We start from the raw sequence: 72,089 nt of genomic DNA, 5'->3' as shown, positions 1-72,089 counted from the left end.
ACACCTAGATCAGTTATGTTTATTTTTTAAAAAATTTTTATGTACCCAGATCCAGTCAAGGGGTTTTTTGCTTTTCTCCAAAATTCTAATATTAAAGTACGTTGTTTTAAGGCTTATTAGGAGGAATTTAAAGGTACATCGGATTTTTCCCCCCTCATCACCCTCAAACACTCAAAAAGCTAAAAAATATTATGTTGTTCATTCCTTCAAGTCAGAAACTAGGGTTATTCTAAAGGCCTCGATAATTTAAGAGACCTAGAAGAATTCTTCATCCAAATTTATTGGATTTTAATAATGGCTATCTTTTCACAATTATGTCACAAAGAAACTTAGTTTAAAACATTGATTTATGTATTTTGATTTTAGGGTTCATATTCAGTTTATGAATTTCCTTTAAGTTTAGTACTCTCATGATTTTTACATTATATTACATGTTTTTCCATAAGTTTGGTATCATGCATGATTTATAATTTCATGAATTTATACCTATCATGGTTTCAAGTAAAATTCATAGATTTCAGTTATATATTTAAAGTATGTTTTTATAGACTATTAGAGTTTTATTATAAATTAGTATAATTAGTTTTTAAAACATATATTTTCAAAATACTTTAAAAATATACAGGCTCTGACTCAATTATCAGAAAATCAAATTTTTAAAAATAAGCTATACAAAAATAACAATCTCGGGAATAATACATATAACCCAGTTAATCTAGGGCGTCCGTTTCACCCGAAGTCCTAAAACTACATGCTACCATAGGTATATGTAGCCTTTTTAGTTTGGATTCGGTTAAGTGAGCACTCCATCTATGCCATTGTACCCTGGAAAATTATATTAAGTCCTCCTGATAAGGTGTATATATCAGACTCCATGGTTAGATAACGTGGTTTATGTTTGTTAACAGACTCTCCCATAGACTCAGGCTTAATATGTTCTACATGATCCTCAATTTAGTTTTTCTTGTATTGTATTATAATTTTTAGATTTATCATTAAATATCTATATTCATGCATATAATTATTGGGTCCTTGTACTACAATCTAGTATTTGTATTCAACTTGCATTCATTATAATTTGTGTTAGCATGATTAGTTTTACTTTATATCTTGAATATCTTACATGATCAATGCAGTCAAAGTACTGATCACATACTCTCTTCTGTGATGTATCATCTTATGATATACATTCGGGCATTCAGTCTCAACATCTGATGTCACCCAAAACTAACCTCTAAAGAAGCATGTTGCGGTCGATGTCAAATACAGTAACCCAAACCAAGTTGAGGTCGAACCTACAGGGAATGCATGGAATTATATCTTGAACTTGATAAATCCATGAGAAGTGCAGAAAAGTAAATGGGGGAGGTAATTTTAAAGTCACAGTAATATGTAATCGCACTTGAGTGCGTGGGGTTGTAAATAGTAGAAGACGAACACTAGGACTGTGTTCCCCATGGCTTCTAACTTCGTAGAATTCTCGTGTTAGATTTACCTATCCCACTGCTCTGTATGCAAAGTTTAAAAATTTATGTACTATTACCATCTTGTGAACGCATTGATTAATCTCACCCTTCACTTTTTGAGTTTCAGGACATCGCCTTACAATCCCTTATCCTTGATCGCTATACAACTATCACTTTTTGGGTATCAAGTTTATTAGATAAGGGTTGATATCCTCGAATCACTATCGTAATCCCTTGTCCAAATCTCAAACTCCCTTGTGAGGATGATCTCAAATACGGGCAATTCCCAAGATTCTACAGTAGCTTAGAAGACAATAAATTTGAAGAAGATTACAATACACTCAATTACAACAATCTAGATGAATCTCCTACTTTTTCTACGTTGTTAACCCACCAGGGTTCCCACAACCCTAGTTTAGGAATTTAGCCACTCATGCTTATGCAAAAATACATGGAAATCAATGAAAAAGATATGTAATTAATTGCACAAGGATAAAAGAGTCAAATCTAAAATCTCTAATTGAATACGAAACCAAAATCCCCAAATCAAAAATATCAAGTATCATGAAATCAAAGTATTTGGAAAGTATCAAAAGTGCATAACATAACAAAGGAATAACCCTAGGGTATTTATAGTTTCTCAAAATAATAAAGAAATCCTAATTAAAACAAAATATGAAAATTAAGTAGGCAGTGGTTACGCCTCTGACAACGAGTCCTTAAGTCTAATTAGGACTTGCTGCCTGCTGTCGTTACTCAATGTGGACGAAATAACCTAAGTCAATGCATAATTTCACCATTTTAAGCATCGAATGTGCCATGAAATTATGGCACATCAACATCCTCAACTTAGAATTTTTTTCATGTCCTCAGGCAAACACACCAAACAATTATACGATGCTTAAATAGGAAGATCCTAAGATACCTTTGGTAGTCAATTATCAACTTCATCTCAAAACACATTACCTTGTATGATTTGTACACTTTCAAACCCAACTGTGCATACAGATGAAGTACAACAACATGACCCAAGGGAATCAAGTCATGGAATCACATTAGAAACAAACAACTAGGCATATCTACAAGTACCACTACCTGAATAGGTAAATAATCTAACAACATGACCTGCGTACCCTCACAATCAATGAAGTACCATTCAGTCACATAGATCACACATAATAATGCAGGGACAGTCAATAGGTGCTTTATCTCAATAAAAAGTTTCACGGTGTGCATAGAACTATAGGACTTTATTTGGCTTGTAACGTAGGCTTGGGGCTGGTATGATATATTTGGGAATTTTCAGTGACTAAGCCACTTTGTCACTATAATTACTTTGGGGGTCCACTTATTTTCCAACTTTTCTTTGACTCTACCTTACTTCTCCTTTTTATTCTTTTTTCTACTAATTCAGACCGGGTGCGGTCTTTTGTTTTTTTCTTTTTCTCATTTTTCACTACTTTCTTTTTCTTTTTCTATTTTTCACAATTTTTTTCATTTTACTTTTTCTACCACACCCAACCCTATTTTATTTACTATTCACATCTCTTATTCATACCCACTTTTCTTTGGGCACCCTTATGATAGCCACCTTTAACTTAGGCGATTTGCCTAAGTTGAGGTGCACAATGTCCAAGGTGGACCAGGCTAAAATAGGTTCATTACAATTAAAATGGAAAAGTGAATCGATGTAAAAAAAATTTAGGTCCATTAAATTTCAAATGCGGGATCAAGGGACTCTTATTCGCATTTGGTTGGTTATTTAGTCTAAAGTGGACTGCTTTCAGAAATGGCCTATGATTCATTCCTAACTAACAACCTTACAACCTATGCATAACTAATCAGGCAAGTTCTGGATTCCACACATAGAGGTAATAAAGTAACACCTTACACACATATTGTACAGGGTCACATTGTTAGTTACTCCATATCCAGTTCATTCAATAGTTTGCCAAAGTTATTCCGTACCTAATTCTAATGCCATTACAAGATTCACAGTGGTCATACACATACATAAAATTTTTGAAGGAGGGGTATCATTTTCTCAGACAATTTTAACAAATTCAATACAATCTTTCTAAAAATGTCAACTACCTTAGATACAAAATTTCAGCCCAAATAAACATCACGAAAAACAACAAAAACACAAAAACATAACAAAATATGTCAGTTCCTCATTCAAAACATAGCCACCGAGATAATAAATGCAACAACAACAACCCACGATGACTATGTGGTACACCTCCACCCGCAACTAAGAAACTATGCATTGTTCCCAGTGCATCTATAATGTAAAGCAAAAGGGGAGAAGACCTACCTAGGTGATACGACCCGAATTAGGGCCTTATCGTAATAGGCATCCCAAGTTCAACCAGGACTGGGGACCATTCCCCCTACCCAACCCAACCTCTAAATACATACCCTAAGTCAGATGAATTTTGAACATATAACAAGATAGCGTGTTGTACAATTCCAAACTCGGGGATAGGTCCAACCATGACCAACCCAAGCAAGTCCAACCATCCAATACCCAACCAATAAACATGCCAAAACCAAACAATAACAATGTATGAGTCAGTAACATAATAGGTTGGAATAATCATAAATACAGTTAAACAGTATCAGCCTTAATACCAATGGCAATAATAAGGTTGACACCACTTCCGACACCACCCATACCAATCCATAGTAGTTCCACAAAGTCTCTAACCAAAAGTAAAACAATATTTGGTTGGGAAATACCCCAACCATAGCCAAAACTAATATCTATGAAATAACCAAAGTTTGTAACATCCATGACATAGAATAGAGCCTTTTGGAATATGAAAGCTCACCAATTAAATCCAATCAAGCTGATCCTGAATTTGATCACTAAGTAGGAGGAGTAGAATGACAGGTTCCTTTATTGTATAAGGATACAATTTCCCGAAGACAGGTTAGCGGGTGAACGCTAGCATGCACTCACAATAAAGATAAAATAATGCCAACCTTTAAAACCAAGTAAATAAAAAATATGCATTCACAATCATATATACATATATAGATCCATACTGGGAAAGGGAACCGGGTTTAGCATTCCTTTAAAATCATTAACCTGCGTATGTGTAGCTTAACCGTCCTAGAACTACCCACGGACTATATGGGTCTAGTGAACCCCTCGAATAGGCATCGATGCGTGTAGTCACACAAATCAAACCTATCATAAGTGTAGGGGATTCGTGAGTACCCTTCGATCTCCATTATACATATGTACAAGTGTACTTAGGGGATTCCCTTGTACCCTATAAGTATCATATATGGTCGCCATGACCAATTCTCATGTCGGTAAATATGATTTTCCAGTGTCCTTCCATTGGACTCACACCTTTACTATTAGCTATCACACCTCACCATTATTGCCCAATCAAAACCATTTCCACAAAACCAAGCCACTATTCCATTTATTATTTACCATGTCTATAAGTTGTGGTTTCATCATACCAACTATAGATTGCAAGCAATGTCCTTATCTATCCTTTTTAAGAAGAAGGGATTCCCATGTACCCATAGATTACATTATTAAGTTGATTGTGGGGATCTTATGTACCCCACAAGTGATCACTATTATGCTTTCTTAGGGTATTCCTTTGTACCCCACAAGGTTTTCAATTAGACCAACCATAACCACCGAAAACTTACCATTTAGCCATTCCAAACTATTTATTCCATTTAGAGTTCCATTACCAAGTTATGTCATGCATACTACAATAAAACTTCAATAATTTAACCAATAACATTCTCATAGGCATTTTATCAAACATGTTAGTGGTATAGTATTTCAAAACCCAAAACCAAGTACCAATTAACCGTTCCCATGCAACCAAATGTTAAAACCACTATAGTAATATGAAAACCATAACTAAAAGACACGGGAAAACCATAACCAACCATTGTAACCAAAACCTACAACATATATTTGAACTATACAACATTTAAGCCATGAAAACAATTCATAAAACATGCCTTTAGTTGGAACTAACAATGAGGAAGGATTAACATGCCTTAGATTACTAAGATATCGGAGATAAATCACCCTTGTAGGCCCCAAATTGATCCTATTGATGAAACCCTAGCCTTCCTTGACCCAAGCGCCTTAAGAGAATTTGAGAGTGTTTAAGAGAGTTTGATTGATTAAAAATAGGTTAAAGAAGCCCTAAAAAAGTGCTTTGTGTCATGGGGTCATAATAGGTTAAGAGGGAAAATGTGTAGATTACCCCCAACTTAAATTGCTTAAAATTCCCGCAGGATGGTATGACCTCCCCATAACAATCGTACCCTACCATATGAGTGGTGCCCACCACTCGTACCTTAGGCCTTCTCTCTGACACAAACATTATCCAACATATGACCACCTAAGACAAACCGTAAACAACCATATGATTAGTACAATGAAATCTTACCCTAGGCAGAATCCTGAGGGGTTGAACACAGTTCAACATATGAGTTACACTATACAACCCGTACCCTATCCTCATGACACATGGTGAGCCACTTGTACTCTGATCCAGGTTACATTACTAAGTTTTAGATTGAGTGAGGAAAACCCAAACCAACGAACCTTCACCAACCATATGGCTCATACCCACCTACTCATACCCATTCTAGTAACTCTACCACCCAAAACTACCTAACACTGGACAACATACGAGTGGGTCACCTTACTCGTACCTTATCATACGACTAGTACCCCCTAGTCTATGATGTCTAGAAGCCACAAACTGAGATGTTTCTTAAGGGTTTGAACCCAGGGTGTTTCAGTCTCTCCTACTAGGATCATTCATCCCCAAATGACGGACAAGGTAGTATAAGCATGAGTTATACCCCAACATAGCCAATCTAACCTTTAACTAAGTTAGAAAGCAAAGATGCAATGAAATCAACCTCTCTTTAACCATGTTAGAAAATAAAGATATGATAAAAAATACATACTATCCGCATAAATATCTAGAGCAGAAAACAAATGCGGATACTTGGACTTTATGTCCTCTTCCGCTTCCCAAGTAGATTTTTCCACCCCGTGGTTTCACCATAGAACCTTAAACGAAGGTACTTCCTTGGCCCACAATCGGTGAATATGCCAATCTAAGATCTCAACTAGTATTTCTTCATAATACAGAGAATCCAAGATACCCAATCCTTCCAAAGGAACAACCGATGAAGGATCATATATACACTTTCTAAACATAAAGACATGGAAAACCAGATGAATGGAGCTCAAAATAGAAGGCAACTCCAATTCATATAGAACATTACCAACCCTCCTCAAAACCATATACAGACCAACATACCGGGGACGGAGCTTCCACTTTTTTCCAAACCACATTGCTCCGTTCATAGGAAAAACCTTTAGGAACATCCTATCCCTAACCTAAAACTCCAAGTCCCTACTCCTTACATCTATATAGGACTTTTGGCGACTTTGGGTAGCCCTAAGCCTATCCCGAATCACCTATACCTTTTCCATAGCCTGATAAACTAAATTAGGTCCAAATATATCTGCCTTACCAAGATTGAACCACCCAATAGGAGATCTACACCTTCTACCATACAATACCTCAAAAGGGGCCATCTCAGAGCTAGAATTATAGCTATTGTTGTAAAAAACTCTAGAATGATAGCTATTGTTGTAAGCAAACTCTATAGGACATAGATGCTAAACCTAACTACTAACATAATCAATCACACATGCATGAAGCATATCTTCCAATGTCTGAATAATCCTTTCTGCTTGCCCATCCATCTGCAGGTGAAAAGTAGTACCCATACTAATCGTAGTACCAACCCCTTCTAAAATAACTGCCAAAAGTGAGATGAAAACTCCATACCACGATCAGAGATAATAAAAATAGGTACCCCATGCAAATTCACAATCTCATGAAGATACAACTTCGCATAATACTTAACCATAAAGTTAGTCCACAGTGGAAAAAAGTGATGCAAATTTGTCATCCTATCCACGATGACCCAACTAAAATCAAATTAGTTCCAACATCGAGGAAGATTGATAATGAAATCCTTGTTGATCACTTTTTATTTCTATTCTAGTAAGTCAATTTCTTGATACAAGCCTCCAGGACTCATGTGCTTAATTTTCACTTGTTGACACACCAAACATTTGGCTACAAAATCAGCCACATCCTTTTTCATACCATTCCACCAATACATCTCCTTGAGTTCATGATACATTTTTATCGAACTGAGATGAACAATATAGCATGATTCATATGCCTTATCCAATACCTTTTTATGGAAACCATCGACATCAGAAATACATAACCTCCCTTGGTACTACAAGGTACCATCACCACCGATCTCAAATACCATTTTCTTTTACCCACCTGCATCACTCTTAATTTTTATTAAGATAGAATCTAGCATTTGCTTCTCCCTGATCTCCACATCAATACACAAATGAACTAGTAATGCCTACCTGTACCATCTAAAGTGATAGAGGATGATTGTTGTCAATAGCTCAACTTTTGTAGAGGTTGAATCCATGAGTAGCGACATTTAGATTTGAGTCTTGTGGGTATCAAAATTACTAAAAATATACCTAAAAGGTACACAACATAAAATACATAATGAAAAAATGGGGTAGGGGTTTGGTTTGGAATAAAATCTTATCTATATAATGTCAAGCAACACATGTGATGACACTTTTTGTTTTAGAATTCAATTTTGGAGAGATATTGGGATTATGTCTTCCTAAGGGCAATTTGTGTATGGGATCATAATGGTTTGGTATAAGTTCAAATTGTTGATAATTTGGTAGGCTAGGTTAAGAGTCCTTCAGGCTAGTTTGTCAACAAGGCCTCAAGGATGCCACTCCTTGACTCTTTCGAGTACCTAATGGGTGTATCTATAAAAGCCACCCAAAACCTCAATTGGGCATCCCTATTTCTAGGAAGATACCTATGACATAATATACTCTCCATATACCCTTATTTCTAAGATGGCAAAAGAAAGCAAGCTATATTCACAATTGTCCACTATTTCTTTAGCCACCTATACCCCTCTTTTAAGAAAGATATGGATTCCCAAGAGTTCACCCATATCCCTCTTTCAAGGATGGTGAGAGCTTTCAAGAGTTTGATGTTTTCACCCAATAAACCTAGTTTGGGTATTTGAGGTTTTCACCCATAAATCCCAACTATTTAAACCAAGCAATAGTGGAATCCATAATCAACAACTAAGTATAATACAAACACATTATCACCCAAAGACAATTGCACCTTAGTTCAAAATAATTCCAATACTAAAAGACATACCTACTCATGAAGAAAAGAAAGAAACATATACCTTAAGGTTTGTTCAAAGCATCCATTATTTACAAATACTAAAATCAAATTCTCCAAATCCAATTACAAGACTTGGCCAATTTAGTGTTTATACTTCAAGTTCAAAAATGTCTCAGTATTGTGCAATACCCAAAAGATTCAGGGTTTAAGACTATAATAGAAATTGGGTTCGGCTGGATGAAATGACAAAAATACCCACAGGCAAAATTCCTGCTTAACCGTAATCGCAAAAGATTATCCGTGATCACAGTTACCGTGACTGTACTAAGGACACTACGATCGTGGTCTTTTGACCTACTTGACTGACTGCGACCACGACCTACAAACCGTGATTATGGTAATTAAGGCTTGTTCCCGCTCCTAGTCCTCCAACTGTACTTCTTTCCCTTTTTAGTCTATTTCAGCTCAAATCCACATCTTTCATTCTCCTAACCTGTATGCCTGCAAAATATGGAAATTAATGCATTTAATAACCAATTTGTCTCACTTATATCTTTAAATCATGTAGTGTGCATGATTATTGAGTACACTTGAGTGGTAAATTCACCACTCATCACTAACGATTAGTCAAAAAGACAAACACTAAGATTAGTCAAGTAGTGAATATCCCTCACCAACTCCTACCTTTCCTTATCCATATGAGCTAAACTACCCATGGACAACCTACTAAGAGCATCAGCAACAACATTAGCCTTACCTGGATGGTAGTGAAAACTTATGACATAATCCTTGAGAAGCTCATACCATCTCTTTTTCCTGAGATTAAGCTTTTTCTAAGTGAACACATACTGTACAATCTTATGATCAGAACAGATGTCCACGTCCACTTCAAATAGTGCCGCCAGATGTTCAATGCAAACACGACAGCTAACAATTCCAAATCCTAGGTTGGATGATTCATCTCATGCACTTTCAACTACCTAGAAGCATAGACAATCACCTTACCATGCTGCATCAAAACAAAACCAATTCCCACCCGAGATGCATCACAGTAAACCACAAACCCCTCATTGCCTTCAGACAAGGTTAAAACAAGAGATAAAGTTAGCTTATCCTTCAGTTTCTCAAAACTACCCTCACAAGAATTTGACTAAGAGAAGTTTACCTTCTCTTGGGTCAACTTAGTCAATAGGGGAAATATCATAAAAAAACTCTCCACAAACCTCCTATAGTACCCGAACAAACCCAAGAATCTTCGTATGTCGATTGGAGTTGTGGTTCTGGGGCACTTTTTAACCACTGCCACCTTTTGTGGGTCCACTATAATCCCTTCACTAGAAATAATATGACCTAAAAAAGTGTCAGAGTTCAACCAGAATTCATATTTCAAGAATTTGACATAGAACTAATGCTCCTTCAAGGTCTGTAACATAGCACAAAGGTGATTGGTATGATCCACCTTAATCTTAGAGTTCACCAGAATGTCATCAATGAACACAATGACAAAAAGATCTAGAAATTGATAGAAGACCCTATTTATCAAATCCATGAATGCTGTTAGCGCATTAGTCAAATCAAATGACATAACAAAGAACTCAAAGTGCCTATACCATATACAGAATGCCGTATTAGGGATATCCACCTCCCTAATCTTAAACTGATGATGCCCAGACTGCAGATCTATCTTTGAAAAAAATTTGGCACCTTGCAACTGATTAAACAAGTCATCTATTCTTGAAAAATAATGCTTGTTGTTGACTGTTACCTTATTCAACTGCTAATAGTCAATACACATCTGAAAGGAACCATACTTCTTATGGATGAATAACACCGGTGCGCCCCATGGGTGCACACTAGGATGGGTGAAACCCTTATCTAGAAGATTCTTAAGTTGCTTCTTGAGTTCCCTCAACTCAGCCAAAGCCATTCTATAAGGAGGAATAGATATTGGACAAGTGTCCGAAACCAAATAACACCCAAACTCAATCTCCCTATCCAGAGGTACACCAGGAAGGTCATCCAAAAAGAACTCAGGAAACTCATTCACTACTAAAACTAAATGCAAAGAAGGACCTTCGGAGTTAGAGTGATTAACTCAGACGAAAAGTTAGAGACACCCTTTAGAGATTAACCTCTGTGCTATAAGATATAATATAAACCACCCCTTAAGAGCTAGAGAACCACCCTCCCATTCAATAACCGATTAACCAGGGAACTTAAAGACAACCTTATGGGTTCGACAATCTAAGAATGGGTAGCATAAGTGTGACTAATCCACCCCCAAAATGACATCAAAATCCACCATATCAAATTCGAACAAATCCACCAAGATCTCCTTACTACCAACAAGTACCACATATCCTCTATAAACTCTTTTAGCAACCACAGAGTCACCTACCAGGGTAAAAATAGAAAAAGGATCCAAAATAACCTTAGGATTAAAACCAAAATACACATCCACAAATGAGGTCACATAAGAGAGAGTTGACCTGGTATCAAGTAAATAATACATGTCACGAGAGAAAAATTATAATATGCCAATCATGATATCCAGTGATGCCTCAGACTCCTATTAGAAGGTAAGAGCATATGACCTATTTTGGCCTATGCCGGTACCAAAAGTAGAAATAGATGCAAAAGTAACACCCCTGGGTGTAGGAGTAGATGAAGAGGAAACCAAAACCTTGTTCTCCCCTAAAACTACCTTACCAACCAAATAGTTTCTAAGCATATGGCCTGGCTAATAATATTTAAGGCACCTGTCCCTCCCCTCATCACTGAAGCCCCGATATAACCAACCATAAAACCTTTAAGGAGGAGATAATGAGGCCGACTGAGCCCCGCTAGTCAGAGATTGGTTACCTTGTGCCTTGGAGTTATCACCACCCTACAGACGCTTGTCACTTGACTATTTCAGGTAACGAGAACTAGCTGTAGAGAAAGAAATAAAACTCCCCCAATTTTTCTTTGGCCACATACCATCATCCCTACCACTTTTCTCTTATCCACCCTGCTTAGAGTACCTAAAATTTTTTCTCTTCCTTTCCTCTACCTCAGCCTTCTTTCTCTTTCCCTCCTCTACCTATTGCATATGAACCACCTACCATGAGATATCTATGTTCTTGATCAATAATTCAGTCTTGCTTTCAAGGATCAACTCATGAGATAATCCTAAGCAAACTTTCTCATCTTAGTCCCTATATCTGACACCAGTTTTGGAGCATATCTAGATAGTTGGTGAAATTTCAAGGCATACTCATTGACTGACATCTTTCCTTGAATTATATCAACAAATTTCTTTACTTTTGCTTTCCTCAGATCCCGTAGAAAGAAGCGGTCTAAAAATTCATTGGAGAAAGTCTCCCACAGAGAAAACTTATTAACCTCACACCTTGCCTGATCCCATTCCTTGTACCATTGGTACACCACATCCTTTAGCTGATAGAACGCCAAATTCACCCCTTCTACATCCATGGCCCTCATGACCCTGAAGATCTTTTCTATCTCATCCATAAAACCCCAAGGAACCTCCTCTACTATAACACTAGTAAAAATTAGAGGATTCAATCTCATGAACTGGCCAACCCTTGTGGCCTTAGAAGATGCAATACAAGATACACCATGCTCAGTCTGAGAAGCTACCAACTAAGCAATCTCATGGATTGACTATTGAAACTCTATATTTGTCATATCTAATTGATAAGGACTAGAAGAAACCGGTGGAACTTCTAAAATATCAAGGACTGGACCCCTAGACCGAGTATGGATCCTATGAGAAGAGTGTTTCCCATCAACATCATCCACAGTTGGGACAAGGGAGTTTTAGTTAACTTCAGATAGTCGAGGCATGCTCTGAAAAGTAAACTAACAAAATTAGAAGATATTCTAGGACTTAGACTCGAAGCTTAAAAATAGGACACAAAGAAGAGAAATATTTCCTAAAGTCTTGTAGCCTCTTCTTTATGAGTATGGCATGCTACACACCATTAAAAGAGACTCTGCTTGATATGAATTTATGGATTCCCAATTGAACATGAGACTAAAGCTCTAACACAAACTTGACATAACCTAAACTGGGGCCTTATCGTAATGGGCATCCCAAATCTAACAAGAACTGGGGACCACCCCCATTACCCAGCCCAACCCCCAAACACGTACTTTGAGTCAAATAAATTCCAAACATATGACAAGATAACCTTTTGTACAATTCCAAACTATAGGATAGGTCCATAACCGTGACTAACCCAAAAATGTCCAACCATATATTACCTAATCAATAACTATGTAAAAACCAAACAATAACCAAGTACAAGTCCATAAAATAATAGGATGGAATAATCATAAATACTGTCAAAGAGTATTAGCCCTAATACAAATGTCAATACTAAGGCTAACTGTAATAGCCCAATTGTCTAAACCGGAATGCTACATGGTGCTCATGACTCCGAAGGACAACAAGCTAACCCATGACTAATATTTGTACCTGTATACTGCATAATATATCATAAAATGCAGAAACATGAACATGAAAGAACATAAGGTTCGAACTGAATAAACGACTGATAACAAAATATCTAAAAAAGGTATAATAATACCAAAACAAGTTATAAATAATGAAAATAATGATATCTAAATATCTAATCTGACGTCGAGTCTAAAAGTCTCTAACTGAACTGAATAAGAAGTTAAAGGAATATGTCTCCAACTAACTCCATCTAGCAACTGAATAGTAAATATAGCAATAATCATATCATCCTCAAATGAGAAGGAATCACTAAAAACTCTAAACACTAGAATGCTATTGCTGATTTGGAGCTCGTGCCCCTGAACCTACGGTGTAATGTAAGAGAAAGAACCATAGCGCAAATACCTCGGTATGTCAGAATGTACTGAGTATATGAGTGAGGTAGGACAAATGCAAAGGGTTATATGCATGAACAATGCTAACTAATATGAACGTGACAATACATACATGCATAAACAACTATAACTAAACTCGTGATGATGCTGACTATGGAGTCTAAATGCAGACAACATGACTTTACTATTACTGAAGTAACAAATAGATTATTGACTATTTCTGACAGTTTAAATTATGAAGAACTTGTTTAAATGACTGTGTCTAACAGTCCTGAAACTGAATACCGGTAACGTGAGCTATGATAATTGATATAGCTAATATAATTGTAATGATCAAACTAATTGATATAACCAATACTGAGCAAATGTATCTGATAGTCTAAGTTCTAATGGAACTATCTGAGTCCCGTTCTTCTTGGAGTAACTAAATCTGAGATCAGTCCTATATAGCGGGCGATCATGAGTATACTGATAATAAGAAATATTTCACTTAGTATGAGATCATTCTTATCTAGCGGGTGATCTTTAAATCTAATTATTCTGATACTAATTAATCATAGTTGAGATCAGTCCTAGCTAATGGGTGATCTTAAAGTCTATTTACAATAATAAACATTGAATGTATCTAACAGTACTGAATCTATACTAGTAAGCTGAGTTGACTATGTCTAAAAGCCCTGATTCTATAACTAAAACTGTGGGATATGTTCATCTAACTGACATGCCCCAAGCTAAGCTGACTGGGGTCCAATCTCTGCCCTGACTGGAAGGGTGTCAGTACCGCACCACTAGTAAAGACATCTATTGTGGAGTCATTCCTAATCTAGTGGGTGACTCCTAGGATCAGTCCTATATATATAAATGTGCTAACGGGTGAGCCTTGAGTATGTCAGTCCTATCTAACGGGTGACATCTTATACCTACACTGGTAATGTAATTCTGGAACTTGGGGATTTCTTCTAGGGATCTTAGTCCTATTATAGCGGGTGAGCCCACATCCCTAGGTTCGCTCGGTGCTGGATCTTACTCCCATCTGAAAGACACTGAACTGAATAACTGGGTTGAACTAAATAACTTAACTGAACTGATTTACTGAACTAATACTGATTAATTGAACTGATACTAGTGGTATTGTTTTGTGGAGATAAAATTAAGTTTACTAGATTACGATGACAGATGAAATATAATAAGTTCTGAGAACTGATTAAGAGTACTGAAGTTACTAAGATTTACTGTGTTTACTGAGGTTACTGAGCACTGAGATTACTGAGAATATAGAACTACTGAGATTACTGAGTTTTCCTGAGTCACATGTGACTGACTGATTTCAATAGATCATGTCTTGCCTGAGAGTATCATGAAAACATGTCATGGATTTAGGCACACAATTATATTTTTTTAGGTACAAGTACCCCCAGGACTCGATGGAAGGAAACTGACACACATGACTGACTTGATCATAAGAGTAGACTCCATAATCCACAATATCATAAATAAGAGATTTCATACTAAGCATGGTTCTGAACAATCTATTTCATGGAAGGGAATTTCATACAAAATGTATATACTTGCATAACTTTCAATATCATGCTCATTACATATAATAACCACAATCCATAATATCATAACTTGGGGAATTTCATGAAATACATGGGTATTCTACATCTTGTACATGAGTGGGTTTTGCAAGTAAGCATAGCATAATTACATAAGACTAGTTCATGAGTAATCAAACAGTGTTCACAAGACATATTATCAACATGGATGATATTAAATCATAAAGGCCTATCATGAATCCTTCACTTAGTCACAATTTAGCAATAATCATTATTTTTAGTTTGTTAGGTATTTTATCAAACGCCTTACATGCACTCTTTAAGGCATAGGTGTATTCAGAAACTTACAAATTCATGGGTTCCAACTATATGATCACAATCTTCCATGAAGTTCATGAAATTCCTACACTATAACACAAACCACAAACAATAAGGTAAATACAACCATATCACCACAAAACATTCATGATTTTGTTATCAAAGATTGATTCTTGAACTCCATGAATGAAAGGAATCCGTGGATGAACACTACACATACCTTAATGGCGATGAAATTGTTGAAAGATTGGACCTTCAAGCTTGATTATGCAACCCTAGTAGTTTTTCTCCTTCTTGTGCTCTTAGATAATGAACTTAAGATGTTAATAGGGTTGTAATGTGATTAGAAGCTATAAATTTTGTGAGGGTATGTATTGGGACATGTAAGGAGTGTTAAAAGACTTAATTATCCTTAAAATAACTCAAAAACTAAGTGTTTTTCGTGGCTGAAATCATAAGTTTGCATCGCACACTTCATTAAACATACTAAGGTGTGCATCACATATGATACCACACACTTGAGGGTGTACACCACACAACCTATCGCATACTTGTTCCAGTAGCCATGTGCGATTGTTTATGCGTCATACTTCTACTTTGTAGGGCATAACTTCTTGCCCGGGTGTCGGATTTTTATAAAATTGGAATCGTTGGAAATCTAATTCGATTCTCTACAATTTTTTGGGACTAAATCTGCCAAAATGTCACATATAAATCAAGTTATCCTCATTCAAAGGTCACTCTTGTGGAATCACACACTAAAACTTGATGGATCCAAAAGCTATTATCTTGCCTTACTCTGAGTGACTCACATGAGCATACTTAACACATCATAATCTATCTTATCGCTTGGATACTCATTGTTAATCATGTACTTAAATATGAATCACAAGATATGAGGTTTCATACATAGGAGGACTGATTCATTTCCTAGCTTGGAAACATACGGGGTATTACACTGACACCACTGCCGACACCGCCCATAGCAATCCATAGTAGTTCCATAAAGACTCTAACCGAAAGTAAAATAATATCCGGTTGGGACATGCCACCAAACATAGCCAAATTAAATATCTATGAAAAAACCAAAGTATGTAACAACATCCATGACATGAAATGGAGCCTTCTAGAATATGTAAGATAACTACTTCAATCCGACTAAGCTAATCCCAAATCCAATCACTAAGTAGAAGGAGTAGAATGGACGGTTCCTGCATCACGTGGGGATACAACATCCAAAAGAAGGGTTAGCGGGTGAACTCTAAAATGCATTTAGGATTAGGATAAAATAATTCCAAACTTTAAAACTAAGAAAACCAACCATAGCATTCATAACCATATATACTTTTATATATATATATATATCCATGCTTGGAAAGGAAATTGGGTTTAGCATGCCTTTAAAACAATTAATATGCGTATGTGTAGCTTAATCATCTTAGAAACACCCATAGGATATATGGGTCCAGTATAACCCCCTGAATGGGACTCGATGAATGTAGCCCCACAAATCGAAGATACCATATAAGTAGGGGATTCCTGCGTACCCTTCGCTCTCTATGATACATATGTACAAGTGTACTTTAGGGATTTTCATATACCCTATAAGTATTATATATGGTCACCATGACCAATCCTCATGTTGGAAAATATGAGTTTCTGTTACATCCCAAGAGTACACCCTAGACGTCACACAGTGCTTACAATCTCGAGAGACCACAAGCTAACCCATGATCTGGTACCTGCTGTGAGAACTGAATAATTTACTAATAAAGAACACATACAAAAACAACTAAATATACCATAAGGTTTTAATACTGAAAACAATACAAATGAAATCCAAAAGTCTGAAACATAAGCAAATATACTAAAAACTGATTGATAAAACTGATAACTAACTGATTGTCTAAAGTGTCCAAAAGCCTCTAAAACTGACTGAATGAGAGTTAATGGGATAGGCCCGAACTAACTCCAACTGACTGCTTAACTGAAATACAGAAATATCATAATCAGTTCTCAAAATATAATAACTCTCTACTGCTACTGTTGCTGATACATTGGGGGCTTTAGGTGCAGTCGAGAACCTAAGTATCCAAACCTACGATATGATACATCATAGTGTAAAAAATAAGTATGCGGTTAGTACTTTGAGTGTACTAGTATGCTAAATGAGGTTAGGGTAATTTGCATGGGCTTATGTGTAAACATAATATCTGCCTGAATGAATAACATGAGATAACTGATGCAGAGTGTGCGTGAAATTTGTAAAATATATAATGAATAATCTAGAATATAATATGATACTAGAATAGTCTATAAACTAAAATACTGAAATCTGAGTACTGATTTAACTGGTAAACTGTATGCTATGATCAAGCAAACCTAACTGAGACTAGACTAAAATTGTGGAAGCAATCATCTAACCGACATGCCCTAATATGAGCTAATTAGGGTCCAACCTGTGACCCCAGTTGGAATGGTGTTAGTACCGTACCACGAGTACTAACATTGGTTGTATGGATCCACTAAAGTGAAGTCCTAAAGGACTAAAGAGTTACCCTCTACTGGAAGGTGCTCTAGTGAGATATATGTCAACCCTTAACTGGAAGGTTAACATCTCAATCTACGCTTGCTACATAGTTCTGGAATGCAGGGACTACTACTAAAGGTTATACCCTTAACTGGTAGGTGAGACCCCATCCTTGGGTTTGCTCGGAGATAAATCTTACGCCCAACTGGACTGACAATGATTACTGGACTAAACTGATCTTACTGATATAATAACTGACTGAACCAATAATACTCTAATATATTCAAAATTATTATGAAAATACTTTGAGTAAGTAAACAACTAAGTTTTTGGGTAATCGTAACTCCCAGGACTTGACAACATAACCAGTAGAAACATACTGAAGATTCAAAAGCATGATAAGTAGTCATTGTTCAAAATTCATCTCTTAGGCATTTCATCAAACACGTGGGGTCATAAAGTTAAAGCATGGAAATAGTTCAATCATGGCATAATAACATAATTTCAATACAAAATTAATGGGTTAAGGATTTAACATATAAATATCATCCTTTAAATGGGTCAAAGGCTAATTCCAACAAAACATATGTAAACATGATACAAAAATCGAAATTCATGGAAGTTCATGGATAAAATTCATAAAAACATGTAAAGGCCATGATTTTAAACTTTAAAACAGATTCTTGGACTCCATGGGTGAAAAGGACCCATGAATGAATATCTAACATACCTTAACTAATGAATTTTTATGAGTTCTTGGTGATTTATTGATGCTTGAACTTGGATTTGTCAAAGCTAAGGTTTTGTTCTTGAGAGAATTTGTGAAAAGATGAGTGATTTTGCCCTTTTGAGACCTTAATCTCGTGTTATGAGTGAGGCAAAGTAAGTGGAAAATTACTCAAAAAGCCCCACATACCCGAAATTAATTAAATTGAATATGGACAGTGATGCGGTAGGCGATGGATCACATTGCTCAGTCGATGAATTACATCTCTCAGCCGATGTATTAGGAGACATATCACGTTGTACCCCATCAATGCTATAAGTGCCACGCCACAGCCATATCACTATGAATTTCTAGTTTGAACATCCATACAAGCCTCAAACCTCATCCAAAAAATCTAAAACTTACCCGAGATATGCTATCGACCACCCCGATCATGAATCAATTTAAAAATCAATGTTCTAAGCCCAAGAAGGCCAGAATTAAAGTCATTGAAGTTTAAGAGGCTTTGGAAATGACTAAGTCTTAACACTTTGTGAAATTCCTAAGTTTTGGACCACTTTAGCATATAAGAGTGAGCTAAAATGAGCTAGGATCTTATGGGGTCTTACAATATTTGCCCCTTGGAAATGTTTGTCCTCACTTGAGATTGGTTAAGCTGAGAATTACTGAGGAACTGAGATTACACGATGAATATGCAAAACTAAAACATAATTACATGATTGAGTCTAAACATAGTGACTAATTGAAGTGATTCGTGAATGCATGCTATGACATGAATATGATTATATGGATAGGACTGAGAATCAAAAAGAGATAATCTAAGGGAAAACTGTTATCTTGAACTGAATCTGAGTTTGCAGAGAAAAGGTGAGGGCACTTGGTTCACATATCTGCTTTTCTTTTCAAGTAGCTCCTTCAACGGACTGATTCTGCCAAAGAACTTTGACCAAGGAAACTTTTTGGTTCCTTAGTCTGCGAATTTGGCGATCTAAGATTTTGACTTAGAATTCTTTGTAGGCAAGGCTATCCTGATTATCTAAGCTTTCTAAAGGAACAACGACAGCTGGATCACCAATACACTTTTTCAACAAAGAAATATGAAACACTTGGGGCACTGATGCTAAATCTGCAGGCAACTCAAGCTCGTAAGCTACTTTCCCAAAGTAGCTCAAAATCCTGTAAGGGTCAACATATCAGGAACTATGCTTCCCCTTCTTGCTAAACCTCTTCACTTCCTTATTGGGAGAGATTTTCAAATAAACTAAGTCTCCAACAACGAACTCAAGATCCCTCCTATTCAGACCAACATAGGATTTCTAACGACTTTGGGTAGTCTTAAGCCTTTCTTTGATTACCTAAAATTTCTCCAATGCGTCAAATACTAAATCTGGCCCTATCAATGCAGTATTACCTATATCAAACCAACCAATAGGATATCTACATCTTCTCTCATACAGAGCCTCAAATGGAGCTATATGAATACTAGAATGATAAGTGTTATTGCAGGAAAGCTCAATCAATGGCAAGTAATCATCCTAACTGCCCTTAAAGTCGATAATAGGAGCTCACATATCCTCTAGTGTCTGAATGGTCCTCTCTGCCTGACCATCTATTTGAGGGTGAAAGACTGTACTGAGATAAACTTGAGTACCCAGACCCTTCTGAAAAGCTTTTCAAAAGTGAGAGGTAAACTGAGTATCTTTATTTGAAATGATGGACAACGGGACTCCATGCAACCTAAACAACTCTATAATATAGAGCTTCGCATAATCCTCGGCTGAATAAGAAGTATGAATTGGCAATAAATGGGCAGATTTGGTCATTCTATCTACAATTACCCAAATCAAATTATGCTGACGATGTGAACGAGGCAACCCTATCACAAAGTCCATATTCACCTCTTCCCACTTCTAAGTGGGGATGCTGAACTCCTGCATAGTCCCACTAGATCTTTTTTGCTTAACCTTAACCTGCTGACAATTAGCACACTTGGCTACAAACTCTGCAATATCCCTTTTCATACCACTCTACTAATAAATTTCCCACAAATCATGATATATCTTAGTGGCTCCTACGTGAATAGAGTAATGCACCCCATGAACTTTTGTGAGAATTCACCCTCTCAAACCATCTACTCACGACACACACAGTCTACCCTAGCAATGAAACATGCTATCTCCCCCTTGGGAGAAAACCTCTACTTTCTGATCTTTGGTTGACTCCTTCAACTCTACTAGGTGGGGGTCCCTATTTTTCTTTTCTTTTAATTTAGTAACCAAAGAAGATTCCAAACTATTCTTAACCCAAATACTATCCTCAGCTTAGTCAACCAAGTAAACACCTAACCTAGTAAACTGATGAACCTCCTGAACCAGCCTTTTCTAATCATTCTTAACATGAGGCACACTACCCATAGCGAATCTACTAAGGGCATCTACCACTATATTAGACTTGCTCGGATGATACAAATCACTCATATCATAGTCCTTCAATAATTCTAACCACCTTAATTGATAGAGATTTAACTCTCTCTATGAAAATACATACTTTAAACTTTTATTGTCCGTGAACATATCAACATGCACCCCATGCAGATAATGCCTCCAAATTTTTAAGTCAAACACAACAACTGCTAACTTAAGATTATGGGTAGAATAATTCTTCTAATGGGGTTTAAGTTGTCTAGAGGCATAGGCTATGACCTTACCACTCTACATCAAAACACAACCTAAACCAACTCTAGAAGCATCATAGTAAACAACAAACCCATCTGAACTATTTGGCAAGGTCAAAACTGAGCCTGAGGTGAGTCGAGTCTTCAACTCCTAAAAAATCTTATGATAAGAATCTGACCACTGAAACTTGACTTTCTTATGAGTTAATGTGGAAATGGGGGATGCAATAGATGAAAACCCTTTAACAAACTGTCGATAATAGCTAGCCAAACCTAAGAAACTCCTAATATCTGATGGAGAAATAGGTCTGGGCTAGTTCTCAGGGCTTCAGTCTTTTGAGCGTCAAATTTAATGCCATAACCAAAAAGAATATGGACAAGGAAAGCTAATAATCTAAGCCAAAATTCATACTTACTGAATTTGGCAAACAACTAATAGGATCTAAGAGTTTATAAAATTATTTTGAGGTGGTCAGCATGATCATTTTAATTATGGGAATAGATAAGGATGTCATCTATGAAAACTATGACAAACATGTCTAAGTACTACTTGAACACTTTGTTCATCAAGTCCATGAAAGCTATCGGGGAATTTGATAGACTAAAGGACATAACTAGAAATTCAAAGTGACCATACTGAGTTCTGAAAGCTATTTTTTGAATGTCACCTTCTTTCACTCTGAGCTAATAATAGCTGGATCTGAGGTCTATCTTAGAGAAATAAATGGCACCTTAAAGTTGATCGAACAAGTCATTAATCCTGGGAATTAGATACTTATTCTTGATTGTGACTTTATTCAACTGATGACAATCGATGAATATTCTTAGAGAACCATCTTTCTTATGCACTAAAAGGACTGGAGAACCCCATGGGGAAACACTAGGCCTGATGAATTTCTTACCTAAGAGATCTTTCAACTGTTCTTTTAACTCGCTAAGCTTCAAGGGAACCATTCTTTAAGGCAGAATAGAGATAGACTAGGTATCTAGAAGAAGGTCTATTCCGAAGTTAATTTCCCTATCGACAGAAAATCTGGGAAGATCTTAGGAAAACACATTAGGAAATTACCTCACTACTAAAACTGACTCCAGATTGGGAATCTCTGAACTAGAGTATTTAACTCAAACAAGATGGTAGACATACCCCTTGGATATTATTTTTCTAGTTCTAAGGTGCAAAACAAGCTAAACCCTAAGTGATGAAGTACTACCCTTCCATTCAAGGACTGGTTCATTCAAAAATTAAAAATAAAAAAACTCTATTTCTACAATCAACTAAAGCATAGCATGAGTGGAGCCAATCCATGCTGAGAATGACATCAAAATCAGTCATCTCTAACTCCATAAGATCAACTGAGGTGAATTTCTAGGATATTGTGATCAGACAGTTCCTGTATTACCTTCCCAACTGTAATAGAGACACATACTAGGGTGGACACTGAGAAGGTTCCGCTAAAGTCTCAGGATTGACACTGAAACTTACTGCCATATAGGGAGTTACAAAAGAAAGAGAAGCTCCAGGATCTAACAAGGCATAAATATATAAATAAAAGACCTGTAATGTAATAGTAACCACATCAAGAGAAATTTTCTAATCTTATCAGGACTAAAGTACATATAATTTGTTTTGGTGATGACCACTAGTTGTGCTGGAAGTGGCACCCTGTAGAGTCGGGCGATCGAATGGAACTTGGGGATGACTGGACTGACCCTACTAACCACTATTTGGGAAATCCCTAACTTTGTGGCCTGGCTTGCCATACCTAAAGCATACATCACTACCAGCTCTACACACACCCTTATGGTTTCTACTATATTTCTGGCAAAGTGGATTTGTACGACCACTATTCATACTATCCTGGGACTTAGAGCCTGGTTCTCTATCCTGATTATCATCTCTAAACTTTAGCACTGGTGCACTAGCTGAAGTGGAGACAGGGCTAAAGATTTTTGATGGGATTGAGGATGATTACCACCCTCTGACCTCGATTGAGCAAGACTAAAGCTACCTATTCTGGCTCTCTTATTCTCCCTCTCTCTTTTTTAAAAATTTTTCTCCTCAATCTGTTGAGCATGGATCATCAACCTAGACAAGTCCATCTACTTAATCAACATAGCAATCCTAGATTCCTTGGCCACGCTATCAGCTACCCTATAAAAAAACTTACTCATCCTAGACCTGTCATCAGACACCACATTAGAAGAATACTAGGCTAGCCGAGTAAACTTAAGAGAATTATATTTTGCACTCATGGTTCCCTTCTTTAAATTGATAAAATCCTACACCTTAGCTTCCCTATCTAAAAAGGATCTAGCAGACTCCCCACATTCAACAGGCCCTGCATCTGCACCTATATCTCCCTTCCACTCTGATACCAAGTTTGTAACACCTTAGGAGTACACCTTAAATGTCATACGATGTTTACAGTCTCTTGAAACCAAAAGCTAACCCATGAGCAAGTACCAGCTATGAACACTGAATAATATACTAATAATGAACATGTACAGAAATAACTGAATAATTCTTAAGGTGTCAATACAAAAAGCAATACAATTGAAATCCACAAGTCTGAAATATAAACAAAAATACTAAAAACTAACTGATAAAACTAAAAATTAACTGATTGTCTGAAATGTCCAGAAGCCTCTAAAACTGACTAAACGAGAGTTGATAGTACAAGCCCCAACTAACTCTAACTGACTAATGAATTGAAATATAGAAATAACATAATTGGTCCTCAGAATATGAGGACTCACTACCGCTACTATTGCTGATACGCTGGAAGGTCTAGGTGCAGTCGGGAACCTGAGCATCCAAAACTATGATATAATACATCATAGCACAAAAATGAGTATGCGGTCAGTACTTTGAATGTACTGGTATGCTAAATGAGGTTAGGTTGATGTGCATGGGCTTATATGCATGAATAATAACCGACAGTAAGAATAGCATGAGATAACTGATGGAATATATGCGCGAAGGTTGTAAATCTGAGAATACATGACCAAGCATGTAACATAATACTGGAATAGTTTGCAAACATAAATACTAAAATCTGAGTACTGATTTAACTGATAAATTGTATGCTATGATCAAGTAAACTTAAACTGAGACTAGACTGAAACTATAGGAGCTATTATATAACCGACATGCCCCAATATGAGCTACTTAGGTTCCAAACTATTACCCCAGTTAGAAGGGTATTAGTGCCATTCCACGGGTACTAACACTGGCTATGTGGATCCACTAAAGTGAAGTTCCAAAGGACTAAAGAGTCACCCTCTACTAGCAGGTGCTATAGTGTGATATATGTCAACCCTCAACTGGCATGTTAACATCTAAACCTACACTGGCTACATAGTTCTGGAATGCAGGGACTGCTACTAAAGGTAACACCCTCAACTTGCAAGTAAGCCCCCATCCTTGGGTTCACTCGGTGCTAAATCCTACTTCTAACTAGACTGACTACAATTACTGGACTGAATTGAGCTTACTGATATAATAACTGACTGAACTAATAATACTTTAATATAACCAAAACTATTCTGAAAATATTGAGACAAACTAAACAACTATGTTTTTGGGTATTCATAACCCCCGGGACTCAATAATATTACCAGTAGAAACATACTAAAGCTTCGAAAGTATGATAAGTAGTCATTGTTCAAAATTCCTCTCTTAGGCATTTCATCAAACACATGGGGGTCATAAAGTTAAAGAATGGAAATAGTTAAATCATGGTATAATAACATAATTTTAATACAAAAATCATGGGTTAAGGATTTAACATAGAAATATCATCCTTCAAATGGGTCAAAGGCTAATTCCAACAAAAACATATGTAAAAATGATATAAAAATCAAAATTTATGGAAGTTCATGGATAAAATTCACGAAAACATGAAAAATTCATGATTAATAACTTTAAAGCGGATTCTTAGAATCCATGGGTAAAAAGGACCTACAAATGAACATTTAACATACCTTAACTGATGAATTTTCATGAGTTCTTGGTGATTTCTTGAAGCTTGAACTTGGATTTGAAGAAGCCAAGGTTTTGTTCTTGAGAGAGTTTGTGAAAAAATGAGTGATTTTGCCCTTTTCAAACCTTAATATCGTGTTATGAGTGAGGTAAAGTAAGGGGAAAATGACTCAAATACCCCTACATACCCAGAATTAACTAAACTGAACATAGACAGTGATGCGGTAAGCGATGCATCGCATTGCTCAGTCGACATATTAGGCGCCGCGCTGCGTTGCACCCCACCAATGCGATAAGCGGTGTACCACGGCCATATATCCTTGACTTGCTAGTTTGAACATCCAAACAAGCCTCAAACCTCATCCAAAAAATTCAAAACTTATCGAGTCATGCTATCAACCACCCCGATCATGAATCAACTTAAAAATTGATATTTTAAGGACGAGAAGGTCAAAATTAAAATCATCAAAGTTTATGAGATTTTGGAAATGAATATGTCTTATGACTTAGTGAAATTTATATGTCTTGGATCCCTTCTGGCAAGCAAGAGTGAGGTGAAACGAACTAGGATTTTATGGTGTCTAACAGTTTCTAGTGTCTGTCCATTGGATATCACACCCTACCATTATTAACCAATTAAGGCTATTACCATACAACCAAACCACCTTTCCATTTAGTGTTTACCAAGGCTATAAACAGTGGTATCGTTATACCGATTATAGTCTGCAAGCAGTGTCCTTAGTCATCCTTTATAAGAAGTAGGGATTCCCATGTACCCCACGAGGCATTCAATTAGACCAATCATAACGACCAAGACCTTACCATTTAACCATTCAAAACCATTTATACCATTTAGGGTTCCGTTATCATGTTATACCATGCATAGTTTAATGAAAGTCCTACAATTTAACCAAAAACATTCTCATAGGCATTTTATCAAACATGTTGGGGGCGTAGTATTTCTAAATCCAAAACTAAGTACCAATTAACTATTCCCATGCAACCAAATGTTTATACCACCATAATAATATGAAAATCATAAGTAAATGACATAGGAAAACCATAACCAACAATTGTAACCAAACCCCCAATAAATATTTGAAAAGCCAAAACCCTACATCATTTAAGCCATGAAACCAATTCATAAAACATGCCTTTAGTTGGAACTAGCAATGAGGAAAGAGTAACATGCCTTAGATTATAAAGATGATAGAGAGAAATTGCCCTTGTAAGACCAAAATTGATCCTATTGATGAAACCCTAGACTTCCTTGACCCATAAGACTTAAGAGAATTTGAGAGTGTTTAAGAGAGTTTGATGCTTTATGTCGTGAGGTCATAATAGGTTAAGAGGGGAAATGTCCAAATTACCCCAACTTAAACTACTTAAAGTTCTCACAGGATAGTACGACCTCACCATACCAATATTACCCTACCACACGAGTGGTACTAACCACTTATACCCTAGGCCTTCCCTTGGACCTTAACACTATCAAACATACAACCACCCAAGCCAAACCATACCCAGCCATACGATTAGAACCATGAATTTATACATAAGGCAGAATTATGAGGGGTTTAACACTGTCCAATATACGAGTTGGACTATACAACTCATACTTTATCCTCACGAATCATGGTGAGCCACTCTTACTTAGATCCAAGTTTAGTTACTAAGTTTCAAATTAAGTAAAGGAAAATCCAAATGAATGACCCATCACAAACCATATGTCTCGTACCCACCTAGTCATATCTATTTTATAAACTCAACCAACTAATACCACCCAAAACAGGATAATATATAATTGGGTTATCTGACTCGTACCCTATCATACGACTAGTACCCCCTAGTTGTATGATGTCCAGAAGCCAAAAACCAAGAAATTTTCTATAGGGTTAAAACCCAGGGTGTTTCACTAGGAGTGCTAGGTGCCAACTCAAACATCATTAGTATGAGAGGCCTCAGAAAGGGCCCCACTCTCAGCATTTATGGTTGCATCAATAGTGGCACCAGTTGTGGTTGGTGTGCTTAATGGTGAATCTGGTTGTATAGCTGTACTACTATTCAGATCAGTAGCATTAGTAGGTCTGGAACTTCCATCTCTTACCACCATCTCTTGAACCCATACATGGTGATCCCACTCACTCTTAATACTCTATTCTTTCATAACTACAATCCCTTCATCTTTTATTCTTTTCTCTTTCTTTAATTATTCTTACTTTTCTCACTAGTCTCAACGTTAGCTGTTGTGGGTGATGGTATATCCCAAATATCTAGTATTTCCTCCTCCACCCGGACCTCATAATGGATAGGCATCAATACTAATGATTTATTCTATAGCTCCTCGACTGCCTTCTTAAGATCAGCTAACTCAACCTTTACCTCTGCTAAATCTGGGGTTTGTACCCAATCAAACTGCTGGCCGATCCATTATTCAAACCCATCAAACCTGGTTTACATGGTCTATATCTTATCACAAATCTAGTTGTTAACCCATGGATTGACTCCCTTCTCAATTAAATTTACTTTAGCCTCCATGGTACTCAAATCTCTTTAGTACCTTACCCAAGAATGACTGTGATACTAAAGCATAAACAGTTGTAGCCGGCCTAGATATAGATGTCACGGTGCCACAGTAGGTGGTGTTAGTGTCTGGGAAGACCCTGCTATATTTGAAGATTGAGGCTCAGACTGTGTCATCTTAGTAGGGGTATCACCTATATTGGTGAATCCCGATGTCTCAGTACTAGACCCTCTAGTTTGAAATGCCTCAGAAAGTAATGTTGTTTAGGTTTTTGCTTGCTTGGATATGGGATTCGCAGTGTCACAAGTCAACCACAAATTTGTGGTGTTCCTCTATTAGATGAACTTGTCAATGTCAGGAAACTCTGCCACTCCTACATCTATGCATATCCGTGTCAACAAATAAGGGACTACCAAAACTATATTGGCTCCTACCTCTCGATTGCGTATCTCTCTGGAAATTAACTAGGCTACATGTAAGTCATAACCTTCCATGATCCCAACTATCAAGGCCTCTCAGGCTGGAATGATTATATTGTCCCTAGATATGAGACACAACCTATGAAGTGCAAGATTTTACCACGCTTTTTCCATTAAACTTTGGGTGTTCTTTATAATCTGCTATGAGTGAATCCTAGTCTAGCAGCAACCCAAAACACCTCCACTCTATTGGAATTAATAAAACCAGAAATCCACCAAAAGTGAACCAATTTATCCTTAGTGCCAATTTGTTTTCACGTTATCTTTCTTATCTCATCCATTCAATCAATCTCAACAATATTCACCGGCCATTGGAACTCTAGCCTAGGACGTATTTTGGAAATGGTTCTCGAGGAGATATCAAAAACCTTTGATCATCGCAAAATTCAATGGGTCACCACCTTTCATAACTGACCTTGTGGATATAATCTCTTTAACTCCATCTGGTATGCTACATAAAAATCGTACTAGTATAAGACTAAATTGGTCGGGAGCTGTGGTTATCTACTCAAAATGTTAATTTCTAAATCGAGCCTCAAATTCAGGCATCTGAGACATGCCCCATGTAGTTAGCCTTTGGTTTAAGTAAATCCCTCTCTATGGATTTCCTATGGAAGGGTTTATTATAGCACCCTGATTGGATACGAACTCCATTCTAGGGTAACCCAACCATTCATTGATGGGAACTAGGACATGCTTTATGGATAATAGAGTAGGAGGTACTCGTGATGGTGGATTTTGAACTGGTGTATCGCTCTTCTCACTCTCACTCTCATCTCCAAATGCAGACCCATGTTTATTATCATCCCTATTCCTATTATTTTCTTCCTCAGAGCTGGATTTACCCTCACGTATATCCTCACCCTTATCATCATCATTATCATCACCACCCTCTTCAAAATTAAGATAGCAAAGAAGGGTGGTGAGGTTCTACGGTTTTTCTATCTCAGCTTGGTCCTTGGCAGTGTGACATCCTCCAAGGATGCTTTCACACACCAAGGACACTTCTCTCTTTGATCCACCTACCTTTTTATTGGATATTCCTCTAGTGAGCTACTTGATGACTCACTGTTGACAACACCCAAGCGCACACACAAGTTTACGTGGTCTTATAAAGTAGTAAAGTAGGCTAATTAAAGCCAAGAATTGATCCTACAGAGACTTTCTTTATCAAAAATTTAATTTTAGTTTAACATCGAAGATTAATTTGATGCAAAGGTAACCAAAAAGATTTTGTAATTTTGTAAATTTAAAAAAAAGTAAGCCTGTGTACACTCTACCCTCCCCATACCCAACGATATGGGAATATACTGGGTTTATTGTTCTTGTAAAATAAAGTAAATAATTTGAAAATTAAAGTACTTGAGACAATAAATGGAGAAAAGCCCAGTGTTAAAGCACTCCGAACAATCATACTATGTTATTGAATTTCATTCGTTAACTTGCTTATCTTGGTTGTTGATTTGTAGGGTTAATTACATGATCATGGTTTTCCAACCTCTAATCTTTTACCGAATATGGATATTACAACTACATCATTGAGTGTGGATGTAATAATCCAATTAAATTAATTAAAGCTATCATCCAACATTTGAATCAAGTAAGGCATCTAAGTACATCTCTGTCCTAAATGCTAAGTTTAATTCTTTATTTCATAAAAGAATAAAAACTCAAACTTTGTTTATTCCCATGTTCTATCTCTCTATTCTCTATCTCGAGATAAAAAGATCGACAATATATGTATTTTATGGGTGATCAATTCACAAAATAATTAAAATAAGAATAAACAAACAACCATATATGATAAGCAAAATTAATCAAAATTAATCCAAAACAATAGTACTCATGTTGTTGGCTTTAACCCCGGAAAGAGGGTTAGCCGATAATATTCATAGTAAAGATCCAAATAATTGAATACATTATATGAAAAATTAATACCTAAATAAAATAATAAAACCTAAAGAAAAGAAGTAGCAACCACATTTTTTCTCTTCCACTGTACGTGTCCCCGTTCCCAGGTTATTGTCCAAAATTCTCCTTCTTAATCCCTAGTAGTGTCCAACTGTGTTGAATATATATTTATATATATTATTTTGTTCCCTAATCAAAAAAGGAAGTGGAAAAAAGATTCCCACTTGCCTTAATCCCTGTGCCATGAAATTCTATTACTATTAGGTCAAAGCCCGTGTTGGTGCAATTTGAAATTGCTGCACTTAATCGCATCGAAACTATGCATCGAGTTAGCATCGTTGGAATGGAATTAGCATTGAAAAATTTATCTAAGTTTAAAATTTGTGACCTTTGATGCAACGCGTCGACTTCGCGTCGACTCATTGAAATATGCTTCCAAAATTTTGGTTAAGTGTTGAACGTCCTATCCTTTGTCCATGCCTTTTGTAGTGTATTTTCAAAGAATTTTTGGCCTTTAAATCATCAATATATCACCATATTCACCTCACAAAGTCTCCTAAAATATTAATCACTACAAATTACAGATCCAAACAACACAATAACCTCAACAATGAATAAAAACAAGAGCTAAGCTAAGGGAAATTCACAATGATCTTCGACTTATTATTCTGACTCTTGATTTAATCAAATTAAACTTTTCACTTTACAAACAATTTATTCCATATATAATTACACATTTAAAATATTTGGAATAAATTAAACAAATTTGAATCCACCGAGACCATCTAGACACACACCTAGCTCAAGCTAGTAAAGCTAGTTTTCTGGGTTGAACTCTAAATGACTCAATTAATTACAAACTTGTTTGAAAAATACTTTGGACATTGTAAATACACACTTGGAAGCTTAAATGATTATTTATATCAATATGAACATGTAAAGCACAGGAATTTCTCTCAAAACTAGGCAAAATAAGCTAGAATAATGATACCAAAGTGTATAAACCATCTCAAATCATCTCACCCTACACTTAAATTCTTGTTCATCCTCGAAAAACTCTTTACTATAAGAATGCAAATATGAGGTGATGCTACACTTTTACTAAAACAAAGACACTCAAGATAGTACTACATTGACTACACGGAATGCAAGTTTCTGCACAAAGCTGGTTATTTACACAATTGATAGCTCATGAACACTACTATAAAACATGCTAACCTAAAGAATTGACTCACCTAGTTGCAAACTCATGCATATAGATCAATCAAAGACATCATACAAATAACCCACATTCATCAAACATGTGCCCTCCCAATAAGAGAGTTACCCATAATCGCTTATAATAATAAAATTTAGAACAATGGGTATAAGAATCAAATTATGCTCACTCTCATGAAGAATTCACAAGTTACACATAATGAACCATAGTATTTCCCTTAGTGTAATGCTCCACTAATAGTCAAATGTAAAGCTTAGGATCAATTAGGACTTTTTCGGGTTGTAATGTAGGCTAAGGGACTGGTAGGGACTATTTGGGAATAGTGACTAACCTCTCTAAGAGATTTAATGCACTACATTATAAATTTAAAACCAATATTCAACAACCAAATTACACCACTTTGTCTACCCCATTCTTTTATTTTTTCCTCATCTCTTTTAAGAATTTTCACAAACACAAGGTGGACGCATAATTTACTACCACAAGAATTAATTTTTCTCTTATTTTCACAATCGTGGAAATAGTTTTAGCATAAATTATATCACAACCATCCACCATAAATCAATTATAAAAACCAATAACTATTGCTTTGGGGCATCAATTTCACCTTTTTTTTCTTCAATTTCTTAAACTCTTTACTAATTCAATTTTTCATTGAAGCATCTTTGAGCTTTTTGGATCAAATTATGGTATATCAAAGAAAGGTTTAGGATACTTATGAGGTTTCCAAAGAAAAAGCTAAAGGCTCAATAGGGGTTAATTAGGATAATGCACAATGGTAGGATAAATAGAATGTATAAAACAAGGCTATCAAAGAAATGCCTATATCATCTCCTAAACCCATATTCCTTATTTCACTTCACACACACACCGTGCAAGGTCTTGACATCACATGCAATAAGGAATATACAAAAACATCACACCACACACTGCACATGCTCAACTCAATAGGAACATCATAGACTCCCAACCAAACAATAACATTAATACAAAATTAATCCAACATGAAAAATATCATAAACTTGATCCTCGGAGTTTCAAAAATAGCAATTCACATCATTGAACATGCTTTTACAAACAAAACCCACTTGCATCATGTAATTAAAAATAGCACCAACAAGAATGTCTCACTTATTCCTAACCTAAATTTTTTCAAATTAAGCCAAAATTTGAGAATTTCTCCACCCCACACTTAAAAATCTACTTTGTCCCCAAATTGAATTTAAAAGTAAAAAGATAGAAATACCCCTTGAGGCCTCTAGGCCTAGCTAGCAGCATCATCATATAAAGGAGATCCATGATACCCCACACTTAATTTTTACTATGCTCCTTCACTAAATTTATGGTACTTAGACTTCCCATTAAACTGTGACTCAACCAAAAATAAAAACTACATGAAATAAAAACTAAAAAAAAACTTAAAAGAAAACATACCTAATTAAACTTGGGTTGCCTCCCAAGCAGTGCCTTATTTAGTGTCGCGACAAGACCCAAATCAACTTAACCATATTCCTTCACCTTTTTACTTCTTTTTAGGAGCCATTTATCATTCATTTCAGACCTCTTGAGTTTGCACTTTCAAGGTCAACATCTCTCTTCACTTCAACCTTCATCATGCTGGGACACAATGATTTCATCTTAGGCAGCCCAATTAGGTAATCCAAAGAGGTCTTTGGTGGACTAACAACCTCATGCTTTTCCCCTTAAATAATATTGATCATACATAAATCTTTAAATTGGGGCGTAATTATGGGTGCTTTGTATACATCAAACACCATCTCTTCATCCTCTACCCTTATCTTGAGCGTGCTTTCTCTAACATCAATTAATGCTCCTTTGGTTGCTAAAAATGGATGCCCCAAAATAATTGGCACCTATTTATCTACCTCAAAATCAAGAATAATAAAGCCAGCAGGAATAATAAATTTACCAAACTTAATAAGGACATCTTTAATTATTATTTCCGAATATGCCATGGAATCGTCTGCTAGCTACAAAACCACAGTGGTTGATCTAGGCTTTCCCAAGCCCAATTTTTTAACAGCGATAGGGGCATCAAATTTATACTTGCCCCAAAATAACTCAATGCATGAACAGTTTTACTCCAAATTTGAATAGGGATGGCAAACTTCCTTTGATCTTTTAATTTCTTGTGGATTTTCTATGTCATCACCGCACTACACTCTCCAGTGACTGTTATTGCTCCCATATCCTGCAATTTCACCTTTTTGGCCACTACATCCCTCAAGTACTTTGCATACTTAGGCATAATCTGCAAAAAATTTAGCAAAGGTAAGTTAATATAAAGCTCTTTGAATGTATCAATGAACTTTTTGAATAGGACATCCTCCTTTGCTTTTATTTTCCTTTGAGGGAAGAGAAATGACAATATCTTTTTCTTCTATTGTTCAACAACTTTTTCTTTCAAGTACTCACATTTCCTTAAATTTTTAGCAACTTCTTCGGGAACCTATTTGGTCACCATATCAGCATCAACCTTCTTTTCTTGCGTTGGGAGGTTCTCCTTCAAGATTTTTACTGCTTCTCAAAGTGATTGCCATAACTTTCTTTGGAGTTTTTATGTCTTCTGGAAGACCACTTTGTGGCCTAGTATTAAACGTTTTTTGATTCTGCCTCACTTGTAACTCCAAGCTTCTAGTAGCTGCTTGTAAATTTTTTAGGTCTACAACAAACTTTGTATGATTGGCTAAGATCTGCTTCAATATCTCATCCGTGTTGCTAGTTAACTAACTTAGTTGGGACTGTGGTTGTGGGGCATTCCATGGCTAATTTGTTGGTTGAGTTTTCTACTTCATGTTATAGGCATGACCATAATTTGGCCTTTGAACATTGCCTACATAAATCACAGATTATGAATTTGAAGCACACATGGCCGTTGGATGGATATTGTTTTTGCATACCTCACACCAACCTGTAGGTTATTGGATAGTATTTACTATGGCTGCAGGTTGTGCTGCTCTCAACTTTATGCTACTGAAATGAGTGTTGGTCAAATTTTTCTAGGTAGAAACTTGTGCTGATAGGCCTGTGAATTAGTCCACCTCTAATACGCCAACAATTCTTTTTGTGGCACTTCTAGAATCTAAATGCCATTCTGTATTTCCTTATGCTATATGGTTCAGCAATGTGTACAACTCATCATAAGTTAGCTCCAACACTTGACCAACAACGGCTAAATCTAGCAAAATCTTTGTATTGTGATCAAGAGCTTCTGCAAAAGTATGAGCAAGTACCTCATTAAACTATTGGTGGTGTGGACACTCCTGAAAAAGAGCCTTGAAGTATTCCCAAGCATGATAGAGGTTTCTATTAGGCTTTTATTTGAAGCTCACTATATGTCATGACCCGAACTGGGGACCTGGCCGTGACGACATACCGAACTGTGAAGGCCTGAGAGCCCTTCTAACTTGTAATCAGGCACACCATTCATATACAAATAGGAAGTGCAAAAAATACTTACTGAAATGGAATCATGTTCATAAGTCTGAACTCAATTTATAATATGAAAATAAAGCCTAACAATAACTAGATAATGTCTAAACCAGTCAGCGAAATCTCTACAACATCTAAAAAATAACAACTGTCTAAAACTAGGATAAGACCCCCAATGGAAAAAAACCAAAATAAATAACATAATCTGAAAGACATAGACCTTCTGGAATAAATAAAGAACACCAATTGCACACGTCATTACTGTCTGAAAAATCTATAGCTTAGCAGGGCTTCTTAATTGAGCTTTAAACCCTAGAGGTACGGAGGGTCAATACAATTATACTGGTACACAGAGCAATCCAAAATAAAACTTTTATAAAATAAAATAGTTGAGATCTAGTCATACACATCATGAAAGATATAATTTCTAAACACATGGGCATTTTTGAAAACATAAAACCTTTCTGTCATTGTAGTTTCTAATCTTTGTATTACTTCTGAGTTAGGTGGCACTCCCCTGCAAGTCTGATATTCTACGGGCTATGTGGAATTCTCCATTGAATCGGCAGGGAAGCCTCCAACCCAAGTGTACCGCAAGGGTTGGAGTGTCTGAGTCTTATACGCCATAGGGCACTAGGCCAATGAATAATAATATATAATGATTGGCAAATCATAGTTTTGGGTAATGAGTTTTTTGAACTCGTGCCTTCTTTGGGGAACCACCTAATCTCTCATAATGCCTAATTTTAGTCTGTTCTGAAACATGCATCATTCTAGTTTCAAAATCTTAAAACCTGATTTAAAATATGCATTCTATTTTGTTCTGAATTACTATGGCATTATCTGAGTTGGTTTCATCACACCAAGACTTCCAAGTCCTATTTCTAAGCCATAATGCATCATGCATGATTCTTTCATTAAAAACTCAATTCAGACCATCCAAACATGCAAATAATGTAAGAGATTTCATGTTCCAAAAGCATAAGTCAAAACTAAGCAAGCATTATATTCTTTCAAGTCATGTAATCTTTAACAAACCATGCAACTCTTTTCATTATATGATTATGTTCAACATTGACCAATATAAACTACCCTCTCTTTTTAAATCTAAATCATAATCCAAAAATAACATTACTCAAGAGATTTCATATCATGCTTTTCAAGATGCATTCAAAATAATTCCTAGCATATCATAAGTAAAGGAAAATCATAACAAGAGAGGAATTTTTCATGAGTGATGCTCTCAATTCAATCATCAACCTTAAAACACATGCTTACATATATATATATATATATATATATATATAATTTTAAATCAATTTGGGGAAGGCCTAAAGACCAAAACAATATCATCAAGGCTTCTAAAGCATGTTTATAATCATAAATCCAAAACCCTTTTCTTAAAATCATGATTTCTAAACCCTTTGCATAATTAAAGAAAATTTCTATGCCCCTGAGATCTTAGGAAAATTCCATGTACCTTAAATAAGAATTTTTTGAATGAACTTTAGCTTTTGGAATGCTATACGTCTGATTGATGGGTGCTTCTTGTAGCCCTCGTAATGGGAATTCTGAATCTCGAATAATTAAGAAAAACCCAGGGTTAAATCTTGAGTTATATTAGTCTTTTGGTTGAAACCCTAGGGAGTGTTCTTGGTGATTTTGAGAGAAAATAATGTTATTTTGGTGTTTGGAGGATTTAATCCAGTCTTATGGCTGAATAGGGGGTGGAAAATATCACTTTTACCCTTAAAAATATAAAAAAAGCACCTGGAAATTGGGTGCGTGTATCGCACGCTAATCGCGCGATGCTACTGTCTCAGTCACAAAAATAGCCATAACTTTTTGCTCGGGCATCGGATTTTGGCGAAATTGGTATTGTTGGAAAGATAATCCGAAGAAATTTCATTTAGTATATAGTAGGCCCTATAATTTCTTCTATACATAGAGTTATGGTCGATTGAATTTGACCCAAGTTTTACGCTCACTCAAACTCGAATGATAGGAAAGCCTTCAACTCATCCTTGAGTTCGGGGACCTCTATGATCTGAATTCATGCTCAAATAGGTTCCCACACTACATAATTGATTAAAATGCCAAGTTTAGATAGGATTTATGGCTTTTGGATTATCTATGCATAGAAATGATGGTTTTTGTTCTAGCCCAAAATTCAGGGTGTTACATTATCTCCCCCTTGGGATCATTCGTCCCCGAATGATGGGCAGGAATGTTGAAGTCTTAAAAGTATGGAATGATGTGGATATGATATGTCTTCTAAGAAGGGATATAGCCGAGTTGAAATATTTAAACTTCTATCATGAAACTAAAATCCAAACCAACTTGACTTTACTTGCTTTAAGGAGCTGATTCATGCTGATAGTTTAGGATTCCCTTGAAGTGTTCATGATCAAATCATACATATTGAATTAAGAAGTGATAACTTATGAAAGTATGAATCATGAGACAAATGGACTTAGATAGTATCAGGGTATTACACTGTCTGAGCTAGAATACTTAGGAAAATTTGAGATTATGCACAGAACTTTTATGAAACGAGTCATGACTAAATAGATGAATCTGAAACATGATGCTTTGACAGAACTGAATTCACAACTTACATGGATGGAATAGACTATCTCTTGGGATGGTCATACGCCTGAGACTTTGGATAGTAGAACTGGGTGAAAAGGTGGAAAACCACCGTAACTTGTATGCCTGACTATTAAACTGAATTATACTGGACACTTATACTTAACCTCTTCAACACTCTTTCTAAAGAAGTCCTAGTAGCATTAGGGAGCAAAGAATCTCTGACATGAGTTAAACAAGATATCCAACATGACAATGATACTATGCTATAGCATGGAATATAGATATATAACTCATAAATTAGGATAGAATTACCAGGCCTTAGGCAATACAACTTCTTACATTCAAGCTTAGCACACCGCTCGAATATCCCTTAACTATACTATTCTCCTTAAATACCATACTCATTTGATTAAACTTATTTTTCTCACATGGCCGCTGATATTTCCATCTACTAATGTCTAAAATGAACTAAATCCGCTCACCTTCTTCAAGCCTAACTCAAAATCACAAGACGCACCACATAATTCTGTAGTACTAGTTTGAATCATGAATTCAGTACACCCTGCATTTTGTAATTACTCATCCCCTGCATAATTCTTCTTGCCACTCCAGCAATCACCTTCAATTTCAGATTAGACCTTCATAAACACTTAAAGCATCCATCCGTATGTATACAAACATGACATTCAAGCCTATCTTAATACCCATATATGCACTTCTAAAAAAATACTCATAAAGAATCTTTCTCATATTCTCTAATACTTCTATCCATAACAACTTCCCTACACTATTCAGATGATACACATAAGAGATCCTCAACTAACTAAGCCATACACAAAACTTTATCTCAAAATTCTTTCAACTTATAGTCTTACATAAAACAAGTACACAACAATTTTTTCCAAATATAACACATAAAACTTCAACTGACCTTGACATATATTAAATACTTGGCCTCAATCTTACTCCACAATTACTGCCTTAACTCAAATGAGCACAAAACCACCTTTCATCAACAAGAAATATTTACTCTTTCCCATCTAGACAACTGTTCATCATCTCTATCTCAACCTAAGGGAAAAGGTCATTGAAAAATTAGAATATCGAGATTTCGGAACATTAAGGGAGTACTAAGCATAACTTGATGCCCTACTGAGGCATGAGGAATAGAGCACTCACGACATAGACTCATTAAAGAGATCTAATCTAAGGACGTACCTGATATAAATCTGAATTTTAACTGACCATTAAGAGTATCACATGTGCACAAGAGTCATAAACTGTATGACCTGAATTTTTGGAATTCATAACTTAGGGTAAGTGATTCTGACTGCTGAACAAATTGAGAACTCATCATACTAGGAACTAGGAGATTACATGATTCTTTATTATGTACATCAACACGAGCTATGATCATGAAGCTGAAACATAAAGCATGAGTATGTATCGAAATAACTGAAGTAAACTGCTAAAATAAGAATAGATTGAGCATCATTCTTTCTCACGGCCAATTCCACAACTTTACTGGCATATCTATTAGCATCTGAAAACTTTACTTGGTTACTCATTCTATCATCTCCCCCTTATAGTTAAGCTATTACTCTAAGTTTGTGAACCACTATATACACTCTAGTATAAAGTCAAATCACTTTACTGTAGAGTAACAGATATAACAATACACATAAAACTAAACTTACCTGTAAGACGGTATCTTCATGTAAAACAACCAATGCTAGTACCACCTACTAAGATTCAACCCTTAGGTTTCTATAGCCCCAAAATTCATCATATAACATCTTAAACATTCACCAACTTAGATTCTTCTAACACTAAACATGGATATCTCTAAACCTTTGATGGACCATACCACTTCGGTCATAGTCTACTAGCATCATGCTTGCAAACTTATATTTCTAAACCATGAGAATCAAGATTATACAAAAAATTTTAACTTCATTAATCACAACTCCATAACTTAACAATAAAGAACATCACATGTTATCTAACTAGCCTTTCTTCAACTAGCAACTCAATGGTACTACTAACTACACAACATGAAATGATCCTTGAAAATAATGTAGCTCCATAGCACCTTGGGTGTACCTCTACATCATACTTACCACATCAGACTTAATTACAAATCAAATAAACTTAAGCTCTTGTATATATTTTTCAAGCCTACTAGATCACTTTCACACAACTAACACCCACCACAATAATTCATCATATCCATCTTTATTACCATCTACTATTCCAACCTTGTGTCTAGTTCAAGCTATGATGAACCACAACTTCACACAATTTTCTTTAATGCCAAACATCTAAAAACATTAATTCGCCAAAACATCATAACAGTAAGGATCAATCGCAATCCTATGATCTATCTTATTAAAAATCCATTAACACATCCTACTACACACTATTACTATCTACCTTTTTCATACAACTAAACTTAGTTCATATCTCTATAAGTCCCAACTAAACTCCCTCTTGCAATCTCAGGGACATCTAAATTAACATCACTCATTATCAAGTACCTTCATGAATAAACTATAATTTTCTTGCACGACAAACACCAACAACAACTCTTTTTATACTTTAAGTAAACAATAATTCACCTTAACTAATAACTTCTTCTCTACCTTACCTTCTACTAAACCATCAAAAAGGGACGTATCACTTCATTAGAAAATCAATCTCATGCAAAAAGATTCAGCCATACATATATTCAATTGATTACCTTACCACTTTTCTTGCCATTATACCACTAATCCCTAGTTCCAACCAACACAAGAACAACAAGATGAACAACAAGTTGCTAGTGAATTGAAATAGGTCCCACATGGCTCCACTAGACTTTGATTTTGTGTTTTGAATAAGAAATAAGATGAATGTCAAGGCAACTATGCTAGTGAATTGATAGAACCCCACACGGCTTCACTAGACTTTCAGTTTTAATAATACAATGATAACAAGAATACAAAAGATAGAAATTTGACACACAACATTCAATGATCTAAGAATATACATATTACTCTATATAAATAAAAAAAATTGAGTCAAACACTTCCCCCACAGACTACCATACAACCCACACATGCTACTAGCTATCACATTAGTCTATCACTATAAAATGGTAAATCATTCTCAAACATCAGTTATTCAACTAAACACATTTATCTACATAAAAGTCACCCTCACTCTGATTTCTAACCTTACAACTTTACATCCTAACTTCTTGGTCCAATATCACTACCAATAGGTTATGACACCGTCACTTTAACTTATACTACTACTCAGGTGGAAATACAGTTCCAACATTTTGCTACACATCATATCCCCTGAAGTATGACATCTGTAACATAAATTTTGAAAAAGAATAAATATACTTAATACTGTAGTAGAATCAAAGTTCACACTAGAATCAATACAGCTTGGAGTACTAACGGACACTTCTCAAGTACTTGCATAAATTTTAAAATCTTATATGGCTTAATTAGAAAGGACCATACCATTTAGACTCTAAACTTCTACACTTGAATTACCCAAATAATGAGATATATCTGGGCATATAAAAGTAAGGAAATAATTGAGATGACTTTACACACGTATGGGCGACACCATAGCATATATTAGATTATGTAAGAGAAATATTTTGACTTCATAGCACGAACTAGAACATAAAGAAAGAGAGACATTCCTAAATGCCATGTAGCCTCCTTGATATAAGTATGGTGCGCTATACAACCATAAACAAGACTCTACCCGATGCAATTTCATAGACACCCTGAAACCATAAACCGTGCTCTAATATCAAGTTTGTCAAGACCCAAACCAGGGCCCTGACCGTGATGGGCATCCCTAACCATGAAAGCTCGAGAGCCCTTCTAACTTATAATCATGCACACCATTCATTTTATAAATAGGAAGTGCGAAAAATATATAATAAAAGAAAATCATGGTCATAAGTCTGAACTCAATTTATAATATGAAAGTAAAGCCCAACAACAACTAGATAATGTCTGAACCAGTTTGTGAAATCTCTACTACATCTAAAAATAACAACTGTCTAAAACTGGGATAAGGCCCCCAGTTGACCTAAACCAAAATAAATAACATAATCTGAATGACATAGACCTTCTGGAATAAAGAAGGCTCACCAAATGCACACATCACTACTATCTAAAAACTCTACGACTTAGCAGGGCTTATAAACTGTGGTTTAGACCCTAGAGGTAAGAGGGTCAATACAATTGTACTGGTACACAGAGCAATCCAAAATAACGCTTTTATATAAATAAAATAGTTGAGAGCTAGTCATAAACATTATGAAAGATATAATTTCTAAACACATGGGTATTTTTGAAAACATAAAACCTTTCTGTCATTGCAGTTTTTGATCTTCATATTACTTCTAAGTTAGGTGGCACTCCCCTAAAAGTCTGATATTCCACGAGCCATATGAAATTAGCCATTGACTCGGTGGGGAAGCCCCCAACCCAAGTGTGTCGCAAAGGTTAGAGTGTCTGAGTCTGATACACCACATGACACTAGGCCAATATATAAAAATATACCCGGATCAACAAATCATGGTTTTGGACAATGAGTTGTTTGAACTCGTGCCTTCTTTGGGGAACCACCTAATCTCTCTTTATGCTCAATTTTAGTTTGTTCTGAAATATGCATCATTCTGCTTTCAAAATCTAAAAATTTGATTTCAAACATGCTTTTTATTCTATTCTAAATTACCATGGTATTATTTGAGTTGGTATCATCACACCAACACTTGCACTTCCTATTTCTGAGCCATAATACATAATGCATGATTCTTTTATCAAAAACCCAATTAAGAGCACCAAAACATGCAAATAGTGTAAGAGATTTCATGTTCCGAAAGCATAAGTCAAAACTATGGAAGGATTATTATTCTTTGAATAATAATGTGGTGGTCATGTAATCTTTAACAAACCATGTAACTCTTTTCATTACATGATTATGTTCAGCATTCATCCACTTAAACAACCCTCTCTTTTGAAATCAAAATCATAATCCAAATATAACATTACTCAAGATATTTTATATCATGCTTTTCAAGATGCATTCAGAACAATTCCTTGCATATCATAAGTAAAGGAAAATCATAACAAGAGAGGGATTTTTCATGAGTCATGCTCACAATTCAATCATCAACCTTAAAACACATGCTTACATATATATATATATATATATGTATATATATAATTTCAAATCATTTTAGGGGAAGGCCTAAAGACCAAAACAATATCAGCAAGGCTTCTAAAATATGTTTATAATCATAAATCCAAAACCCTCTTCTTAAATTCATGATTTCTAAACCCTTTGCATAATTAAAAGAAGATTTCTATGTCCATGAGATTTTAAAAAAACCCCACATACCTTAAATTAGAAGTTTTTGAATAAAATCTAGCTTTTGGGATGCGATACATACGATTGATGGGTGATTCTTGTATCCCTCATAATGAAGATTCTGAATCTTAAAGAATTAAGGAAAACCCACGGTTTTATCTTGAGATAGATTGATCTTTGGGTTGAAACCTTAAGGAGTGTTCTTAGTGATTTAGAGAGAAAATAATGTTATTTTGGTGTTTAGAGGATTTAATCCTGTGTTATGGATGAAATGGAGGGGGGGGGGGGGGAAAGTACCACTTTTGCCCTTAAAAACGCAAAAATAACACCTGGAAATTGGGTGCTTGCGTCGCATGCTAATCGTGCGGTGCTACTACCTCAATCACAAAAATGGCCATAACCTTTTGTTCGAGTATCGAATTTTGACAAAATTGGTATCGTTGGAAAGCTAATCGGAAGATCTTTCATTTGATATATAGTAGGACCTCTAATTACTTATATACAAATAGTTACGATCAATTGAAGTTGACCTAAGTTTCGACACTCACTTAAACTAGAATGATAGGAAATCTTTTAACTCGTCCTTGAGTTAGGGGACCTTTATGATCTAAATTCCTACTCAAATAGGTTCCCACACTACATAATTAATTAATATACCAAATCTGAATATGATTTATCGCTTTTGGATCATCCACACCTAAAACGACAGTTTTCGTTCTAGCCCGAAATGCGGGGTGTTACACTATCTCACTACAAAGTCTCATAGTCTTGCTTGATGAGGAACTTTCTGGCTAAGTCATCCCATGATGTGATTGAATTGGACGGCTCCACATTCAACCACCTTTTAGGTTTCCCCAAAAATAAATGGGGAAATAGTACTAGCTTCACATAATATGGAGTCACTCCTATAGGAGTGAATGCATTAGTAATCTCAATGTAGGTTTACAAGTGGACTTGTGGACCCTCATGTGAAAGCCCTACAATTATCCACTGCTAATAAGAAGCTGTACCATATTATGTTTCAACTCGAAATCTCCCCCAACTGCTGTTCTTTGAATCGGGGAAGTTAAGTTTGTTGAAAGTGGGACTGCCACTTCCCTAACCTTTCTACCAGTTGCTTGTTGTTTATCCGTAGGAATATTATGCTCTTGGTCTTCTTGGATTTGGGAAATTCTAGAGAGAAGGATTACTTCTCTCCTGCATTGATAGTAAAATTGCTCAGGTTTCAGGCTTGGTTCTACCAACTCCCAATCCCTTGCCAGCTTATCAACCTAAAAACCTATTTCCTATAATAACAAAACCAAGACCAAGTGTAGAAACATCAAAAAAACCTATAGAGACTTGATTTAACAACGATTTAACTCTAGTTTAACTTTGAAGATTAATTTGATCCAAAGGTAACCAAAAATAATTTGTAATTTTGTAAATTAAAAATAAAGTAAACAATGCGAAGATTAAAGTACTTGAGACAATCAATGGAGAAAAGTCCAGGTTTAAAGCACTCCGAACAATCATACTATGTTATTGAATTTCATTCGTTAACTTGCTTATCTTAGTTGTTGATTAGTAGGGTTAATTGCATGATCATAGTTTCCCAACTCTAATATTTCACCTAATATGGATATTACAGCTACATCATTGAGCGGGGATGTAATAATCCAATTAAGTTAATTAAAGCTATCATCCTACGTTTGAATTAAGTAAGGCATCTAAGTACATCCCTATCCTAGACGCAAAGTTTAATTCTTTATTTTATAAAAGAATAAAAACTCAAACTTTGTTTATTCCCATGTTCTATCTCCCTATTCCCTCTCCCGAGATCAAAAGATCAACAATATATGTATTTTATGGGTGATAAACAAAATTAATCCAAGACAATAGTACTCATTTTCTTGGCTTTAACCCCAGAAAGAAGGTTTTTAGCCGATAATATTCATAGTCATGATCCAAATAATTGAATACATGACATGAAAAACTAACAACTAAATAAAATAATAAAACCTAAAGAAAAGAAGTAGCAGCCAAATTTTTTCTCTTCCACTGTACGTGTCCCCGTTCCCAGGTAATTGTATAAAATTCTCCTTATTAATGCCCAGTAGTGTCCAGTTGTGTTGAATATATATATGTATATATATATATATATATATATATATATATATATATTATATTGTTTGAAAATTCAAAAAGGAAGTGGAAAAAAGATTCCCACTTGCCTTAATCCTTGTGCCATGCAATTCTATTACGATTAGGTTAATGCCCGTGTCAGTGCAATTTGAAATTATTGTACTTAATTGCATCGACGCGATGCATCGAGTTAGTGTTTCTGGACTGGAATTAGCATTGAAAATTTGTCTAGGTGTAAACTGTGTGATCATTGATGCGAGGCATTGACTTTGCATCAACTCACTGGAATTTGCTTCCAAAATTTTGGTTAAATGTTGAACATCCTCTCCTTTGTCCATCCCTTTTGTAGTGTATTTCCAATGACTTTTCAGCCTTTAAATCATCAATATATAACCTTATTCACATCACAAAGCCTCCTAAAATATTATTCACCACAAATTAGATATCCAAACAATACAAAAACCTTAACAATGAATCAAAACATGAGCTAAGCTATGGTAAATTCGCAATGATTTTCCACTTATTATTCCAACTCCTGATTTAACCAAAATTAAACTTTGCATATTACAAATAATTTATTCCAAATTTAAAACATTTATATCAAATTAAACACATTAGAATCCACCAAGACCAGCTAGACACACAACTAGCTCAAGCTAGTAAAAGTAGTTTTCCGGGTTGAACTTTAAATGACCCAATTAATTACAAACTTATTTGAAAAATACTTTGGACATTGTAAATAAATAATTGGAAAACTAAATGATTATTTATATAAATATGAACATGTAAATAACATGAATTTCTCTCAAAACAAGGCAAAATAAGCTAGAATAATACCTAAGCGTATAAAACCACCTTAGATCAATTGTCCTCATCTATGAGCTTATGCTAGACTTTTGGGGTAGGCGTTTTAGGAGTCTATTTCATTGATGGTTCCTTATTTGATGGATCAAATATTGGTGCTGTTAGTACTTGTTAAAGTAACCCATAAATGATTACTAAGAGAATGAAAAATAAAAGAATTTGGTATCAAAGTAGTAGTTACTAGGCACATTACGACTCAGGGGGTATGAGTTGTACTCTAATTAAGAGTTGTTGGGAGACTTGTAAGGTGGAATGAAGCCTAATTAGTATTCACTACTCAGTGAACGAGTCCTCATAATGAGTTATAATGTTAGACTACAACTTATTACCAACACTCGTTAGCTGATAAAAAATATTCTCATGATACATAATCCTTTCTAGTCATTCTGACACTTGCCTACAAGTCATATTGTGTGACTACGACTTGTTGAGATGAGTCTTAATATTAAAAAAATTCACATTCCTTTAATCAACCATGTTGCCAGTGGTTATGAGGCACGTAATAGCTCGTTAAATGACTTTACGAGTCATAATATGTGCCGTAGCCACTGTAACATATTTGTTTAGAGGGATTGATCTTGCTACACTTCCCCAATACAACATTACAGATTAAAACAATTACCAAAATTCCTACTTCATCCTTACTCAACAATTTAAGGCACAAAGACCATATTTACTTCCGTAATCACAATACATTGCAAGAATTCTCAAGAGTATGGATTACTGGTTTTATACATATTTATTTCACTTAAAAACCCAAGCAACTCAGACATGCAAGCATCAACTTAATATCTAGGAATTTAAACATAAAATACTCACTTGTTTTCTTGCTTTGGATTGTTTAAATGCTTTACTTTTTTTTTCGTGCCCAAATTCTTGAGATTTTCGACCTTGGGAGCTTTTGCTTAGTACACTTTAAGTGTAGAGTATGAATTTTGAGTGTTGTTATGTTGGTTTAGTTGATGAATGGAATAGAGGAATTCACCGAGTTCAAAAATTAGGAATGTGGACCATTTTGGGTAAATTTCCCCATTTTAAATTATGGGTACCAAACCGAGTCAACCCGCTAGGCCCATGATATTGGGTGTGGCTACAAGCCTTGATACGACTCGTAACCACTGGATACAGGTCATGGAATTTCCCACATAATAAATGGAACCTTACTTGGGTCTCTAGTCTTTACGACTCAAGGTGACTAATCGTAGCCACTGATTACGACTCATTCTAAAAGTCGTAATGACTCAAGAGAGGAAATACCTGAAGATTGTTTAAGTTCAAGGACCCTACGACTCTTGGTGATAAGGCATAACTTTTGGTTATGACTCATAAAGTGCCTCGTATACCTTGATACCATAAAAATATTTTGGTTTAATCCTGCAATCTCCAGCCATGCACACTGCGCACACAAGTTACCTTATAATCAAATAAGTACAAAACAGTGGTTGCTCCCACGTAACACTTGATTTAATATCGCAATGTGATGTAGAAAGGTTAGATAGTTATATTTCACCAAACATCCCTATGGGTTGCCTCCTATGTAGTTCCTGATTTAACGTCGTGGCATAATGAACTTTCTTTGGTTACTCAGACTTTGCGAAGGCTTAATTTCTCAACAATTTTCTCTTTCTCAGTGTTTCTTATATAGTGCTTCACCCTTTGCCCATTCACCTTAAGAGGGGATTCACCATCATGCTTCAACTATATAACACCATATGGGAACACTTACCACACAGAGAGGTCCATACACCTCAATTTCAACTTGTCAGGAAACAAGTGAAGTCTAGAATTATATAACAACACCAAATCACTCAAATACTCTTTTTTCAATTTTTCTGTCATGACACAACTTTATTTTATCCTTGTACAAAGTAGAACTATCATAATTCCAGATTCAAAATTCATTAAACATATTTACCTTGCTTATCCTCAACTTCTATGCATTATGCCAATCAAAATTTAGCTTTTTCAGTGCCCATAATGCCTTATGATCAAGTTCAATAAGAAAGTGGCATACCTTTCCATACACAAAATGATATAGGGAGGGATATATTGGTGTCTTATAAGATGTCTAATAGGTCCACAACATATCATCCAACTTTCTTGACCAATCAATCTTGTTAGTATTCATAGTCTTCGCCAATATGGACTTAATCTCTTTATTAAAGACCTCTATATGTTCGCTAGTCTGTAATGCTAACGTGTTGCCACCTTATGCGCCACCATTTTTTTAAGTAGACTATTGAACATATAATTAAAGAAATGTGACCCACCATCACTAATTATTGCACATAGAGTGCCAAATAAAGAAAAAATATGTTTCTTCAGAAAGGCAATGATATTTCTGCCTTCATTATTGGAGAGAGCTACTGCTTCCACTAATTTGGACACATAGTCAATCGTAAAAAGAATATATTTCATACCATAGGATCTCATGATCAAACCCATGAAATCAATCCCCTATACATCAAAAATCTCCAAATCTAGAATAATGATCAAGAAGAGTTCATAGCATCGTGATCTATTGCCTTAACGTTGACATTGGTCACAAGCAAGTGCAAAGTTGTGAGCATCCTTGTAGATTGTAGGCTATTAATACCTACATTGCAAGATTTTGTTGGTAGTGCGGGTTCCTCCATGGTGAATCCCAAAACATAGAGCATGACAAGCCTCTAGAATGCTTATCATCTCCACCTTTGAGATACATCTACGAATCACACCATCCGCACAAATTCTAAATAAATAAGGCTCATCCAAGAAAAACTTCCTTACCTCATGCATGAATCTTTTCCGTTGCTTGAAGAAAATTTTTTATGTGATAAGAACACTTGCCAGGTAATTAGAAAAATCAGCAAACTAGGGAATTAGGTCTTGCGATGCTGCCAAAATCTCTCGTTTAGAAAAGTATCATCGATTTCAAGCCCATCCCCTATTTTCTGTATTTTTTCTTACTCAAGTCTGGAAAATGATCTGCAACTTAATTTTTATGCCTTTTCAATCTTTTACCTGAAAATCAAACTCCTCTTGCTGGACTACCCAATGAATCAACCTCGGCTTAGCATCTTTCTTAGATATTAGGTATGTAGTGGTTGGATGATATATACGGACAATTACCTTAGTCCAAATCAAATAGGGCCAAAAATTTTTAAAGGAAAAAACCACTGCTAGCAACACTTTCTCGGCGACAGTATAGTTCTTTTGAGCAGGGTTGAATGCCTTGGTAGCACAGTAAATTAAGTAAAGGATATTTTCTCACCATTGGCCTAGGATAGCACGTAAGGCCACACTGCTTGATTCACACATAATCTCAAATGGATAGGACCAGTTAGGGGATATAATGATAGGGGCTGACACCAACTGGTCCTTTATTCACTTGAAAGCCTTTAGAAATGCATCATTAAAATTAAACTTCACCTTTTTCTCAAGAATCTTTCATAGAGGGTTTGCAATCCTTGAGAAACCCTTCATGAAATGCATGTAAAAGCGACCATGGCCCTAAAAACTCTGAATACCCTTCACCGAGACTGGTGTGGAAGCTTTTCAATACCGAGACTGGTGTGGAAGCTTTTCAATAATTTTAATTTTCACTTTATCTATCTTTATACCCCTTCTTGAGATCTTTGGTCCAAGCATAATGCCTTCTTTTACCATAAAATGTCACTTTTCCTAATTTAATACCAAGTTACATTCCTCACATCAGCTGAGAGAATTGGCCAAGCTGACCAAATAGTCATCAAAAGAATCACCAACTATTGAAAATTGTCCATAAATACCTCAATGATGTCTTCTACTGTATCAAAGAATATCGACATCATAAATCTTCAATAGGAGGAGGGAGCATTGCACAACCCAAATAACATTCTCTTGAACACAAAATTCCTATATGTGCAGGTAAATGTTGTCTTTCTTAGTCTTTGGTGCAATAGTGATCTGATTATAACCCGAATACCCATCAAGAAAACAATACCAAACCCTACCAACAGACTTGTCCAACACTTGATCCACAAATAACATCGAAAAATAATCCTTTTGAGCCCATGTATTTAGCTTTACATATTCCATGCATACTCTCCAACCTATGAATAGTCTTATTGGCATGATCTTATTTTTATAATTTGGCACTACAGTAATTCCACCATCCGTTGGGACACATTGAATAGGACTAATTCACTTGCTATCCGCAGTGGTTTAACCTACACCAACATCCAACCACTTAATAATTTCTTTCTTTACCGCCTCCTATAAAAAATGATTTAGCTGATGCTGATGCTCAATATTAGGAAGGCATTCTGATTCAAGCTAGATCTTGTGAGTACAAATGCCTAGTGGAATACCCACTATATCAACAATAGTCATCCCTATAGCTCTTTTGAACCTCTATAACACTAATAATAATGCCTCTACCTTAGTCTCAACACAGTCAACCATAATAATTACATAAAAGGTATTGTAAGCCCACTAAAATGCATAGTGCAAGTGAGAGGGGAGGGCCTTCAACTCCAAAACTGATGTCTCCTTAATAGACGGTCAAGCGGGAGAAGTGGTTCTATTTTTTAGATCCAGATCAAGTTTCTTTAGAGAATAAGTATCAGAACCTCTCCCATACAAAACGCTCACAATATCATCATATTCCATAATTCCATCACTATCAAAATTCATAATCACTACTGATAATACCTTGACTCTAACTCTCTTTTTACTGGTCCTAATAACCTCATCAATACAATCATCACTGGTATCTATCACATACATGACATGCATATCATCAGGCTGCTTCATTGACTAGCTTACATTGAAGATCTCTTTCTTATCATTTAGTTTAAACTTCATCTATCCTAATTCCATATAAACTAATGCTCTACTTATATGGTCTACCGAAAATGATAGGAACTTAGAAGTCTACCTCATAGTCATGAATAATGAAATCATCTAGAAATATAAAGGATGCTATCTTCACCAACACATCACAAAGAAATCCAACTAACCACTTTACTGTGAGGTCAACCATGAACAATCTCATCGATGTTGGCTTAGGTGCCCCTAATCCCAACTACTTATAAACCACCAGTGGTATCGGATTAATGCTGGCTCCCAAATCAGACAAAGTTCAAGCAAAGTTGAAGGCCCCAATAGTGCATGGAATAGTGAATGCTCCTGGGTCCTTCTTCTTCTCTACTAACAATCTAGAAAAAATAACACTATAATGGTACACATTTTAAGTGGGCTCAAAGCTCACCATATTCTTCCTAGTGACTAAATATTTCTTGAAATTCGCATAACCAGGAATTTACTCCGATGCATTAACAAAGGGAATATTGACAGACAGTTCCTTCAATATTGACAGGAACTTTTGATATTTACCTTGTTCTTGTTTCATTTTCAGTCTTTAGGGAAAAAGTGGGGCAGGTTTGGAATATCTTTAACACCGGCTCATCAACTTTCCCTTTTTTTTTATCCTTAATGCCAGTATGTTTAACACCTATTGATTTTGCAGATCCTTCTACAAATGTCTGAACAAAACAAATCTCATCCCCCTAATTCCTTGGATCTTTTGCAGTAGACATGGGGGATCTATAGTGGTTTTACCACTCCAAGTGGCAATGGCATGACAATGACTATCATTTTTTATATTTTTTACTATACTGCTAGGAAGAATGTCAGGTTGTCTCCGATTCAAAGTGGCTGATATTTGGCCAAATTACTGGTCCAATTATTTTATTGTGATGGTATTTGGCTCAACTTTTGGATTCAACCCTAATATGTCTGCCATAATCTTCTTAAGGTAGCTTTCTTGTCTCTCTTGGCCTTTCTCTAGCTTGGACTAAATTTCTTCAATTCTTGGCTTAGTATCTCTATTTCCTGGTGTAACATATCTATCAGTCTTCTCTTTATTATAATCTTTAATCTAGTAATTACTATCTCTCTCTACTTCAACCTCAGTATCTATCACCGTTGTAGTTTTAACCTCAGTTTCCTTGACCCTTGGCTTGAAAACCCCTTATTTCTTAATCCAGACTTTCCTTTGTTATCCATATCTAACTCATAAGACCTAGAAACAAACCCTTGTAATTCTACTGTGTTCATTTTTTCTTAGAATTAATCACTGCAAATTATTTTGTAAGCAGCATAATATCCATTTTGAGTTGTGCAACTTCTTGTGCAACCAAATCATCACCAACTCTGTAGTTACTAGCAGCTCTAATGGCATAAATACCAGCATCTATATCAACCTCCCAAGTATTCCATCCTTGTTTAGTGACAAAGATCTTGTCTAGCGTTTCCTGTGCCATATCCATCGCAGACGCATAAGTACACTTGATATATTATGTTTGCCATTTCCCTAGAAATTATATCCAGAGATATGTAGAATATCTCCAACAAATTAGATCCTAAAATTTGGTGATTAGGTACCATACTTAGCTTATTTTTAAAACAAAACCATACCTCATAAATGGAATTTGTAAGCAACTGCCAAAAATTATAAATCTCATCTTTTAACTTTAGAATCCTAGAAGTAGGAATGAACCAGTTCCAAAATTATCTATCCAACTCATTTCAAGTCGTGATTGATCCTATAGAAAGTTTACCCAACAACAGTGATGCTTCTCTGGTCAGCAAGAAAAGGAGCAACCATTATCTCAATGCTTCCTAATCTACCCCTGGAATGGTACATGAAGTATAGATCATAGTAAAATTGGCAAGATGTATGTGCACATCATCTATCGACGAACCCAAAAATACACCTTTAAAATTTAGTAGCTGGATTATTGCACTAGTAATATCAAACTTAACATTTGGGGTAAATCAGGAGGAATAATGACTCCTGTCTTAGCAGATTCAGCATATCCCATATCCTTATCTTCATCATATGGTGGTAGATACTGATAAGGTGGATCACTTGAGCTCTGCCACCTCGCACTCTATCTCGACCATAGTTGAGTGCTGCTAGATGATCAACTACTAGTCTTGGCCTGGCTAGCTTTGCCTGTTGAGCCAACCATGCTTCTTCAGCTTGCCTTCTCTTGTTAGCAGCGTCTGCTAACATCAACTCTATCTGTCTATCAATAATATTCTTTGGATCACCAGGAGCAGGGGGATGTACGACAAGAGGGTCATCTTAAGCACCTTCTAAATCACCTACCTGTACTTGTTCACTCATTATATTATTAGGTTGTAGTAGTCTTTAGGGTTTAAGATTCAATGGGAGCAAGGGATTGGCTTGAATCCTAGTGTTAGGAATACACCAGCGTATACCCAACCAAATCAAAAAGCAAAAAGACCAAAAACTTTAACAAATCCAATCAACAACTCAACACCGTATTCCCCGACAAAGATGCCAAAATTTAAAGTTGCCCAAAAGTAAACTTCGAAGAAGTATGCTGCAGTCGATGTCAAATATATCAACCCAAACCAAGTTTGGTTCAAACCTATAGGGATTGCGCGAAGTTATATCTCAAACTTAATGAAATCCCAAGTTGTCCAAAAAAGTAAGGGAGGGGGGGAGGTTTAATGTCAAGGTAACATATAACTAAACTTGAGTGCGTGAGGTTTAAATAATAGAAGATGAATACTAGGAATGTGTTCCCCTGGCTTCTAACTTTGTAGAAGTCTCCTGTTTGATTCACCTATCCCGCTGCTCTTTATGCAAAGTCTAACAAGGTATGTATTATCAACCATCTTACAAAAGCATTGATAAATCTCACCCTTCACCTTTTGAGTCTTAAGGAATTGCCTTACTATCCCTTGTCATTGACCCCAGTACAACTATCACTTTTTGGATCTCAAGTTGATTAGACGAGGGTTGATAGCCTCAAATCACTGTCGTAATCCCTTTTCCCCATCTTGAACTCCCTTGTGAGTATAATATTAAATACATGAAATTACCAAGCTTCTGCAGTAGCTTAGAATACAATTAATACAAAGAAGATTAAAATATACACAATCACAACAATCTAGATGAATCTCCCACTCCTTCTACGTTACTAATCTGACTGGGTTCCCACATCCCTTTTTAACGAATTTAGCCACTCATTCTTATAAAACAATCCATGGAAATCAAATAAAAAGACATAATTAATTTCATAATGATGAAAGAGTCAAATCCAAATTCTCTAATTGAATACGAAACCAAAACCCAAGAATAAAAATATCGAGTATCAAGAAGTCAAAGTATATGAAAACTATCGAAAGTGTGTAACATAACAAAGGAATAAACCTAGGGTATTTATAGTTTTTCAAAATAATAAAGAAACCCTAATCAAAAAAAAGAAAAATTAAGTTGGCAATGGTTACACATCTGGCAATGAGTCATTAAGTCTGATTAAGACTCGCTGCCTCCTATCATGGCTCACTTTTGGCTTCTGTCATTATAACTCATATAGTCACCTTATAAGTATTAGGCTTCTAGTCATAATCACTCCAGCAGATTCTCACCTTCAGGGAAATTTAGTCTATTAACTTTACAACTCCTTACCACGAGTCATAGTTAGAAATTCCTACTTGTGGTCTTTACTTGCAACCACTGGAGCATCAATTCTCAGAACTTGGCATACTGGTCATAGTAAAACTTCACACTATGATTTGTAGTTTGATTTTATGACTCATAGTCTTCCAGTACTTCTCACCTTCACATAGTTGTGCTCACTGTTATCCTTACATGTCTGGATATGAGTCATAAGTTGACTTTATGACTCGTATCCTGACAAGTTATTTATCTATTTAGAGCATTTTCTTCCATTTTTCATTCAAGGCCTCTTCCAACCTAATTTCCCTATAATACATACAAAACACCCATCATATCCGATGAAATAATCTATGTCAATGAATAATTTCATTGTATTAAGCATTGAATGTGCCATGAAACTGTGACATATCAGTATCACATTAGCACATTCTAGTACCACATCAACAATTTTTTGTAATAAGCCCTCATTATCCGAAGACATGGATTTTATTACATTTTTAAGTAAGGTTTTATATATTTAGAGCTAGATGGGGGCTTTTCCTATCTACTCATCAATTTTAATGGCTTTTTAAACTTAGAGTTATACATTCAACATACTACATTCATTTTAGTATTGGTGTTTATTCGGACTTAGACTTATCTCAGATTGTTCATATGTATTCATCTTAAAATTAGTTTAGATTCCAATCAAATATTTATTATTTCATTATTATTATTATTGTGTCATGCCATGGATTAGCTTGGGGTTACTTATGGCTCTATACACCATGTTACGTCCAAGGTGTAGACTCGGGTCATAATAATCTGGGGGCTTGAGATAGCTATCCGAATGCTTGAGTCCTTTCACCAAATTTTTGTTCTAGTCTTAGTGGTTCTCATGACAATATCATTTTGCTTTTATTTATTCTGACATAAGGGGTGTCCTTTGTTGAACAAGTCTAAGTCACTTATGCTTGTTTCCTTATCATTTCTAACTTAACGTAGTTTGAAAAATTCTGAGAGAAAAGTTTTACCTGATTCATCATCATACTTTTGTATCGAATTGACATCTTATAAACCTATAGTAGTATCTTATGTGATTTTATTGGGACTATAGCTGATAAGGACCAATTAGTGTTTGCAATTACTATGATGAACAATTGATCTACTATATCAAAATAAGAAGAAGGAGTCCAAGTGCACGTCTTTCATCTCCTTCTATTATTCTATCTTATTTAAACTCTTTATCAATAGTACTTAGTTTTTTTGAGTATGAATAGTTATTATTCTATCATTTCAAACAACTTGGTATTTAATCTATTAAGAATCAATCCTCCTCTTGATACACTGGTGATTCAACAAAGAGCTTTATGACTTGACTTTATTTCTTACACAAAATATCTTTCAACCATATTCTTCATGTTTGAGTACTTAAGTAACAAGTTTTGTAGGGTCAATACAACATTCATGTGTTGCAAAGTAGGAAATAGTTAACCTTCACTTTGATAGAATGGATAGAAAGAGTTAGTGTTGTTATCTATGATTAAAAAGTTGTTAGACCAGGAACTTGGCATAGTTGTACTCTGTCCAACTGACATCTAACTACTCTGTTGAGGAGGCTCGACTAATTTAATATTCATTCTTGTAGGAACTAGTTTACTCCTACCTAAAAATTCTACCAAAGTTACCTTTTTAAGTTGAAGGACTCAGCTAGATACCTATGGCTTGTCTTTTAAGAGGCCTCTAATATTTACAACAGTGTCCCTAATTAATTCAGTCAAGGTATGGAAGAGATAGTTCTATCTCTCTCTTTCAATGCATGGGCATAAAGACTTTCATAGACTTATTTTTCTTTGGAGTCCCCAAAGCTCATCTTCTCATCCATTAGTTTTTTTGGGTAAGGGTCAATTTGTGTCTTTTATTATTTCCCATTATCATTCTCTTCTTTATCCTCTCTGTATGACTAGCCCTTATCCTTGAGGGTGTTTCAACCTTATATGCCCATAGATTTTGTCAGTTATGGAGAGTTCGTGGGCAGAAGGATAACACATTAGGAATCGCTCATAGTTTTCCATGTTAAGTCCCAAATGTAATGGTAATTTTCTAGTGGTCATACCTTGATAATTTATTGAAAATTTAGAATAACATATCAAAATAACACTAAAGCTACCTATCCTACAGCTAATGCCAAACCTTTTGCTAAAAAATTGTCATTTTGTTTAATAGAAAAATTTGTAAACAAAGGTTAAGGAAATGTGGTCTAAGTAAATGAAGTTCATTTTTTAGGGGAATGAAATACCAAGGTAGTGGATAAATACATGAATATATGTGATGTGCTTATAGGAAAAAGGAAATACAAGCGAGGAGAAATATGGAGAGTTCCCCCATGGAAATATCAACAGAAGAACATAAAAGGACTAATTATCGGTCTTTACAATTTTTTAATGTCTTTTATTCATCTTGAAGGATTATTCTATGAGCCATGAAAGTTTAACCTTTATTTTAATTTGAATAAATTACATGGTTACAAATTAAAAGGTTGCTTAGTAGAACGTGATTACATTCTAATGTTTCATTGAAAATGATTGGGGAAAGACTGACATAAGGATTGAGATTGATTATGCAACGCCTTGAGGCTACCCCTTGGACGTCACATGGTTCTTAAGAGTACTAATATTCCCTATGATAACCTATGATATGTACTCAATGTTGAACCATGAATAAAACACTTAACATATGAGTAGAAACTTTCATTAATAATTTGAATTTAAAATGAGTAAATAAGTCCAACTACATACTGTGAATTAACATCAACTAAAACTCATGATAAATCTGAAGGAAAATAGTTTAGATGACTAGTCTTAACAAGCCTCTAAGTTTACTGAAAAGCCACCAGGATAGACCCCAGCTGTCCCAAAAAAAAAGATAAAGTCTGTACTTCTACTTATTAGCTGCACATCTGAATAAAGCATAGACTTGGCCTTTAGAACATGAGGACTAACCAACTGTCAGGATGTAGGAAATGGTGATCATGTCTAATCGTACTATTGAGGAAGAATACTAGAAAGTACATTACGAAACAATACAGCAATACAGACATATACTACTTCCGTTTTAAAAAGAACGACCCTTTTTCTTTTTTGGCAATACTATAATTTTAATTTTCCACATGGCATGTTTAAGACGACAAGATTAAAGGGAATTTTGGTAAATTTGACCTAACTTTAATTTAAGGACACAAGATTCAACATTGTTCTTTATTTTCTTAAATTTTGTGAAGTCAAAGTAGGTCATTCTTTTTGAAACGGAGGTAGTATATGATTATTACTTTTGGAGTGTACTAAGAGTATGAGGGTGAATGGAATAAGTAAAACTGATACTGATCATAATCATAAAACACGCATTCTAAGTGTAAGTATTCTCATTATGATCATGAAAGAAACTGAAACTGAATTAGCATAAGCTTAAGTTATAAAACATCACCTGAGTAAAGATTGTGAGCCATTGCACTTAGTTTCTTCAATATTATTTATTCTGGGAGATAATTATAACCAAAAAAACCATGTGAGCTAGCATGGAGTCCAACGTCTTACCCATGTTGAGAAGAGTTTTTCTATCCTTGCCATCAGCATAAAGTCTTAACTTGAATAATCACTAAATTTAGCGTATTTGGTAAAGGGAGACACTCTCTGTCGAGGACCCTTAAACCTATAGTGGCACATAGTTTCTACGCAATAGTAAATTTAAAAATCTTATTCCATCGATGCTAAGTACTACTCTTGGGTGTGGCACACCCTTATCGCGCTAGGCCACTAATTTTTGCTCTAGGGTGTGCCATGCCTCTATGGCACATCCTAATCATGGAGCCATACTGTTTTGGGGTCCCAAAATGCCCTAAAATACATTCCAAAAATTCTAAAACACTTCCTAGTGGTCCCATTAACATTCCTTATCATCATTCAACTCAGTATTTGAATTAAAACAAGAAAGATCTATCAAAATAAAATTGTTAAAATTTTAGGGGTATAACATTATCTCTTCCTTGGAATCATTCATCTTTGAATGAATATTGGGATGGTGAAAGATCTATCTTATGGGTTTGTTAGGTTGAGTTATGAATCTTATCTTTCCTTAAATCTAAAACTATTCACCCAACCACAAACTTACAACTGAAATTAATTACTAGACATGAACTTCATAGGGTAATCTAATATGAGTAAGGATGTTGGTAAGTAGAATATATTAGAAGGAAAATCTTACCATAAGATGACTCTATTCTAGGAGCAAATAGATGAGGAGATCGATTCATCATGTCTACCTTCTCTTCCCATATTGCTTCCTTAGCTGATTAATTCCTTCATAGAACTTTCACCAAAGCCACTTCTTTATTCGTTAGTCGTTAAACTTGTTGATCAAGAATTTAAACTAGGACCTCCTCATAGGATAAACTATCCTTCACTCCAACACTTTCTAGGGGGACTACTAAGGATGGGTCTTTAATACACTTTTCAACATAGACACAAAGAAAGCTGAATGTACAATGACTAATTCTAATGGAAGATATAGATCATACGCAGTATATCCAACGCATTTTATGATATCATGTGGACCAATATACCGGGGACTAAGATTTATTTTTCTTTCAAACCTCATCACGCTCTTTATAGGTGACACCTTTTAAAACATTCGATCACCAACTATGAATTTTAGTTCTCTCTTCCTATTATTTGTCTATGGTTTTTGATGACTAAGCAATTTTCAACCTCCCTCAAATCAAGTGAACCTTCTCCATAGAATTGAGAACAAAATCTAATCCAATCAAAGCGTCCTTACTAAATTCAAACCACCCTATAGGTGACCTGTAACTACACCCATATAAGGATTTGAATAGAGCCATCTGAATACTAGCATGGTAACTTTTATTATAAGCAAACTCAATCAAGGTTAGATGATCATCCCAATTTTCTTTAATTCTATCACAGAATCTTTCAACATATCTTCCAAAGTTTAAATAGTACGCTTGGCCTGCCATCTATTTGTAGGTGGAAAGTAGTACCAAACTTTACTTTTTTTCCAAGAAGTTTCTTAAATAATTGATAAAAATGAGAAGTAAATTGAGTTCCTAGGTATGGAATGATGGATAAAGGAATACCATGGAGTCTTGAAAATCCAAAAACATAAAATTTATCATAATCTTTAGCCTATCCGAGGTCTTTACTGGCAATAAATTTGTTGACTAGGTTATTAGATTTATAATGACCCAAATTGAATCACACTGACATCGGGTGTGAGGTAGTCCTGTAACAAAATCCATATTAATTACCTCCCACTTCCAAGAGGATATGTCAATATCTTAAAGTGTACCTCTTGATCTTTGATGATCAACTTTCACTTGTAGATAATTGGGACACTTAGCCACAAACTCTACTATGTATCTCTTTATACCACTCCTATAATAAACTTCTTGTAGGCCATGGTACATCGTGGTGAGATAGGATGAATTGGATACCAAGAAAAATGAGCTTCAACTAATAACCTTTCCCTTAATTCAACATTAGGAACACACAGACGACCCTGATAATGAAGACACCATCTCCCCTATGGGAGAAAACTTCAACCTTATTTTGATGTACTACATCCATTAGCTGACCAAGTGTCGAATCACTGTCTTGTTTTTCCTTCACCTCTGCTATAACAGAACTATCATCCATATCATGCAAATAAACTCCTAATTGAGCTAGCCTATGAACCTATTTGGCAAACTACTTCTTCCCTTTTTTCACATGGAATACACTTCCCATCGACAATCTACTCTAAGCATTAGCTACTATATTTGCCTTAACCACATAGTAGATCATATTCGTGTCATAATCCTTTAGCGACCCCAACCACCTTCTCTGATAAAGATATAATTCTTTCTACAGGAGCCCATATTGAATACTCTTATGATCAATGAAAATATCAACATGCATACCATATAAATAATATCTCTAAATTTTTAGGTCTAACACAACACTTGCTAATTCCAATTATGAGTCAGATAATTATTCTCATGATCTTTAAGTTGTCCGTAGACATAAGTTATCACTCTCCTATTCTACATCAAAACAAAACCTAACCCTACTTAGAGGAATCACAATTTAAAAAAAATCCATCTAACCTATTTGGAAAAGCTAATACTAACATAGAAGTCAATTTATCCTTTAAATCTTGAAAACTGTTCTTGTATTTGTCTAACCATTGGAACTTTACATTTTTTGTGTCAACTTAGTCAGAGGTTCGGCTATTAAGGAAAAACCCTCAACAAATCTTATGTAGTAATTGGCTAAACCCAGAAAGTTCTTAATATTAGATGGAGTAATAGGCCTAGGCCAGTGCTTCAATGCATATGTTTCTTGACGGTCTACATGAATACCCTCACCTGAAATCAAAGGCCTCAAAAAGGTAATGGACTCAAACAAAAATTCTCACTTATTAAACTTTGTACGAAACTAACAATCTTCGAGGGTTTATGATGTTCTGACTTTTGCAAGAACATTTTTCATCTTTTTCTTGGGAAAATTGCATGTTTTCAAGTAACCAAGGTTGCATTTAATGCTGGTTTTTAGTGTTTTAGGGTAAGGAGCTAGCTGAAGGAACATACTCAAAAAATTAGCAGAAAACACTTCTGACGGTCAAAATGGTGGACTATCAGCCTTGCGATGGACCACCAACTTAATCGCTAGGTCCAAACAGAATCCATGACTTTAAAAGACCCAGTGATGACCCATATGGTGGACCGTCAGTCTTGCGACAGACCACCACTTTGGCCGTCAGTATTAAATAGAACCAGACATCCAAAAATTCTCAGCAATGGCCAAAATAGTGTACCATCGATCTTGCGATGGACCACCACTTCGGCCTTTAGGACTATCTAAAACTTGACTCTCAAGGATCTTCAGCGATGGTAAAAATGGTGTACCATCAATCTTACGATAGACCAACACTTTAGCTGTAAGGCATTATCAAGAAAGTGACTCTCCAAGATCAGCAGTGACGGACCAAATGGAGGACCGTCAGCCTTGCGATGGACCACCACTTTGGCCGTCACTTTGGACATGGGTTTTTAAGTTTGAATTTAAAATACTTTTTTGCTGGGAACATATAAATACCCATCTTTAGGTTTTATTAAGTACCTCTTATCTTTTATTAGGGTTTTCCATATTGAAAATACACTGTTACATAGTTTTTCTCAAAGATCCATTGAAGATTTGTGGATCTAGATTTCTTTATCATATTTTATATTGAAGATTGAAGAACAAAAATTGTGACTTTTGTAAGTAAACTTTGAATTAATTTATGAATAACACAATGGTTTCTTCTCTTCTTTGGGTGGAAATATGTAGCTAATCTCCCATAACTAGGGTTATGGGAGCCTTGATGTGAAAAACTGATTTTGGGTTGTGAATCTAGTAGATTCCCATGAGTAATTGATATTGCATAAACTCTTCTTCACTTTAATGACTTTTATTGGTTGCAAACTTGAAAACTGAGCCCAAGAACAACACTTGTTCAAATAGAAAAGTGTTTGTTGGGAAAAGAAAGGGTTACATATATATAAAGGCTTTAACCTTTGGATAGAGGGTAGATGCCTTAACTGGATCAACCTACATGAGATTATAGTTCAATTAAAACTATGTTACTTATGTTTGAAAGAATTAAGGGATAAGTTACTCATTTAGGTTAAGAAAGTAATGGGTAAACCATAGAATTCAGTTACTCTTACAATAAGAATTGTTCATTGGGAATCCAGAATAGTTCACAACCCTAGCTACTTAAGCATCTTAGTAACCACAACTCTAGTTTGACTTCCCTTGTTGAATTACTATTAGAAATATAAACTATAGTTGGATTACTTTCTATGATAAACATTTAAATAAAATTGATAAATCAAAACCCCCCTTTATTTTGGAACCTTCGATCAACAGTCTAGTAATAACCATAATACTTAGTGAACACAGTATTTCCTGTTGTATTCAACACTCAACCCAGTTGGGATATATTCTTGATAGCGACTTCTTACACTCTTTAATGAGAGTTGTAATTTGGGTGTATCAGTCTACAACACTATCCTTAAATAGACTGCATGCTCTGCCTCACTACGACAATAGACAAGTATCTTATATATAATGATAATGATGAACATGTCTAATAATTCTTGAATAACTTTTTCACTAATTCCATAAAAACCGAAGTATCATTTATTAGTCCAAAAGACATAACCACAAACTCAAAGAGACCATACTAAATTCTAAAGGCAGTCTTTAGAATGTCACATTACCTAACCTTCAACTGGTGATATCCTGACCTAAGATCAATCTTTGAAAACTAATGATCACCTTGAAGCTGGCAAAATAAGTCATTAAATCTGGGGATGGGGTACTTGATCTTGATAGTGACCTTTTTTAGCTATATGTAATCTATACATATTTTGAGAGTACTATTTTTTGCGTATGAATCGGACTGGAGCACCCCACAGAAAAATGCTAGATCTAATGAACACCTTATCAAGAGATCCTTAAGTTGTTTCTTTAACTGCTTAAGTTTATTAGGATCCATTCTATAAGGAGGAATAAATATGGGATGGGTATTGGGGAGTAGGTCAATCTTGAATTTAATTTCTCAATTGAAAGGTACCTTAGTAGATCATCTGGAAAGACTTTGGGAAACTCATTAACCACACAAGGTGACAAAATGGTTTGGGTATTAAATGTAGTATCTTTAACCCAAACTAAGTGATAAATACACTCTTTAAGGTTATCTTTCTACTTTAAAATAGGAGATGAAATGACCCTTAGGAGTTACTGAACTACCCTCCCACTCGAGCACTAGATTATTAGGAAACTAAAACTTCATGACTCTGGTGCAACAATCAACTGAGGCATATCATGAATGGAGATAATCTATACCAATAATGACATCAAAATCATCATCTCTCGCTATATAAAATCTACTAAAGTAATCTTATAGAGAATTGTAATAGGGAACTTACTGTGTATTTATCTAACGACAAATGACTCATCAATGGGATAGGAATTTGAAAAAGGTTTAGAAAGACTCTCAGGAAATCCACCAAAGTTCAAAGAAATAAGTGGGATTACAAAAATGGGGGTTGACCTCAAATCTAACAGCACATAAGCATCAAGGTGAAAGATATAAAGCATACCAATGACTACATCTGTGGTAATATTCTGCGCCTTATGGGAAGGCATAACATAAAATTAGTTTTGATGTTGACCGCCACCTATATTGGATGATGCGCCCTATTGTGTAGTTGGGTGGCCTGGCTGAGCTACTAAAGGGGTAGATGAGCCTAAGGGAGAGCATATCTAACTCCCTTCTTTGCAAAAAGGCATTACTTAATCCTATGGCCCATCTTACCACAACCATAACAACCATTTCTAACCATTAATCACTCACTCGATGACTTTTACCACACTTCCTACAGGCAGGAAAAACATGTCCCCCAAAAACTCTACCCTAAAATATAGTGGTGTAACGACCCAAAATCACCTCCCGGGACGTGACACGGTGCTAGGGCTACAAGTAGCCCCGACTGACCCTTTGAGCATATCACTTCTCTTAATAACTCAGTAAAGAAGAAATTTACAAAACACTGGCACTGTCATATCAAATGAAAAGAAATACGAAGGTAATACTCGGTCTAAATGACCACAATACTGGAAATCTCAACACAACCACAATCTGATAACTAGTCTAACAAAGCCTCTACTACTCCATGAACTCGAAAGCTATTGGGATAGGTCACCAACTGACTCAAACTGAACTGAAAGTAATAACATAAACACTCGAATACTAAAATGTCTGAAGATAGGTCCTCGAACCATGAGGACTCACCACTATAGAAATATAGATGAAGGTACTCGAGAATTACTGACGAGGCTGGGACTAAGCACCTAAACCTACATTATAAGACAATATAGCACATAGACGTATATATGGATCAACACTTGGAAATGTACTGAGTATATGGGGTTGTAAGCATTTACATAAAATAGTATCAATACTGTTAGATCAAATTATGCATGCAAATAGGAATGAATCACATGGCTTGAATAAGTCTAAAATGTAAAGCTTATAAATCATGTAGAATGAAGCATGTAACACAAATCTCATAAGTCAGTATACTTTGGCTTTAAAATCTTTGCTCTACTCTTATTCTCCTTACTCATAGGATAAAGAGAGCTTTAAATAATACTTTCCACTCATGCATATATCTCATGTAGAGTAAAACTTCTTTATTGCTCAAGAACTTATAATTATTTTGAACTCTAACACTTGGAAATCAGAATTATATGACTTTGGTTTAAAAACTGATGATCAACTCTTATTAGAAGAGAAAACTATTTCCTTCTTTGGAAAATTCTCAAAAGCAATTCGTTCACTTTAGAAAATATCCCATGTCAAAGCTTTAGGGAAAATATCCTATCTCAATGGAAAATACTTTAGTTTAGGGAGGTTCTCTTAACCGAAATAAACCATGCGAGCTACATCGAGTGTAGTATCTAGTCCTTCTAAGGAAGAAACCTCACGTTGGGGATAAGTGTCATGCTCTTGCCAAGGAGTATAACCTCAACTCAGTGATCACTTATCTCGGCCTCGAGCCCAATCATCTCGGCCTCAGGCCCAAAATCTAAAACCTACGGTGGCATGTAGTTCTGGGGTAAGAAACCTTGGTAACTTACCCAACTTGGTGCTAAGTACTACTACCTTTAGTTTATCTCGCTCATCTCATGAAAATTAACTTTCAAAATAATCTCATGGTTCATAATAACCCAACAATCAAATCTGTAATCTCTTGTGGTAGGGTGGATTTCAAAGCTCTATGACTATTAGGTCAAAACATTTCTCAATAATATCAAAATACTTAAATCATGGGTGCTTATAGCATAATAGTTCGTAAAATTGCAAGTCTCAAGTAGGGCTTAATGACCCATAATTCAATCTCAAGTTAAAACTCATCATAATGCATAATATATAGCATATAGATTCATAATTCATGTAGAAATGTAGAAATTACAACAATTTGTCTCAAAATATTATCAGACTCATATAATTTAATTTCTAGAACATTGAAACTCTTAAATTCTCAAGGAGTAACAACATAGGGTATAAACCCAACTTCAATTTCTTAAGAAAACATGCAAAATCATGCTATTTGACTTTCAATTCATGGTAAACATCAAGATATTTCAATCAATAACAATGGATGAAAAACACTAATTCAATATGATGTAAAATCTCATAGATTGTAGAAAATTATAGTTTAAATAAGCCTTTGGGCACAAGGGTGAAATGACTACCCTTGTTCAAAACCCGATAAACCTTAGATTATGAAATTAGATGAACAAGCTTGCTTCAAACTCTTCTTCTTACTCTTTAAGAGGGTTCTTGCAACCCTTGAACTTGGAGAACTTTAATCTCAACTCAATTTGTAGAATCTATGGTGAGTTCTTGGGTTTCTTGGAGAAGGGTTTTAGATTTGATCTTGAGGGAGAAACCCTAGCTCTCTTGTGTTTTGGATGATGAATAAAGTAATTTTCTTAGTTTGGAATATATTTGGTTGATAAGATAGTAGGAAAGACTGAAAAGTTGCTTTTAAAAAATGACTTAAAACACCAAACGGGGGCTGCGACGGTCAAAGCAAATGTTCATCGCTTGCTTGGTGGTCTATCAGATCGTCTGTCGGACGTCGATCAGAAAAAGAACATACTACCTCCGTCTCTAACTCGAAGGTCCGTCAGATCATCCATCGTATGTTAGCCAAGATGAGGCCAAACTTCCTCAGTGGCGACAGTCTCAGCGATGGTCCATCGTAGTCTTGACGGTCCGTCGTCCTGGTCGTTGCACTTAGGCCAAAAAAGGGAGTTACTGCCTTGGTTGTGACAGTCTGGGCGATGTTCCCTCACACACTAGACGGTCCGTCAACCTGTCTATCTCACCTAATCAGTTTCGACAACTCTCGGTAAAACGACCATAACTTCTAACCCCAATGCTAGATTTGGATGAAATTGGTATCATTGGAATAGGTAAAGCCTCGGATTTAGTGTCTTTGAATCTAACTAGGTGATATATGCAACCCTTGGATATTAAATTTTTGGCTTTGAGATAGGAGATAAAATGACTCTTGAGAGATACCAAACTCTCGGATCACTCAAAAACTAGCTCATCAGGGAACTTAAACTTGACTGCATAGGTACGACAGTCTATAGTTGCATGATAAGAATAAAGCCAATCCATACCCAAAATAAGGTCAAAATCCACCATGTATAACTCTGTCAAATCAGCAAGAATAACTCTATGAAAACAATAAAAGGAAAATCTCTATATACTTGTTTAGCAACAACTGACTCCCCTACTGGTGTGGAGACCTAAAAAGGCTCAGGAATCTTTTTAGGACTCATTTTGAAATTCGCAGCCATAAGTGGGGTCACATAGGAGAGACTTGACCCGGGGTCCAACAACACATAGACGTCAAAAAAAAAGACACGGAGCATACCAGTAAAAACATTGGGAGAGTCTTGTTTCTCCTGATGGGATGGTAAGGCATAGAATCTGTTCTGGCACTGGCCGCCAACAGTGCTAGATGAAGTGCCCTGAATAGGGGTGAGATGAGGGATAAGAGCTGGTGTACTAGTAGTTTGTGCCTGAGGTCGGGCATCTTTTGTCCCCATCCTATCCTACGGACAATCTCTAAGTCTGTGGCCCTATTTGACATAGCCAAAAAAACCCCTCAAATTTGTAAAACACTCACTAGGATGATACCTACCATACTTAGCATAAGAAGAATAACAGGGCCTGTTACCAATACTGTTCTGCGACCTAGACATAAAAGACCTACTCCCTTGCTACTGCCTACCTCTAGGCGTGGGAGCACTAGCTGATGAAGGAGCTGGAATAGACAGACATCTCTGAAACTAAGGGTGATTTCCTCCATAGAACCTAGGTTGACTATACTCATGCAGCTCAAATCTAGCCCACTTGTTACCCCTCACTCTATCTCTCTCACTAGTTTTATCTGCCTCTATCTACTGTGCATAGGTCATCAACCTAGTTAGATCCATATCCTTATGTAGTATCGCAGTCCTACACTCTTTTAGAACCAAACAATAAACACATGTCACGAACTTGCTCATACTTGCTCGGGTGTTAGAAAACAAATCAGGAGCATACTTGGCTAACTGGTTGACTTTCAAGCAGTACTCCTTAGTAGTTATGGAGCCCTACCTCTAGTTCATAAAATACATCTTGGAACACCTGCAAAGTCATAAGAGCAGCATCCTAACCTCTACCCTTCCTCCATAATACAACCCAGTCATAAGCTATGCCTTTCAATATGTAAGATGCCAACTCAACACTTTCTTCCTCAGAAACATACATCACCTCCGTGATGTTTCTCACCTTCTCAAGGTAAAATTATGGGTCCTCACTTACCTTGGACCCATAAAACTCTAGCGGATTCATCCATATAAAATCACGAATCCTAGAAGAAGCTACATCACCTCCCTGGTGATTGGGAATTGCGGCCTAGTTATTATCCCAAACATTAGCGGTGACTACTTGGGCTAATGCCTAAAAGGCCACTCGAAACTCAGCATGAGACACAGTCTCATTCAGAAGATCAACAAGTAGGGGTTGCTCATCATCATTTCTGCGGGCATTCACTCTTAGGAGAGGCATTTTCTGAAATAGGATGGCACAAATTATTAGATGAGAGGGACAACTGTAGGCATAATAGAATCTGAAGAAAGAAACAACTTTTTCCTAAAATGTCTTGTAGCCTCTTGGTAATAGATGTGTAGAGCTACACACCGATGGTCAAGACTCTACTCAACGTGGCTTGTCAGACTCCCTAAGACTCCTTTAAGAACATAGGCTTTGATACCAAGTTTGTAACGATCCAAAATCACTGCCCGGGATGTCACAGGGTGCTTAGGGATACAAGTAGCCCCAAGCTAACCCTTTGAGCCTATCACTTCTCATAATAACTCATTCAAGAAGATATATACAAAACACTGGCACTATCATATCAAATAAAAGGAATTACAAAGGTAATAATCGATCCAAATGACCATAATACTAGAAATCTCAGCACAACCACAATCTAATAACTAGTCTGACAAAGCCTCTACTACTCCATGAACTCAAGAGCCATTGGGACAGGTCCCCAACTGACTCAAACTGAACTGAAAGTAATAACATAAATACTCAAATACTAAAATTTTGGAAGAATTTTCCTCGAACCATGAGGACTCACCATAGTAGAAATGTAGACAAAGGTACTCGAGTATTACCAACAAGGCTGGGACTGAGCACCTAAACCTACATTATAAGACAATATAGCAAATAGACATATATGTGGATCAATACTTGGGAATGTACTAAGTATATGGGGGTGTATTCATTTACATAAAACAATATCAATACTCTTAGATCAAATCATGCATGCAAATAGGAATGACTCACATGACTTGAATAAGTCTAAAATGTAAAGCTCATAAAACATGTAAAATAAAGCATATAACACAAATCTCATTAGTTACTATACTTTGTCTTTAAAATCTGTTCTCTCCTCTTATTCTCATTACCCATAGGATGAAGGAAGCTTTAAACAATACATTCAACTCATGCATATATATCATGAAGAGTAAAAATTCTTTATTGCTCAAGAACTTATAACTCTTTTGAACTCGAACACTTGGAACTCGGAATTATATGACTTTGATTTAAAACTGATGATCAACTTTTATTAGTAGAGAAAACTATTTCCTTGTTTCGAAAATACTCAAAAGAATTCATTCACTTTAGAAAATATCTTATCTTAAAGCATTAGAGAAAGTATTCTATCTCAATGGAAGATAATTTAGTTTAGGGAGGTTCCCTTAACTGATATAAACCATGCGAGATACATGGAGTCCAACGTTTTGTCCCCGTAAGAAAGAAACCTCATGTTGGGGAGAGGCATCATACTCTTGCCAAGGAGTATAACCTCAACTCAGTGATCATTTATCTCATCCTCGGGCCCAATCATCTCAACCTCAGGTGCAAAATCTCAAACCTATAGTGCCACGTAATTCTGGGGAATGTAACTATGGTAACTTACCCAAATCGGTAATAAATACTACTCCCTTTAGTTTATCTCACTCATCTCTTGGAAATCCACTTTGAAAATAATCTCATGGTTCATAAGAACCCAACAATCAAATTTTTAATCTCATGTGGTAGAGTAGATTTCAAAACTCTATGACCATTAGGTCAAAACATTTCTCAATAATCTCAAAATACTCAAATCATGGGTGCTTATAGCATAATATTTCATAAAATTGCAAGTCCCAAGTAGGGCTTAATGACCCATAATTAAATCTCAAGTTAAAACTCATCATAATGCATAATAGATAGCATATAGATTCATAATTCATGTAGAAATCTGGAAGTTACAATAATTTGTCTCAAAATATCATCTGACTCTTATACTTCAATTTCTAGAACATTAAAACTCTTAAATTCTCAAGGAGTAACAACATAGGGTGTAAACCCAGCTTCAATTTCTTAAGAAAACATGCAAAATCATGCTATTTGACTTTTAATTCATGGGAAACATCAAAATATTACAATCAATAACAATGCGTGAAAAACCCTAATTCAGTATCATTTAAAATCTCATAGATTGAAGAAAATTATAGTTTAAATAAGCCTTTGGGAATAAGGGGGAAATGATTACCCTTGTTCTAAACACCACATACCTTAGATTATAAAATTGGATAAAAAAGCTTGCTTCAAACTCTTTTTCTTAATCTTGAGAGAGGGTTATTGCAACCCTTGAACTTGGGTAACTTAAATCTCAACTCAATTTGTAAAATCTATGGTGAGTTCTTGGGTTTCGCGGAAAAGGGTTTTAGATTTGATCTTGAGGAAGGAACCCTAGATCTATTATGTTTTAGATAATGAAAGAAGTCATTCTATTAGTTTGGAATATATCTGGTTGATAAAAGAGTAGAAAAGACCAAAAAGTCCCTTTTAAAAAATGACTTAAAATACTGAACAGGGGCTGCGACGGTGGAAGAAATAGTCCATCGCTGCCTGACAGTCCGTCGAATCATTCATTGCACGTCGGTCAGAAAAAGAACACACTAACTCAATGTGAAGATCTCAATGATGGTCCATGCAAACTAGATAATTTTTTAGATCATCCGTCATACATTGGCCAGGGTGAGGCCATATTGCCTTAGCAGCAACGGTCTCAGTAATGGTCCATCACAGTCTTGGCGATCCGTCGTCCTAACCATTGGACTTGGGCTAGAAAAGAGAGTTACTACCTTTGTTACGATGGTCTGGGCAATGGTCCGTCACATACTCGGTGGTCTGTCAACCTGTCCTTCGCACTTGGGCGGTTCTGATAACTCTTGATAAAATGGCCATAACATCCCACTCCGATGCTAGATTTGGACGAATTTGGTATTGTTGGAAAGTAAATTCAATTCTCTACACTATAGAAAGTCATTTTTAGGAAAATTCAACAAGATTAAAACACTAATCACTTGGGAAGTCTCTTTTCAATCCTTTAGGGACACGCTCAAGGCTCAAACTACAAAGAAACTTTGTGGAATATTACAAGTGGATAGTTCTTGACCCTACTACTTATACTTAATTCTAGGTGTAGAGTACTCGCTTAATATGGTGACGCTGCTGAGAATGACTCTTAAATATAGAACGACTTCCCCCTCCTAACTTATGTTGACTGTACTCAAATTTCCCTACCCTAGCCCACTGATCTCATTTTCTCTTTCCTTTAATTTATTAGCCTTAATTTTTTAAGAATGGGTCACTAATCTATTAATATACATATCCCCAATAAACATGGTAGTCCTACACTTCTTGAACACCAATTTAGACACTCTAGTGACAAATTTTCTCCTACAAGGCCTAGAATTCGGCAAAAACTATGGTACATACTTAGAAAGCTGAGTGAACGTGAGGCAATGTTCTTTCATAGACATAGATCCCTACCTAAGGTTCATGAACTCCCCTTTAGTCCCCATTATCTCATGAGGAAAGAACTTGTCTAGAGAAGTTATCCAAAACATATTCCAAGTTATTAGAGCTGTATTCTCATCCCTATCTTCCTTCCATATATTAACCCAATCACTAGCAATATCCTTCAGCTAATAGGATGTAAATTCTAGACTCTCCTTTTATGTGACATGCATAATCTAAGTTATTTTCTTCACCTCATGAATAAAATATTATAGATCATCATTCACCTTTGGCCCAAGGAACTCATGCGGATTTGTTCTCATGAAATCTTAAACTTTGGTTATAGCTAAGTTACCATTCTACTGAATTAGGATTACTATAAACTTATTACCCTGAGCATTAGAATTCACATCATGAGCTAACACTTGGAAAGCATCTTAAACCTTAGAATGAGAGACACTCTCATTCAAAGGATCTATAGATTGTGGCGAGGTTGGCTATTCCCTATTTCTATGAACTAAAGCTCTATGGGGAGGTATACTCTGTCATATTAAAGCATGATATAGATCAGATTGAGATAACTTTAAAGTATGATAGAGATCATGATAGAAGAGATAGTTCCTAATGCATTTTATTGCCTCTTGATCATAAGTGTGGCATGATTTACACCTATG

The sequence above is a fragment of the Capsicum annuum genome, chromosome 9 (genome assembly GCF_002878395.1).
Source record: "Capsicum annuum cultivar UCD-10X-F1 chromosome 9, UCD10Xv1.1, whole genome shotgun sequence".
NCBI classification, from domain to species: domain Eukaryota; kingdom Viridiplantae; phylum Streptophyta; class Magnoliopsida; order Solanales; family Solanaceae; genus Capsicum; species Capsicum annuum.
This window is presented reverse-complemented; position numbering follows the sequence as displayed.